Source organism: Lygodium microphyllum, unplaced genomic scaffold, assembly GCF_053477565.2.
Source record: "Lygodium microphyllum isolate KBCC unplaced genomic scaffold, Lygodium_microphyllum_v1.1.10 scaffold_38, whole genome shotgun sequence".
NCBI lineage: Eukaryota > Viridiplantae > Streptophyta > Polypodiopsida > Schizaeales > Lygodiaceae > Lygodium > Lygodium microphyllum.
The window spans coordinates 24112-96200 of NW_028229521.1; positions in this window are offsets into that span (position 1 = coordinate 24112).

The following is a 72089-nucleotide window of genomic DNA, read 5'->3' on the forward strand; positions in this document are numbered from 1 at the left end:
GCTAAAATGAAAGTATCCTATCCCACATATTTTATAACCTCAATGTGCTACCAAGGTTGAAAATTCCATCAAGTAGAATGACATCCATAATATTTATAGGGAATAAAGACATAGAACCATAATTGAATAAGAAAATCACTAATCCAATGATAAACATTAGTTACATTGATCACTCTAGCCTCTATATCATAATCTCCCATGACTTTAATTTGCATAAAATCATTCAAAAAATCTTTCTCAGCATCAATCCATACTAACATTGCATGTAATTGGTGATTTTCATACTCTTGGAACTATTGGTCTTCAAGTTCCTGCTGTCTTTACCATTTTTTAGCTTGTTGTAGCACTTTTTGTTGTTGTAGGATTTGCAGAATGTAGATTGTTGTTGTAAGAACACCAACAATGTTGGTTGCTATTGTAGATAGAAATAGCAGGAATGCTTGTTGCTGCTGTAGTAGGAATTATAAGAATGCATATTGCTATACTAGGTCTTCTTGTAAAAATTTAGACTCCTATAGTTCATCTTGTAATCCTAACATTTTTAGGAAACCTAAAAACTCCTTAGTTGTTAAAATCTCTTACCAAACTAGAAATCATACTTTGCAAATAAGGAACCTAAAACTTTATTGATATAGAAGATGGTAAGATAGTTGTGCAACTAGCATCTAGCTCATTCAAAACAATCATTGTCATGCTCAAAAACTGATAAACATGAACAGCATCAAGAATTCTTGTTGCAATATGAACTACATAAATATCCATTGTAGGTACTTGCATACTTCTAGATGCTCCAACTTCAATGATAGATTGATTAGAGTCCTCAAGAACTTCAAAAATATCAGTCCAAATAGAAACATCAACAACCTCATTGTTTGATGTATATAAATTCTCAATAATAACATTTTGACTTGGAATATGAGAAAATTTCAATCGAGAATACAAATAAAAAATTTCATTATCCTTCTACAAAAGAACTTTCTCAAGAGCATTAATAACCTCAACATAGTGAGAAACTTGCAAATCCTTTACATTCTTAATTCAAGAAACCCCTTGTTGTAGCGATGTTTTCTTTTTTTGATACTAGTTAATGACACATAAAGATTCAACTACTACAATTTTTATTACATTCCGTTCCTTTTTTCAAGGTCAAAAGAAATCCATTGAAATATTTCAATTGGAGATTGATTGATTGAATAAATCCCACGTAAAACTTCAACATACTAACTAAATTTTGCAATTCTTGATGTTCAACTCTACCAACTCCTTCTCTAGAACCTCTTTAGTCTTTGTTTGTTGCTTATCTTGCACTTTCTAATCTTCTTCATTAGTATCTTGAATTCCTTGTATGGAATTATTGGTTACTTGCTCCAAATCACTACTTTCTTGCATTATGTTACTAGTTTTGTGCATCAATTTTGCAATTTCCTATAATGGGTTTGCAGTTTACTAGAAGGGAATTGCAATTTCCTATAGTAAAACACAGACTTGTTCTTTTTATTGAATAATACAATGTACTTTACATATTGGAAACATGTGTATCCTAAATCAATACATGCAAAAATGGTGCATTTTGCATTATAGATAGTGGCATTTCAAATACCTACAAAGCCTCTTCACTAAAATCCAACTTAGCACTTGCATTATCTTTCCTAAAAGAAATAAGAGGACTAATAAAATCATCCATAATAACATTCTCATTGAGTAAAACATAATTCTCAATCTTGTCATCCATGATAATACCAACTTCTTGGATGCACAACTTATCCTCTTAAACTAATTGATTATCTTCCTCATTCACAACTTCATTCCTTCTTCCATCTTGAGTAAAGAGGATTAAAGATTGATTATGATAGTTTATTAGATACCAAAATATGGAAAATACCTTCAAGTTTTTTATGCAAGGTATGTGATGTTCCACTCTCTCATTTTCGAGCTCCTTTATTGGGTTTGGGGCACTTGATGATTCATTGCTTCTTTGGCTCAGCCTATTTCACTCCCTTTACCTCAATATTTGATAAAACCATGGGTAAGGAGTAACAATCATCATCCTTATCACTTAAACTTGAATCAAAATTTGAAACTAAAACATCTTCATATATTTCCTTTAGCTTTTCAACTGTTGTAAGCAATCTTATAACATGTTTAACACTTGAAAAAGATGTGACATTCTTGCCTTCACAACCACCATACTATTAATAAGCATCATGAAGAATATCCTCAAAAGAAATCAACTTTCCCCATGCATTATCAATCTTGGAACTTGAGTCCTTCTTTGCTAGTGCTGAGAACTTCTTGTGGATACCATTGAGCTCCTTCTGTAAATAAACCATACAAAAATACTTGCATGATTTCCCTTCTTCACAAGGCTCATAAACATGACAACATTTTGAGGTATATCCATGCTCAAAGCAAACTTTGCACCTTTTTGTCTTCTTGGTTTTTCCCGTTGTATTATACTCAAAGATCATAGAAACCTCAATGCTTTCTAGGATTTGCAAAACAAAGTTTCTTCAAATACTTGTGAACAAAGTAAAATATTTACACTTATCTCCTTCTTTTCAAATTGCATAGTCAATAATACGTATGTTATTTCCTCCATACGTATGTTATTTCCTCCACACAATGAGCTTTTCCTTCCTCTTATTTTTAGATCTTTCTTCTACATCTTCTTCTTTATCTTCATGGTCACAAGATGCCATCTTCAATCTTCCACCTCTATTCCATCTCCTTTTCTATAGTGGGCATGAACAATGACTCCTTTGTCTTCTTGTTACAAGAGTGTATACTTCAAATTTCTTGTTGTTGGAACTCTAAAGGCTTCAAAAGATTAACAAGACTAAACAAACAAGAACCTTCCTCATTTAGAATTCTTGAATAAGAAAACCAGAATTCTCAAAGCAAACAAAATTCTTTAGGCTATTCATCGAACTAGTCTAGCATTGCATTCCTTCTATTGCAACAATCTGGGATTTCCACTAAATAAACAAAAGGTACAGCTTTGTATTCTCCACTATTTCTACAAAGATAATGCATTTTGAAAACTCTCTATGGATAATCTATCCTCATCCAATAATGAAGATTCTCCTACTTCTTCTCCTTCATTTTGCAATGATTGTTGTTGTTGCCTTCATCATAATTCTTGAAATTTTGTGGAATCCACTACTTCAAGGTTTGCAAAAGATTTGAATATTTCATGAAAGAAAGTTATTTTTGTTGATATTTTAAACCAGAGATATAGGGAAACATAACTACATCATCCTACAAATAGAAATGTAGAATTAAGCCTTTGAACTCCATCTTCCTACTTTAGAAAGGGTTTCACTACATCAAGCTTCAGAGAAAATTCATATTTTGGCCCTGAGACACAATCAAATTTTATAGAGTTTTAAATAAAAGATATAGGAAAGGATAATTGTATCACTGTATTTCAGGTATTTATAGAAAATTCAAATATTTTTCACAAAACAATGTCATTTTGGACTGGGTTTTATACCAAAGGTTCAGGATGACAATGGCATGATCACCAAACTAGTACCCACCCCTAATCTATGTAGAACACATAATGGGGATACAATGCTATATAAAAAAATGCATCAAACTATTGCATGCATCATAAAAAGAAATCATAGTATCAAGAAATAACCATATCACAAAAAACTTCATAAAACCATGAGAAAACATCATAGATCAATCATCACACCATAATAGAGACAAAGAACAGAGAACGTGATTGAAATATGATAGAAAAATGGTCGCAACTCTCAAAGCATCTCTATTTCCTGAAAAATCCCATCACACAAGCAATTATGATTATCAAAATGACACAAGGAATACATTTCTTTAGGCCATAATAGCCTTGATAACTACATTTCATGTGACATTTTAAGTCTATTCATATCAAGAGACAATATAGACTAAGTCATAGGCCATATATAAGGGTAAATGTGATGTGTCAAGCAAAAGAAGGAGAAGAAGCCATGAAAGACAGAAGAAAGGGAAAGATAATATTTGATCATAATTTTTTGGATACCTTAACAGAGTCCCTTTACACCTTTTAAACCACTTAGTGTGACCATGTATTTTCTCATGTTTCCTATGTGATCCCACTCTTTATAGCTACCAAGCTATAGCTCCCCTTTCCAATCATAAAAATCCCCCTCCCTCATTAATAAGGGATAAATACTTCCCCCTCCTTAACTAAGGCTAATAAAACTCTTCCTCCGAGTCTCGGGTCCAAATGGCACCTTATCCCTCCCTCTCCCCTCATCATCGAGTCTCCTCCTCCTCTTACTGTGACACATCAAACCCCCCTCCAAAAATGATAAAAATATCTCCCCTCCAACAATTTGGAAATTGACACCTCCTCTCTGTTGAGAATCAAGCTCAATAATCTTGATCGACACACTATAGTACAAATATATCCTGGATGTTATCCATCATGTGTGACATAATAAATGAGTCGGTGTGACTCAACCATAGTTAAACACAATATTAGTGAGTTTGGGAATCTTCCAATTCCCATTTTTTGAATACTAAAAAGGTGGCACCTGTAACATGCCCATAAGTTTCTCAAAACCATATGATGTGACCTATCATTGGAAAGCACTTGAAAAATGGAATCTATTGAGCTATAGAGCACTCGATTTGGAGTTATAGTGTTCAAGTTATGACAAATCCAAAGATTTGACCACGTGTCCCAAACTTATGGGAAATTCCCATATTCCCCAATATGGTGTTGTTAGCAGTGTGTGATCCTCAGGTAAGTTACTCATGATGAATATATATATATATATATATATATATATATGCATCACGTGGGTTCAAAATAAGGTGTTTTTAAAATACCATTTTATACATTTTTTACATATAGAAGGATGTAATATAAATGGGTTATTTACATATTGAATAGAAAAAGATTATAATTTATTTAGGAAAAATTCATAGATAAGGATATTTATAAATAGGCCTTGAACACACATGATGTAGAGGATATACATATAGTAACTTCCCTGAGGTATGATCAGTTAGTGACCTATCTCTTATTTATTATGTGTGACTTGGTTAGGGTGTTATTCTGAATGAAGAATGAAGGAATAAGGATACATTGCCCTCTGTTCACTACAAGATATAGACCTTATAGCAACGTTTAAAGCGACGAAAATACAAACAACAAAATTTGCCCCCGTCGTCGCAAAAAGCGTCGTTATTGACGACGCCATAGAATCATCGCTATATGCGTCGCTATATACGTCGCAAATGCGACGCATATAGCGACGCATATAGCGACGGTTACAGGGAATTTGCGACGCTTATAGCGACGACAATAGCGACGCGTGCAGTAAATTTGCGACGCAAATAGCGACGGTAACAGAGAAATTTTTTTTTGTGGCAGGGAAGCAAGCTGCCCTGCCACATATAGCACTGTGTGCTGTATGAAAGCCATACAAAATAGTTTTTGCACTGCTGCATACAAAGCGTTTGCAAACAAAAAGAATGTATACTGAAATCATAAAACTGATAGATGAAATAAATACATGATATCGCATAAAATGCGATTGGTACAATCATAAAACAATATCACTAATACATAGAAAATGTCTATATAGATCGGGCGACTAAAAACTAAAGGTATGTGAGCTCTAAGGATCCAAGGGCGAGCTACAAATCGTCGTCCCCCGAAAGCTCTTCCCACTGCAAAGGAGCATCAAACGGATTCTGCAGAAAAAGAAACAACATATCAATCCACCATACAATAATGCATTCAAATATCTCATGGTAACTACGGACAAGAAAGATGAGTGACTTACTGGGCCGCCGCGTCTATACAATCGGTCGATCAATGATCTGAGACCATGCCTCTCTGCATATCGAGTCTCAAGGCCTTGCGGATTGCGATTTGTAATGGAGTGCTGCAAAGAAAACAAAATGCTAACTGTTAGAAACATGATTGTCAGTACAAATAATATCTCAAAAAAACAAATAAGCAATACAAAAGAGAAACTTACAAAGTCCTCCAAATATGTCCTGTGGCCGCCACTCCCAAGATGATGTACCGATCCGGCCTCGATTCGTGCCCTCGCCGCCTCCCGCTGCTGACTCCAACGTCCTGGCAAATTTGTAGCCTCCTCTCTCAGTCGGCGCCAGTCGTCTGCATCTAACCACTCGGGCTTTGGAGCCCCACTCTTGATTGCCTTGCGTGCGTCGGATCGTCTATGTGACATGTATGCACGCATGCAATCCATCATCCAGCCCGTAGAGAATCTATCCACTGCGGCTGGCACCGTGAACTCCTCGTGCAAGGATGCTACTATGTACTCCTCCCCTCATCATTCATGATGATGGCTCCTGACCTGCCATCCACTAGGTATCCATAATCCCTAGGAGTATGCCTTGTATGGGCCCTCTCCCATCTCCGTCCACGCTCCTGGGCATATCCAGGAGACCCCTGTACATCCGGTGTACCGACGGGGGTACCCTCTCCTGGAGTGCCACTCAAAGGGGTGCCACCAAAGGGGGTGCCACCAAAGGGGGTGCCACCAAAGGGGGTGCCACCAAAGGGAGTGCCACCAAAAGGCGTGCCATCTGCCGACGGCTGCGCAAAAGCTGGAGTAACTGGAGTGGACATCCCCACAGGTGTGACAAATCCTGGAGGTGACCGAGCTCCAGCTGAACGACGAGACGGAGACACCGCGTCCGTGTCTCCACAGCAGCACCCCCCTGATCCTCCTGCAGTCGCAGTCCCTCCCTCTGGCCCAAGTCGCGAGCATCGAGATCGTCTGCTCGAAGCTGAAGCATCTGATCGCGCTGAAGCTGATCTAGCAGAGCGCCCTGACGAAGAACAAGACAGCTCCTGATCTGACATCTCTCTGAATCTCGCGAGCTGATCTGGAGACATACGTGCCATCATGTCCTAAAACTCCTCATCGCTCATCCCGCGACTCATCCTGAAAATGTCGATACCTGCACAGATAAAAAATGATGTTAGAATAATCAATTTAAACTATACAAAGCACATTAATATAAATCATTTTTGAAAAATTCCTCTTAAAATGCATATCTTATCTACCTTTATGGAAGATCTAAACAACGAATTGAGTAATACAATTCTCCAAGAATGAAGTATTCTATGGTCCCATGTTAATCTCCTGACACAACTCTGAATACACTGGAAGGTCGATAGACATGTCACCACAAAAGAACGAGTTTGCCTCGTTCTCAAAAAATTCTACGACTTCTGTATTTCCATCATTGTTAGCCGATGCGGGCTCCAAGCTTGCGGTGGCCTCCACCCATTGTAATATCGACCCCTCTATTTGCATATTTTCTTCATCTATGCCTGGAACATCGCTTTGATCGTATACTCTCGCACCTCGAGGAGTTGAAGGTATAACATACCACCATCGAGGTTGTCGGGGATTTGGATAGAAGATTACCTGTTCACAAACACTTACAAAGCGGCTTCAAACCATTGTGACATAAACTATGTCGTATTACAATTAGCAAGCAAATGACTAGTTGTACCTGTTCACAATGGGCCGGCAACACAAAGGTGTCGCGCAAATCCATCCATTTTTTTCGGAATCTATTTCGAGAAATCCAGATGGACCTCGTCGAACTGTTGCGCCAGCTCCTCCAAGTACCACTTTGAACCACTGCACATCGAATAGTATCATGGAGAAGCTACGGTAATCCACCGTAATAATACTTTGCAAGTTCCCAAAATACTCCATCTCATCCACAACCGTGTTCAGATCCGTTGCTCGTTGCCGGCTCTCTTGCTCAAACCTTGCCATGACACCACAGTCCATTGTGGAGCGCATTTGGTCAATACGCTCCACTCGAAAATGCCGTCCGCGCGATCACGCTGCACTATATATTTTGTACTGCACATTGAAACACTCAAATTAGATGTAGCAAGCAAATTTAGATACGACACATTCTAAACCCCTCATTACCTTTGGACTACATCCCCTCGAGAACTCCCACTCCTCCATTGAGATCTCTGTCCCTTCGCTGGATGCTGCGGTCAAGGCTCCATGCAACCATCGTGTTGACATAAACCGCGGCATCTCCTCCATGCCTTCGGGATATCGAATCGGTCGGTGACGCGTACTGCGTCGAAATTCAGCTCGCGCTTCCTCTCGATCTTGCCTTGCAATCTGGTACTTGGCGAGCCACGTCTCCATGGAGGCATGGTGCAACATATGAAAGCGATTCACCTTCTCTTCCATTGAGGCATCCATTCTTTTTTCTACCCCATTTCCAACCACCACATCTCCAGTCAGCCTGTCATCGTCCTTCAGCGTCCATAGCATTTCATTGTCTAGTTCCACCGTTGGTAGCCATTGTGAGATATGCACTAGCGCCTCTGACACCAACCAACCTTCCGCCATGCTACCTTCCGGACAAGCTCGTTGTCGCACAAAGCCTTTCAGGGTTTTCATGAAGCGCTCCAAGAAGAACATCCATCCCGTATGGACAGGTCCAACAATCTCCACTTCGTCCACAAGATGCACAAGAAGGTGAACTTGTATCGTGAGCATGCTAGTGGGCAGGTATTTCTCAAAGAGACAGACCGTCTCAACTGCTCCCCGCCTTGCGGATTCAATAGAGGACGTCTTAATCTCTTTCTGTGAGATCCATTGCAACAAAGTCGACAACTTGTAAATGGCCCCGTGAATTTCTGGAGTTAGGCATCCCGCGATCGCGATCCGTAGGACAAACTGCCACAAATGAGAAAGCATTAAGAATAATGGTCACTTTTCAAATTTCAAAATGTCCACGCTAATTAAAATCCATTCTGTTCACAAACCTGACATATCTTATGCCAATCATGGGATTTTAGCCCAGACATTTGGTCATCTTTAGAAAATGCGGACCTGAGAGAACGCATCATACCCGTCGGAGTGCGGATAGACTTGATTACTTGCTTCACAATGCACTCTTCTTTGGTAGACAAAACCCAGGGAGCGCGAGGAAGCTGCACTCCCCCTTTAGCACTCGACTGCGGCCAAAGCGCCTCCATCTTACCTACCTCCTTTAAATCCATTCATGACCCTATAGTGTCTCTCTTTCCTGTGATGTGGTCCCATAGCAAGCTGCCCACATTTTTGAAAATATGCATGGGATCCAACAAGTGGTTGACCTGTAAGTGGGTCCAATATGGCAACTTGTAGAAAACTGAGAACCGTCGCATTCCATTTGGATGTGATTCCGGGTTTACCATTTTCAGCTCGTACCAGCTTGCAGCGTTCATACGTGCTGGAGGTCGTCCAAGAAAACCTTCCCTGAGTTCATGATCCTCCGGCAAGAAAGCGGCGTGTCCTTGATATACCATCTTCTTCATGGTTCGTGACCTTCGGGAGTCTAACTGTGGCCCACACAATGGACATGCATGATAACCTGAGGTAACGAGACCTGCAAGGCGATCCACGACCTAGTGAATACTTGATTGAATGAAATAAAATATAGATATTACCGGCGAGAACAAAGGTCTGCTCACCTGAGCACTCTCCCAATCCCGGAAAGTCATGCATCGTCCACATGAGAATGGCTCGAATGTTGGTTGACTGCCGACCATCGCGCCTGCTCATATCTTGCACCGTGACCCCCTCCTTCCACAAAATCTTAAGCTCATCGACTAATGGACGAAGATACACGTCCATATTTTTTATTTTGTAGCGGCCCGGGACGAGCAAGCTAAGGATGAGATGTCCTTTCTTCGTAGAAAGTCATGGAGGAATGTTGTAGTTGACAAGCACTATAGGCCACACACTATAAGAAGTCGAGCGCAGACCGAATGGGTTCACACCATCCATGGCGAGACCGAGCCGAAGATTCCTTGGCTCTCGCGCAAAGCCTGGGAAGGTAGAGTCAATGTGGCTCCATGCGCGCGAATCTGCTGATATTCGTTGCGCTCCATCCGTGGACCTATTCTGCACATGCCACGTTGTCAAGCTTGCCATGGCAGATGTGTGAAACATGTGGTTTATGCGGGGGATGAGCGGAAAGTGTCTGAGGACTTTTTGAGGGATGGTCTGCCCTTGCAAGTCCTGTCGATACCTGTGAGCACCACACTTTGGACATGTCTCCATAGTCTCGTATTCATCTCGAAACAATATGCAGTCGTTGATACATGCATGGATGTTATTGTAGTCCATGCCAAGCTTCCGTAAAACATGTCGTGCATCATCACGAGACTCAGGCATGGTGTTTGCAGGTGGCAATATATGATATTTCAATAACCTGAAAAAATCATAAAACACCTTGAAAAATCCATCCATGTTTGCAATAATACTGTTTAAAAAAAAAACAATGAAGTCTGTGTGCAAGGTACCTGAATAACTCAGTCACACTCGTATCACTCCAACCGTATTTTGCTTGCACACTTAAGAGTGCAAGAAATGTCTTCAACCGAGATACTCGGCACCCATCATATAATGGTATGGATGCTTCCTCTCTAAGTGGGTCAGATGTCTCAACATCCATGGGAATCAATGCATCGATCATTGCCTCCATCTCAGGCTCCAAGATTGTAGGCAAGTCGAGAAGGTTGTCTGTCTCCTCTGGCATTGATGGTATAGATGGGCCTTGCGAGTGGTCGATTGGCTCCTGCAATCCATCCATCGCACGTCCACGAACTCTTCTAATTGGCCGCAAAGGGTGCACTCCCCCTTGGGTCGAGACATCACCCCCTGGATACAAAATTTGCCAACAAGACCCAATCTTATTGTGTATGGTTTTCAATTAGCTTGAGAGTACAATGCATGAAAAATGCTAACTTCAAATTACCGTTTGCTGAAAATCTGCAATCGCCTGATCAATGATCTCAGATTGAAACTCGCCAAATCGTCGTACGTGTTCTATAGACAATCGGCGTTTTCGTCTAATTGCCAACTTGCATTGAGAGCAAGGACACGGGACACGCTGATTAAGATACGACTCGCGGTCTTGAACAATAAGACCTTCTTCGTTTGCCATCTTATCTACATTACAGCAAAAGAGGCTTAAATGGATAGCTTTATGGAGATGTACGTCAAGTTGCAAGTTGACCATAGACCTTGCATTGTATATAGTAGTCGAGAGATTTTCCGATGTTATATCTCGGCCTTGTATCATGCTCAACGATTTGTTTGTCCCGGTAGATAATTTTTTGTTATATCTTGGCTTTGAGTATAAGTAATCCATTTTAAAATTAATGCGCGCCATCTATGAAATTTTATAACTATAGTAATGAAATTTATTTCAATCAATTCTACTCATAGTCATAAGACCTGAGAGAAATTATCCTATACTCAATTTAAGGGTTTCTTCTTCTATAACAATAATTTTGGGTTCATTTTGATGAAGTACGTGGCCGTATGCAAAGCACATTGCATACCATTATCAATACGTATATTATCTTAAATTTCCTTCCCCTCCCTCTCCCTCTCTTTCTCTCCCTCTCCCTCTCCCTCTCTTCCTCTCTTTCTCTCACCCTCTCCCTCTCCCTCTCGTTCTCTTTCTCTCCCTCTCTCATTTCCTCCCTCCCCCTCCCTCTCCCTCTCCCTCCCTCTTTCTCCCTCTCCCTCTCCCTCCCTCCCTCTCCCTCCCCCTCCCTCTTTCTCTCCCTCTCTCATTTCCTTCCCCTCCCCCTCCCTCTCCCTCTCCCTCTCTTTCTCTTTTTCTCCCTCTCCCTCTCTATCTCTCTTTCTCTCTCATTTCCTAAACAAGCAAAAAATAAAGTGATTTAAACATCCTCCAAGCAAAAGGGAGAGGGAGAGATACAATGCACTCTCCCTCTCTTTCTCTTTCTATCCCTCTCTCATTTCCTTCCCCTTCCTCTCCCTCTCACTCTCTTTCTCTCTCATTTCCTCTCCTAAACAAGCAAAAAATAAAGTGATTCAAACATTAAACAAGCAAAAGGGAGAGGGAGGGAGAGAGAGAATGCACTCTCCCTCCTTCTCCCTCTCTTTCTCTTTCTCTCCCTCTCCTATTTCCTCCCCCTCCTCCCCCTCCCTCTCCCTCTCCCTCTATTTCTCTTTCTCTTTCTTTCCCTCTCCCTCTCCCTCTCCCTCTCCCTCTCTTTCTCTCTTACTCTCTCGTTTCCTCTCCTAAACAAGCAAAAAAGAAAGTAATTTAAACATTAAACAAGCAAAAGGGAGAGAGAGAGAGAATGCACTCTCCCTCACTTTCTCTCCCTCTCCCTCTCCCTCTCCCTCTCCCTCTCCCTCTCCCTCTCTTTCTCTCCCTCTCTCTCCCTCTCCCTCTCATTCTCTTTCATCTCCCCTCCTAAACAAACAAAAGAGAACGATTTAAACCTTCAACAAGTAAAAGAAAGAGAGAGGGAGACTCACCAATGAGATATGGCGAGCATGGGCAGCTTCTCTTTACAACGAGGGCTCCTCCTCTCCTTCGCGAACAACGGCGGTGGCGGCGGCGGCGGCGGCGGCGGCAGAAAGTCTCTTCCTCTTCTTCTCTCACAAAGCCTTGGCTCTCTCCCTCGCTCTCTCCCTCGCTCTCGCTCTCAAAAGGCGAAGAAAAGAAAATGAAAACGGCGCTCTGGTTTCGGCCGCGCTTTTTTTCCCTGCGGCGTCGCTATTGGCGTCGTTATTTGCGTCGCATTTGCGACGCAAATAGCGACGCCAATAGCGACGCCACTTGCGACGCCAATAGCGACGCCTATAGCGACGCCGATATCCGCCGTCACTAATCGGCGTCGCTATAGGCCCAATTCCTTGTAGTGGTTGAAAATTCTCCACTTTGTGTCTCTCTCCCCCTCTCTCTTTGAACATGGTATCAAAGTTGGAGTTGTGGAGCTCGTGGGCCTAACTGTCAGTTAGTGCAATCCCTACAAGTCAAGGTTTGTGGCAACCATGGTTTTTCCCTCTTGAGGTGAACATTCAAAGGCTTGTTTGTGGTCACGGGGGATTCACTAGTAGTTATAAGGAGACGCCACCTGCATGCAATAAATATATGAAAATACCCCTTATCTACCCCCTATTTAAGGGACCTTACCTTATAAAATGTACCTTCCTTCCCTTAAATAACCCCCTTCCCTTACACTCACATGGTACAATACGGTAAACCCTAGTGGACCCCCCGAATTGTGGTTGTTCTAGGGATTATGGAGGCTTGGTTGAGCACCCTAGAGTGCATCATTGAGCTCATATAGCTCAAGGGCATCACTATCATTTCCTATAGCAAACACAAAGGTTGCGTCTGCCATCAATCTGCCCATCTCATTGTAACTTCCAAGGATTAAAGAACTTGCATTTGGAACTATTGAGTGACCCTTTGTGGCTATTGTACATGAGCCCATCCAACATGTCCAACATCATTCATACTATCGACACCTATTCTTACAGGCCCCAAATAAGATTTGGATAGCTCATTGGCATCATTGCTGGTGTTTTTGGCATCATTTAGCAAGTGTTAGTCACTAAAACATCTCTTAGACCTCTTGGCATTTCTTACCTTCCTTCATGTCATTGTCATTGGCATTGGACATTAGATTTGAGTTTCCCATTGATTGTCAAAATAGGATAGGTATGCTATAATACATAGAGAGACAACATATACCTCACTACTTGGAGCTCATTGGAGCTCATAATGATGTCTATTTATTTTTAGATGATGCTTAGTCATTTGCGAATAACATGTGGGATGTCTTCAGCAGCATTGTTTGCTCAGTTTAGAGGTGGTTTACTGCTGGTTAAATTAGACCCTTTGCTAGTCATTGTTTGTGAAAAGACTATCTTCCATGTTTACATGAGATCTATACTACCAGTGATGTCCATATGGATGTGTTTCAATTCCCAAAAGATGTGGAAAAGATTTTGAGATTTCTTTTGAGGTTATGAAGCTGAAATGCTTTGATTAATGTAGAGTTTTTATGCTTGATTATTGATGCTTGATTGCATTTCAGACACCTCAAGTGATGTATTGATGTATGCCAGTGATGTTATGAGTTGTACATGTTCTTGAAACATTAAAAAGTTTGCAAAGTGAGCAAGAGTTGCTAAAGAGGTCTGAAATACACTTAGCTTATGTCATTTTGAGTAGTAAATGCATGCTCATAGTGGGCTACATTGAAATATGATGAGCTTACCTAATCTTATACGTCTTTAGGAATTGTTGCTTGTTCACATTTTGCTTGTGAAATCCCTGCATCAGGCTGCAATTAGCAAACTATGAAAAGTTTTTGCAAACTATTTGAAGACATTGCTATTTCCTATCTGGACAACCATTCTACTATCTTGAATAGTTGACTATAGCATCATGGCAAATGCAGTAGGAACTAACAATATTACTCAAATTGTGGGGGAGAAATTAGGAAATAAGAATTTTTATTTATGGAAGTTTAGAATGCAGAACTTCCTTATTGAAAGAGGTTATTGGGACTTATGTACTAGAGATGAAGTTGAACAAAAAATTCCCAATAGAAATCCTATTGTTGAGTAGTAGAGAGCTTATAGAAAGTGGTCAATAATAGCCAATAAATTTTTACATTGGTTCTCATTAATATGCATCTCACATGTTATGGCTATGTAGATCACTATGAAAAAGTATGAAAATGTAACACATGCAAGAAAAAATCAACTTAAGCAATAGCTTAACAACATAGCTAGAAATGGCAAAAGTATACATGCTGATACCACTGAAATTAAAATCATTGTTGGATCAGCTTGCTTCCATTGGATTGAAGGCTAAGGATGATGATATGGTTGCAATTACCTAAATGGTTTGGGTAAAGAATACAAGACCTTTGATACATCTATTTCTATATGAAAGGCTCTTCATTGAGGTTTTCCTTGATCTCATTTTCTTTGGCATCTATCAGGGCACCTTTGAACCTCATCAGGGAAAAGCTGAGCCATTATTGAGTGTGTCTTGAGCTATTTTGGAAAAGCACTTCAAGTTGGAAATAGAACAACCATGTCTCTTTTCCTCCTGTGAAGCATAAGCATTACCATTGCCTCTGAGCTTCAAGAGGGATATTGGGATGGTCATTTGGGAACCCCTTTGCCCAAGATTGGCACTGAGTCATTGTAGCCTTCCAACCCTCCCAACCAACTAGGTGCCATCACATTATTGAGCTTGGCATTAGCATTGGGAGTTTTTTACTAAGTTTCTTGGAATGTTCATAACAGTTTATAGGGCAACATTGACAGTTCATGCATATGCTTGAATAGCATTGGTTGTTTGATGCTTATACATGCCCAAATGGATGCCTACTTGTCATGGGATGTTATGCCTACCATTTGATACTAATTTGGAGTTGACTTTGGCACTATCATTGCTCATTTTGATAGTGAATTCACTATTGTAATAGCAGGGGATAAAAGAAATTTTGTCAGTGAATGACATGTCTATTGGTTTGCAGATACTATCTTAGGTACTCAACGTGATGTCTAGATGCTTATCTTGGATGCCATATACCTAGGAATAATTTTGGGGATGCTTTGAGATTTGGAAAGTTTGTCTATGGTTGGAAAATTGCAATTTGCAAGTACCATAAGAAAGAGTGTATTTTGGATAGTTGGATGGTTCCCATTGAGGTCCTTATGTACTGATTTGGTAGTGATATTGTTGACATATGCTTGGACATTGGGTGCACATGCTTTATGCCTCATTTTTAGGCTGAAATAGATTAGTCTATGCAGACATTTTGGTGTTGTTTATAGTAAACAACAGATATTGCTGGTCAATTTGCATCTCTTCTTGGCCACTTGTTTTTTGACATATTTGGCTTGTCTTCTTGTCATTTGAGCTGCAATTATGGCTAGCAAAAGTTGACAATAGTCATCTTATGCACATCAAGAAGCTTGAAGGGGCACATAACTTTACAATTTGGCAAAATCAGTGCTATAATATCTTGGTGCAAAAAAGAAATATGTGAAGCTTATCAAGTTGAAAGGAACACAACTAGCGGACATAGAGCAAGAGGATTGGGATGAGCTGGCATGTTCGACCATTGGCCTTTCAATTTTTGATGCTTTGTTGTTCAACATAGAAGGGCTTGATTCTGCCAATGCCATTTGGAAGTGACTCGAGAAATTGTATGCTCAGAAGAATGTTGGAAGTAAAGTCTATTGGCTAAAGAAATTGATGGATTTATGCATGGAGGGGACAACCATGTCTGTACACCTCAGTGAGTTTATTTCCATTTTCATCCAGTTGGTTGCCTTGAAGCTCAATATCGATGATGAGTTCAAGGCTACTTTTCTATTATGTACACTACCTAAAAGTAGGGATACTTTCAAGATAGCCATGAGCAACTCAAATGCTATGCTGTTGTACTCTGATGTAGAGAGTTCTCTACTTATGGAAGAGATGAATTGAGAAAAAAAATGCATCTAACAAGTCGGCCACTGCTTTGCGTGCTAGAGGCAGGTCTTAGCCAAGGGGAAAATTTGAAATCAAAGGACACAGTAAATCTCGTGGGAAAGATGTGGGGTGCCACCATTGTGGCAAGAAAGGACACTTTAAGTGAATGCTTTAAGTGGAAGAAACAGAAAGGAAAGAGTAAGAAGACTGATGATAGCAAGGATGAGAAGAAGAACAGTCAGCCAGCTAAGAAGAGCAGTGTCAAGATTGAAGAAGTGAATCTAGTCAATCATGAGAGCGGCAGTGGTCATGATGTACTCTCCTTGTCTCTTCTTTCTTTAGTGCACATGCCTTGGTAGTAGATACAAATGATGACATGCATACCTGGATCTTAGATTCAGAAGCCTCATTTCATGTCACTCCTCATTGTGAGTGGTTCTCAGACTACATTGAAGGAAGACATGGTGTTGTCCACTTGGGGGACAATTATGCATGTGACATTGTAGGCATTGGCAGTGTGCAATTGCAGTTTCAACATGGATCTGCCTTTACTCTTCAGAATGTAGGGTATGTACCCACCTCAAGAAGAGCTTGAACAATACTGGGTAGCTAGATGATGATGGCTTTCACACCACCTTTGGTAATGGGAAATGGAAGATCTATAAGGGATCTAGGGTTATTGCTAGAGGCTCAAAGAGTGATACTTTGTATCCACTACATGTGTCTAGTGTGCGTGACCATGTTGTTGCCGTGACCAAGCAGTGAAGTGTTGCCTTATGGCATGGCAAATAGAGACACATGATTTAGACTAGAATCAAAGTACTTACTTGTTTGGGTTATTTGCCTTGTCTTCATTGATTTTGAGCACTATGATCATTGTGTTTATGGTAAACATGCATAGACTTCACATAAAAAGTCTTTTTCATTGAAATCTTTGCCTTTAGAGTTAGTACATTTAGATGTATGTCAGATGCCAAGGTTATCTCTAGGGGTAAAGAAATATTTTATCACTTTTGTCGGTGATGCTACATGAAAAGTCTGGGTGTACCTTATTGGTAGTAAGTGAGGTTCTTGATAAATTTAAGAATTCCTCGCATTGGTTGAGAACATGACTGGTAAGACACTTAAGTGTCTTCGCTCTAACAATGGTGGGGAATACCTATCCAGAGCCTTTCAGGACTTTTGTGACAACAAAGGGATAAAGAGGGACCTCACTACCTCTCATAATCCACCCCAAAATGGAGTTGTAGAGTGCATCAATCAAACCATTCAGGATAAGGTTCGTACAATGTTGTCTCATGCTACATTACCCCATGGCTTTTGGGCAGAGGCTGTTATGACACTCATTCACTTGATTAATCAGTCATTGAAGAGGTCTTTGGGGGGGAGAGTCCCTCAAGAAGATGTTGAGATTTAGGCAATCACACCTAGTATAGCCTCTTTGAGAAATATTCTAGGTAAAGGATATGTAGGCTATCTAGAATCCCATAAGAAAAAAGTAGAAAAATACTACCTATCCTCAAGCTATAAAGCATTGTACTTGCCTCTCATTTTCAATGTAATATGATGGTACTTTTGTCCTTTTAGTTAAGTGTCCGAGTCATTGTCCAACCACACAAGACTGTGTTTATGAGTCCAAGTCTCAATCTTGGAATCTAATTCACTTGTGTGACAGTCTCTTCTACTCCATGTCTGGTGTGCAAATCGGATGCTGTATGCATGTGTAGTGAATGTTGGAAGGTCCCCAAGAAGAAAGAACTCTACAAACCTTCATAAAAAGCAAAAGAGAATTTGAACGACATGAGACAAAAAGACAAATTGGGTGCAATCTCCCCCATGCCTTGTGTGAGCACTTCACAAGGCATATATTTATAGATTTACTTATCTTTAAGATAAAAAATAGCCCACTTTACAAATAGCATGCTTTTGCTTTTGTATTTGCTTCTGCCCAATTATAGAGTAAGGCATTTGGGTGTTCAAAAAGTTGGAGTATCCAAATACAAATATCAAACAATGAAATATTTAACTGAGTGTCTATGCACATACAAGATAATAAATGTTTTGTCAAGCGCTTTAATAAATAAGCATGCCTAAATAAATATTGGTGCCATGCCTTTAGTAATAAGGTGCACGCCCGTAAAAAATAGTAATTCTTCTAGGTATTTGGATTCACATCATCACCTTGGTGCTACCCAACGCCACTGTTACCTGCTCTACACATTAACTAAAGCATTCACAATTGTTAGAAAATAATAAAATAAAACCCAACAAAAGTGAATATCTAGCAGTCTTCAGCTACAAAATAATTAAATAGGTTAAAACTCTGTACCTTAATTTAATTCAAGTGCGGACTCTAAACTCATAAACGTCTATTATTTTAACATGTATTTTATAGAATCACCCATTGTGGAACCACCCACGTGCACATTCAATTAATCTGACGCCTGTGCAGCTCGAGATGTAGTTAATGTTTTCTTGCATGGTAGAAAATATTCTTGTTTGCTAAAGCGATCTACTATAGTCCAAATCATATCATGATTAGCTTGTGTATTAGGAAAACCAGTTATAAAATCCATTGAAATTTGTCCCCATGGACGGTTAAGAATTGGTAAAGGCATTAATAAACCATATTACTTACCATGGTGTTGCTTGACTCTTTGGAAAATTAAACACTCAGAAACAAAGTTAGAAACATTAGATTCCATTTGCAACTAGTAAAAATCTTCAACCAATGTTCTTAAAATGGAAATAATGCCTCTATGACCTTGATATGGAGGACAATGAATTTCGTGCAACACAAATGATCTAAATTGAACAGTGACACACAATCTTTTCTCATAAAACATAAATCCATCTGAATAAGAGAAAGAATAAATTAGAATCCAGTTATTAGCGACTAATTTGTTCCAATCAGCTTGAAAACTGGGGTCATGGTCATAGGTATCCTTCATAGGAGTAAGGAAATCAAAAGATAGAACATAAATATTATGGATGCTTGGTCTTCTACTCAATGCATCAGCAATAACATTTTCTCTTCCTGGTTGATATTGGATAAGTGGATGAAAAATTTGAATGAAAGTAGTCCATTTAATACCGCAGTCAAAAATTTGTGGGTGACTAAGGAGATGTTTGATACTTTGATGGCCAGTTTTAATCATAAATTTGGATCCCATTAGATAGTGTTTCCATTGATGTAAAGCTTCTATTACAGCTAGCAATTCTTTATCATAGGTAGAATACTTCAACTCAGAAGGTTTACGTTTGCAACTAGAATATGCTATGGGATGTGAATCTTGCATGAGGGCAGCTCTTATTCATGATCCACTAGCATCAGTGACTAGTAGGAAGAATGGTTGATTAAAATCAAGTAATTGCAAGAGAGGTGGATGTATTAAAGCATGTTTCAACAAATCAAAATACTTTTGTTGGTTGTCAAACCAACAATACACAACACCTTTCTTTAACAGTTTCGTCAAAGATCAAGGACACATTTAAGTTTCTTATTCAGCATATTGTTCTTCATGAAAATAGTCATCAAACTGACTAATGAAAGTAAGAACAATTTTGCAATCACATTGCCCATTAAAAGAACGGAATTTAACATTTCTTTTACTTATCTTGGCCTCTTTCCTAAGAGCCTATGCATCAAGTGTCGCATCAATAGTATATCGAATAATATCTTCAGATTGGGCTCCGTCTTGATTGATAGTGGATTGTTGAAGTGTAGCCAATTGTGCTTGCAAGTTTTGACGTGCCCTTCACTCTTCTTGAAGCTGCATCATGATTAGAACCAATTTTTGCTCCATAGTTGACTCTGATAAATTCACCCATAAAATCATCCATATTATGATCCCACATCTTGCAAGAATCTCAAACAACCTCACACACTCAAAATCTTGTTAGAAGGATGAGCATAGCTCAAATTTGGATTTACAAGGCTTTCTTTTTTTTAAAAATGGGCTTTTCTTTTACAATCTTGCTTTTCTTGGGTACGGCAATTGAAAGTGGTCTTCTTCCAAAAGCAAAATAGTCTTTTGCATAGACTACGCGTGAAAGCCTTCTTGCTGTAAATCTGCTCAACTAAGTTGCAGGTGGAAACAGGGGCTTGCTAAAGCTTCATAACTAGTTCGGGAATACCATAGTGTGAACATCCGCGAGGTAAGAGTTTGATAGTTGAACTTTAAGCTTTAGTTAATCTTAATCACTTAAAGCCTTTTTAAAAAAAAGCTTAAGCAAATCGTTTGCTTTTGCCCAATTATAGAGTAAGGCATTTGGGCATCCAAAAAGTCGGGCTGTGCCCAAATACAAATATCAAATAATGAAATATTTAACCGAGTGCCTATGTGCATATAAGATAATAAATGTTTTGTTAAGTGTTTTAATAAATAAGTACGCCTGAATAAATATTGGTGCTATACCTTTAGTGATAAGGTATGCACCCATAAAAATAGTAATTCTTCTAGGCATTTGGATTCACGTCATCGCCCGGTGCTACCCAAAGCCACCACCACCTGCTCTACACATCAACTGAAGCATTCACAATGGTTAAAAAATAATAAAATAAAATCCAACAAAAGTGAATACCTATAAGTCTTCAACTATAAAATAATTAAATAAGTTAAAAATATGCCCTAACCTTAATTTAATTTGAATAAACTCGTAAACTCCCATTAATTTAACATGTATTTTACAGAATCACCCGCGGTGGAACCAACCACGTGCACATTCAATTAAACTAATGCCTGAAAAGGACATGCGTCCTCGTCAACTTCTTGCACAAGGAATCCACCTTGTGTATGAGCCCCCATAAATAAATATAATCATGGAATCTACCATGGAATATGCCTCTTGGCATCAATGTCTCCATGAGTTCACTCTATTTCTTCAAGCCACCATAGCCATGCTCTAGATCCGTTCTTTTAACATGGTATTATAGCTCAGTCGAGCATGGCTAAGCTCAACACAACTCCCTTCTCTGCTCTCTTAGCTCCTTTTCACTTTTGGTTAGCTCATTGTCAACTCATGAGCTCAATTTTCACCTCTATCTCCACTTGACCTTATATGGCAGCCATAGCCAGCATGACATACCTCAATTGGAGCTTCTAGATCTCTCTCTACATGCCATATCTTCCAGTGATTCTTTCTATAACTATCTCCTCTTCTCAGGGAGCTTCCTCCTAGCACTTCAAAGGCTGACATTGGTAATTTGTAGCTCCAGCATTGCGCCTACAATGAGTCAATGTGACTGATTTGTACATGTGCCCGTTTGTTCAGTCCCTGCCATGCCTACAGTCTGCAATGCTCATGATTACCACGAGGCAACTGAATCTATACACCTAAGCTCTCTCCCATTCAAAGGGTTTTCAAAATGGCCATCTTTGTGAGCTGCAATGAGCAAAAAATCATGCCCTTGTCCTAAAAACCCTAATTTACCATAGCCAACTTTCTTCAAAGCTTTTTTCACTTCACCTTCCCATTGGCTCTAGCACTCTGAAGTTCCTGTCACTCAAATCTGAAGTTCCCATCATCAAATCAAGGAGGGGAAGATTTGGTTTTAGAAGATCTTAGGATTTTGAAGATTTAGAAGACTCAAACACGGTGTCTATTGACACTAATCTAGTGCTCTTAGCACTTGCGTCTTTTGACACAATCAACTTTTCTGTTGCTCAAATTTGAGAAATTTGAGCTGATTTGGTACTGCTCCAACAATCCAACATGGGCAAATATTTATCGACATGTTGATTCAAAGGAGTTGGATTTCACACCTGGCATCATCCTAATGAAGAAGGGACTATGGGCCATTACCCAATGGACAAGAAAAGAAGCCCTGGGATGCAGCTCTTGCAACTACTTGGCAAAAGAATGATGACAAAACATAGGCCATCATCAAATTGGAGTTAGATGATAGCTACATCCATCATGTGGATACTTGTGACATGTCCCATGACACTTGGGATAGATTAGATACTTTGTTTGATGCATAGTCCAAGACCTCAAAGTACGGTTTATAGATTGAATTTTTTCGACTTGATATGAAGCCTAATACATCCCTAGAATCTCATCTGAACTATATTGAAATTCTCTTAACGTAGCTTGCAGAAATAAATCTCAAAATGGATGAAGATATTTGTATTGGTGTTTTTCTAAAAAGTTTACCTCCTGATTATGATAATGTTTCAACCACTTTAATCAACATGCCAAACCCTAAATTGGTTGACATTAAGGTGTCTTTGTTGGAAGAAGAAAAGAAGATAAAAAATAAAGAAGAGTCAAGTACTTGTGAGGATGAACAAATGTTATATGTCAGTAATAACGGGAACAAAGGAAGAAAGGACCAGCTATTTTGTGACTTCTACAAAAGGACTGGACACATTGAGAAGTTTTGCCATGAACATCATATTGGGAAATATGAGAATTTCCTAGAAATTTGGGACACATGGTCAAATCTTTGGATTTGTCATAACTTGAACACTATAACTCCAAATTGAGTGGTCTATAGCTCAATAGATTCCACTTTTCAAGTGCTTTCCAATGATAGGTCACATCATATGGTTTTGAGAAACTTATGGCCATGTTATCCAGGTGCCACCTTTTTAGTATTCAAAAAATGGGGATTGGAAGATTCCAAAACTCACTAATATTGTATTCATGCCAAAAGAAGGTCTCAAAAGGCCTATCTTGCAGCTACAAAAGAATAAGACGATCATGGAGAAAAGGAAGAAGAAGAAGAAGAAGAAGAAGAAGAAGAAGAAGAAGAAGAAGAAGAAGAAGAAGAAGAAGACCATCAGGAGCAGAAGGACAAGTCTCACCAGTCCTTCTATTCCCAATTTTTTGATAGACTTTTTTGAAGCATTAATATATAACTTGCCCTAATGCTTCTGCCATAAGCTTTTTAAACTCCTCATGTAACCTAGCATCATATCTTTTGTACACTTTGTGAGGCTCGTGTTATAGCCTCTAGATGTTCACCATGTATTTGGTATCTACACTTAACCTTTTCTATGACAACCTCCGATGTTTTCCATGTTTGTGGTGTGCCCACACTTTACAGGTGGTGACTCACTAAAGCCTCTACATACTTTGTGCCTTTTTGGTTGTGATTGAGGAGGGGTGTTGAGATTTTGGCAATCACACCTAGTATATTCTCTTTGAGGAGCAGTCTGGGTAAATGATATGTAGGCTATCTAGAATCCCATAAGCACAAAGCAGAAAAATACTACCTATCCTCAAGCTATACAACATTGTACTTTCCTCTCATTTTCAATGCAATATGATGGTACTTTTGTCCTTTCAGTTAAGTGTCTGAGTCATTGTCCAACCACACAAGACTATGTTTATGAGTCCAAGTCTCAATCTTGAAACCTAATTCACTTGTGTGATAGTTTATCTTCTACTCTTTGTCTTCATGAGTTCAGTCTATGTCTTCAAGCCACCATAACCATGCTCTAGTTTTGTTATTTTAATAGAAGAGTGGTCGAGCAAATCCATCTTCATATTCTCATCTGAGATTGTTTAGATGTGAGGCCTTTGTGCATGTCCGTAAGGAGGAATGTAGCAAACTTCAACCAAAGTCCCTGTAAATGCATTTTCTTAGGATATGGTGACGAGTGTGAAATGGGGTACAAGTTATGGGATCTCGAGAAAAGGAAATAGTATGCAGCAATGATGTAATCTTCCGTGAAGATCACATGCATAAGTAGCTTGAAAAGATAGAGGAGGTTAAAAGATTCTTCCATGCAAGTGGGTTTATAAGATGAAATTCACTTCTGGTTCCTTGCCAAAGTAAAAAGCACGGCTAGTTGCAAAGGGTTACAAGTCTCCTATAGTCAAGATGACTACTTTGAGAACCATCTTGGGTTTGTTTGCAACCAAGGATATGGAACTCATTCAGATGGATGTAAAGACTACATTCTTACATGGTGATCTACTTGAGGACATATATATGCAACATCCTGAGGTTTTTGTGGCAAAGGGCAAAGAGAAGATGGTATGTAAACTCAAGAGGAGTTTGTATGGGCTGAAATAGGAACCTTGAGAATGGTATCACAAGTTTGATACATTTATGCAATCTCAGGGCTTTCACAGGAGTCAAGTGGATCACAACTTATATACCAAGAAGGTAGTAGATATGGCAACATGATTACCTTGGTCTTCTATGTGGATGACACGCTGATTGCAAGGAGGGATGTTCATGCCTTGGAGTCTCTGAAGCAAAGTCTACATGGCATCTTTGACATGAAGGATCTTGGTGATGCAAATCATATTCTTGGGATGCGGATACTCAAGGATAGACCAAAGGGGCTTCTCTATTTGTCCCAGCAAGAGTATGTATCCAAGGTTTTGTAGTGTTCCAATATGAAGTGGGGGAAAGCGATTGGGGTTCCATTGCCTCCATATGAGAAACTCAATGCATAGGACAACCCTACATCTAATGATGAGAAGGTTGAAATGGCCAAGATTCTAAATGCCTCAACTAGTGGTAGTTTGATGTGTGCTATGGTTGCTACACAACTTGACATTGCCTTTGCAATGGGAGTGGTTAGCAGATACATGGAAAACCATAGCAAGAAGTATTGGGAAGCAATGAAAGGTATGATGAGATACCTCAAAGGCACAAAGCATTTGTGCATCTGCTTTGGTAAGCAAAAGGCATCTATCGTTGGCTTTACGGATGTAGACTATGCTGAACATGTAGGCTGCATGAAATCCACCTCAGGGTATGTATTTATCTTCACGGGGGGATCAATCTCTTGGATATCTAGGTTGCAGAAGTGTATTGCATTATCTACTACATAGTTAGAGTATGTGGCTACCACTGAGGCATGCAAACCGGCCTTATTGCTATCACATTTGATTGTTGAGTTTGGTATTTTTCGAGGTTTTTGTCCTCCACTGTGATAGTCAGAGTGCTATCATGCTAGCACGGAACCCTATCTTTCATGCAAAGACAAAGCACATATAGGTGAAGTATCATTTCATTAGGGAGGTACTTGATAGCAAGAGCATTGAGCTGGTCAAGGTACACACTGATGATAACCCTACAAACCTTCTCACGAAGGGTCTTCTAGTAGAGGGGTGTGCCCATTGCCGACAAATGATGGGATTCGATAGGTATAGTCTCTTTAGCTTTGTACATACTTAGACTTAGTTGATTCTTTTTTCTCTACCTTTGGGAACATTGCCTTTATGGGGGAGGTTTTGTGGAATAAAGGGCAATGCACCTGACTATTAGGCCTGCTTGCCCAACATTGTACTCTATGTACTATATATCTATCCAAAAAACCAAAAGAGGTACACTATTGTACCCACACACCATTCTCTCTCTCTCTCTCTCTCTCTCTCTCTCTCTCTCTCTCTCTCTCTCTCTCTCTCTCTCTCTCTCTCTCTCTCTCTCTCTCTCTCTCTCTCTCTCTCTCTCTCTCTCTCTCTCTCTCTCATGCATAGAATCCATCATTGAAGCTCTATTCTCTCTTCGATCCGTGCACTTCAATATATTTAGATTAAAAAAATTTAATTAAATTTTTTTAAATATACTCAAGAAAGCACATCTTGTTATAAGCTTTGCAAGCACTTTTGTTTGGGCATCCAGCTTGAACTAGCATGAAGCTTACAAAGTAGATTGAAATTAAAAAAATAAAATTAGAGTTTTAATATTATTTGGTTTTTATATTAGATGTTATCTAATGCTTTAAGATAATAGTAAAATTAATTAAAATAATTAAATAGTTGAAGAGATAAAAATATAAGTATATAATGATTATTAATATACTTTATATACAAAAATATAAATTAATTATATATAAATTGAAATATAAGATAAACATATTTAAATAAATTTTAATTTTCATTATTCTATTATGTTGGGGACTTTCTCATACTTCAAAATGAGCTCATAGAAAATGTAAAGTTTTCAATTATTCTAGTGCTAGAGAGTATCTCATACTTTAGAGAGAGAAAAGAGAGGGTTGCTAGACTAAAGAGTAGAGAGAGAGAGAAAATGTAGAGTGGAGAGGAAGAAAGAAAGAAAGAAAAATACAGTAATGTCTATTGAGGCCAAAACTAGCTTATGAGACATACCACCATGTACAATGATGATTGTCACTGAGTATCAAAGTGTGACATACTGAGATGTCATTTGTGTTGGCAAGATATCATCTATGATGGTGGTATACAATGCCAAGAGAAACCACAAAGATAGAAAATACATGATAATGTGAGTACAGTAGACATATAGTGGGGGAATCTATGGATCTACTAACTCCATCTAGTGGGGGTAGTATCCCCTCTAATCACCCATTCATGGCATTGGTAAATGTTCATCATCTCTCTTTGGTATTTGCATTTGGAATCTTGATCTCCATGATTAGCATGCTGCTTTGATCTCCTCGTCTCTCTCATTGTCATCCCCCCACTGTGTTGGTACTATGTATATGGTCACCTTTCAAAAGAAGGTAGTAAGCTCCTGATCGCGTACCTCTTCTATGTGGCGTGCCATCCTCTAATAGTGATGTATGGAGACTATGGATCTTGATCAAGATCTGACTTGGTTGATGCTAATCTAGTAACTACATGACATGCCTAAGAGAAAATTCATAAAAAAAAAAGGGGTATTTGCCATGAATTATATTATAGAATCTACATTTTCATACATATTGCTCCTCGCTCTCTATCTCCACCTGGCATAGTCTACTACATATCCACTTTAAATGGGGGGTATGAGCTACTCTCCTTGTCTTGATCTCAAGCTAATGGGATGAGACCCTAAGTTGGCCAATGGCAACCTACATCTCATGTAGCATGTATACATCCAAATATCCATGTCTCACAATGAAGTTGTTGTTGAATGAGTAGGTTTCTATCTAAGTGAGAGCCGTGTATGGAGAGGGAAGTGAGGGTCATATTGTAAGGGAGGAGATAGTCCATGTCAATCCAGCTAGAACCTATAAGCCACCACTTGACCTATGCATACCATGAGGTTTCACTTCCTGCTTGAGATAGTTGTTGAGAAGCCTCAAATGCTCTCCTAGATTGTTGATTTGAATTTCACGTCAATATTGTGTGTGTAAAGCTAATGGTCTAGTAGAGATCCTCTATCATCATGGGGGTGTTGCAAACCTTGATATGCTGATCTCATATGGTACTACTTTTGGATTATTGCAAATCATCCATGAGAGCATGATGACCTATGGTCTCTCAATCTATGTCCATAAGTAAATAGCCAAGCCAAGGGGCCAGGCAGTGTGGCTAGTGTATCAAATAGCCATCTCCATGTATGGGGCTCTTAGAAGTGTGCCTAGTGGCACTCTCGCTCCAACCTAGCCAAAGCAACATATCCTCATGTGAGTTGATCTTTGCTACATATGTCATGGTGAATCTCCTTGTCGATGTGGTAAAAGTGACTCCCAAGTAAACATATGAGTTTACTACCTACACCTATTCCCTCTCCCAGGTTGAAGATTGACCTAATCCTCACACAAATTGATGTGTAGAAGGTCAAAATATTGGTCTTTCAAAGATTCATTGTCAATCCACATTGTTATAGAAATCTCGAACGGCATGTAGATATCATTGTATACCACCATGTGATAGAGACCTAAATAATATCAACAATATAAAATAGAATGGAGTTTAAGGTAATTTTGCTATATCCATCCATCTCCTCCTCCTCATATGATTTGGCTCTCTATCTAATCAATGTAGATTTTGAAGAACATGGGGAAAAGAGGACATCCTTGCTTTACTCCTATAGTACTAGAGACGTTTGATTATCCCCCTAGACATCTCACCAAACTAGTCACCCTTTCATATAGTGCGTTGATACCCCAAATCATATTTGACAAGATCTCTAGTGTCTGCAATCTTTGCAATAGTCAATCCCATGGAACTATGTTGAAAGCCAACCTAGCCTACTACTCTCAAGCCTTCTCTCTTTACATTCTCATTGATCTAGACTTCCATTACTGGTCCATATATTTTGGCCAGTGAGTGGCCTACCATGATAGTCCTATAGTTCCCCGTCGATCTAAAGGGGTCCCTAGAAATTGTGGATATGCATGATGGTGTGCATGGTCCACTCATCTAGAAAATATTCCACAAAGGATCGATTAAACATAAGGTAAGGAGAGGAGCCATAGTGTTTATAGCATAAAGGAGATTCTCACACAATATACCTATATGGCAGCTACTCTATCTCTCTCCTGGCCATATCCTATGTAAAGAAGGTTGATGTGGTTGGGTGAGACTCTAGTGGATGTTGATTTTGTGGCTGATGTGGTAGATCATATAGCCTCAATACATATGAGTACCATAACTCTAGGTCACTAATAGATGTGGGCTTCTATGGACCTCACAATCTTCACCAAGTTGTGGTTACATTTATGCTCATAAATAGGTGGTGTAAGTCCCAATATTCTATCTCCTCATATTCTCATCTCTTAGAGAAAGTCAAACTCCTCATCTAGCTACGAGCCTCTCACTTGATATAATAAGTCCTAATCCCCTCTATTTTTGGAGATGTTCGTACAACTCATTGTAGTAATCATCATACCATCAATCCTGGCCCATATTCCCATGATGTGCAGAGCCACTAGTGCATGTGGAGTGGAAAGCTCTAAAGGTTGGCTCAATGTAGAATGGAGGTGAGTTGAAATGTAAATATCCCTAAAGGGGCATTATGCTCAAGCTGCAAAAGCTTGGCATATACATGGTAGTTGTAGATGTTGGATAGCTTGTTAAGATGTATGGTGCTAGAGGTAATGCTAAAGACACATGTAATATATCACAAAGTATTGAATCCCATAAGCAAAGAGAGGAAAGTGTATCCTTGCTAAAAACTTAGAAAAGAATGTATTGCACTCAACAATCAATCAATAAAGTCTCTTTCATGGCATGATGATTCTCTACTTTTTCTTCTTCTTTCCCCATAGCTCATTCCCATCTTCCCGCTCAAACCATGTTTCCCAACATGGTATCAAAGCTTCATCCTTGAGGATTGTGAGGTAAAAAGGCATCCATATCTATGCATGAGGTCCAAGAAGTATAATCAATAGATGTGATGTCCACAAAGCTTGTGGTGTGAAGATTGTAGTTTTGGGAGGCACCAAGATTATTGTAGAAAGCAAGAAGGTCATTAGCCTTGAGGTATAGTCCTTCATTGTATCCATTATCACTATCAATCCATTCTTTGAAAGTTTTTCATTTTCAAGAAGAAGAGAAATAGAAGCATTTGGAAAGGTTTCACAAGCTCTATTTGTTAAAGGTTAGCTTATCTACCACTTGCAAAGGGCGCACCTTAATGGATGCGCTTGAAGGCCCTAGTTAAGGAGTTAGATTATCTACAATGTGAGGGCCTTCTTGTGGCCAAAAGCACATTCCTTGCTTGTAAGAAGTTGGGGGACTGCTTACTATCATACAAGAAGAGAGAAGAGAAAAGAGAGTTTTCATTGTGCTTGGTTGGGAGCTTTGGTGCCCCTAGCTTGGAATGCTATGGAAGTATGTCAACAATCAAATCAACCTTGGCAAGAGCATACTAAAGTCCTCATTAATCTAGACGTTGTAGAAAAAAAACACCCTTTATTCCATATTTTCTTCCCTTTATCCATATCTTCAAAACCCTTACTATCAAGCATTATAGTCAAGCCCCTTTTCACACCTATATAAAGTGAAACTGGTTCAATCCTAAGTCTTGTTCACAAAGATTGAATCGAGTTGGTTCATACTTAAGAACCTGTTTAAGTACACTCTAAGCACATAATATTCAAAATGTGTGTGGATGTATATTCCTTGCTCTTCCTTCACTAAACTTGTAGTCTTACGACATCCATCCCCTTTGAACCTATACATCCTCTGGATGGCCCATACTTTGTAATCCACCTGGATCGAAAATCCATATATGTGTTTTCCAAGGTATCATACTCTAAATCATTCTGCCTCCATGATCGTAAATCTAAACATCTGACTTCATCACATCACAAGTCCAATCACTCCATCCTAGATTTCAAGGTATCAAGAGCTCGATCTTCTTATCCTGTATATATCCCTCTACATCCAACTTTGGCTTATCAATCCTCTGTAGTATTTTAAATCCTCCTGGATCATATGACAAAATATTAATCATATCATGCTTTGTAGACACTCCTCAATCATACTCTTGTATGCATACTTTTTCTTGGTCTTCCTACATATCTTGCAAAACCACTAGAAAAATATTGGACGGAGTATCTTTACCCCTCTAAACTTGCAATCTATACTAAAATCCAGAATATCATCTTTGCACTCCTCACTATCTTTAACATCTTGCATATGGTCCTCTTCAATCGAAGCATCTAACACTTTCATGGTATCCACATCTTTAAATCCAACTTCTATGTCATGTACTCCATCTCCTGATACTGCATCTACAACTCCCATCAATGCATCTCTTTTATCAAGAAACTCATAAGTCCCAATCAAGATATCTATTTTTTAGCACCCTCTAGCAGTGTCTCTATCATATCTACTATATCTCCAATCAAAGTCTTAGTAGATGAGACCTTTGCATCAAAGTCTTAGTAGATAAGACCTTTGCATCAAACATACCCTCTATCAAATACAACTCTTGCTACAAATGGGCATTGCTTGAATCTCTTGACTGAAAATGATCAGCCCTCTACTCTTTGGACTGCATAAGAATGGCCCCACACTCTGGATGTTGAAATAACTTTGCATTAAACTCTTTTGGCTAATATAATTCAGCCCTTTGCAACTCTATGGACTAAAATACTTCAGCCCTTTTCTTTGTTCCTTGAAATAAATCAATAGATAACTCTTCTTACTAAGAAAACTCGGCATCCAATATATCCAATGTATGTTTCTACATAAGCTTAGATCCACTTTGAACCTCTATTTTTGGCATGGCTGAAATATCTGTAGTACCAAATTTTGTACATGAAAACCCATATACTCCATCAATACTATCTTTATCCTACAAGTAACTCTGTCTTCTCAATTCTTTCTCTTTCTTGCCAACATACTGCCATAACTCTATTTTCCTCTCAAGCTTCTTTTCAACCTGTATTCCATAAGCTGAAGCATCTCCCTTGGCTACATAAGATGTCTGCATGGTCATGTCTTCTAGAATCTTCTTCATACCACCCTTGCAAAAGTTTGGGGCAATCGGCATACTTGTCTTAGTCAAGGAAAAATTTCCATTCTATCCCCACAAAATGAAGTTCTTTCTCTTGGCATCTCTAAATAACTGACAATCCCTACATTGATAATTAGGGCTATCACACCAAATACATATCTTAACATATTCCCTCCTAGGCAGAGCCTACGAAGGACCTTCCTTTTCTAGTGAAGTCATTATCTCTGTAATTCTAGCAATATCAAGCTTTAGATCGCTTATACCTTTAGGTATCTCATCCATACCATTGTTCTTGGATGATGGAATTATAGAAGGTGGTGGTGGAACCGTAGGTACTGATACTGACATAGAAACAAGTGTAAGCATAGGAACTGGGGTAGGCATAATGGCATAATAGTTGTAGAAATAGCAATGTGAGCCATAGATAGAATAGTAGAAGTACGTAAATAAGAGGAATTGTAGAAGAAATGATATCATTCTACAATCTAGATTTCCACATTTGTCACTTCACTAAGGTATTGACTACATCCTTTGCATCCTGCCAATTGGTCTTCAAACCCATAGGCTACATTTTGTCCTCCAAAAGCTCTCCTAGCTATGCTTGAAGCACTGGATTTGCAGTGTATAGAAATAACTCTACCTTCTCATGCTCTAAGGCTGCTTGACTTGCAGTATCCATCTCACTAAATCTGGATTCAAACTCTCACAAAAGCTTGATTGCCACCAAATCCTTATTTGGCTTGTATATCCACTCATGGAAGTTGTTCCTTGTATCTATCAAGATATCTTCCAAGTAGTATTCTTCTTTCAAGGCTTTCTTGAAGGTAAGCCAAATATGCATAGGCACACCAAAGAACTCCATCTTCGACTCATAAAGCTTCAAATAGCTCAAAACATCGTGACTACTTTTGTCTTTCTATTTCCTCCATAGCTTTTAGAGCAATAGCTTCATATTAAACATTGGCTTGTAGTTGCATCTATCGTAACATCTCCTACTAATGGTATTGTTGTTGTTGCTGCATGTATGTATTAAATATGCAAAGAAGCTGCTTCACTTCATTAAAGTTCACTATATTTGGGAATTTCCATGCACTTTGGGAACCCCCAATACCTTTATTATTTGACCACATGGTCAAATTTTATTGTCTTACACGTAAAGGTGGAGTCTATCCTAAATACTATATAAGCTACCTTCCTAAATCCCACTTTCAAATATGGATCAAGATTTAGCTAGGTGGTCACATATTTTATCACTTATTTAAAATTGGGACTTGAGAAATTCCCAAATTCTGTAATATGGTGTTATTACTTGAGTCCAATGAGCTTGTTGAAAATGGTAATTCTTCCATCTTGCTAACAATGTGGCTTTCATGTCAGGTTCACCAACAAATATGTTGATGGGATTTTTGAATAGCCATTAACTGTTGCAGGGGCTCTTGATCATACAAGACGGAAGATGAGAGACAAGAAGAATATATACCAAACAACACTTACTACATATAAGCATTGTATAAAGAGAAAAAACCCTCAAGAAAACTCTATTTAATACAAAAATAAGTACTATCCACAAGATCTTTAGCTTTTAGGCCAAAATCAAGTAGAATCTTTGCTCAACCTCCTTATTTGGGTAGCCTTATGGGCTAAGGCACCCATTTAGAACTCAAGCTTGCATCCTTTTTACCAAGACACAAGTTATCTTCAGAACTTTGATTGCCCAAGCCTTCTCCTTTATCCATGCTTCTATTTATATAACTCTATTCCTTCTTTACAAACTCAAAATGTTGCTTTCCAAACATAAAATCTTATTTTTGCCTTTCTTGCCTTTACTTTTTGTTTTCCTTGTTTTCCTTTTTCGTCAAGCTGCAACTTGTTTAGTCCATAACTTTGTTATAAAAACTCTGAATATAGTCATCCAGGTACTCAAAACAATTGGAATAACTTGTCTACAAGTTTGCATGGGGAGAATTACAAAAATCTTCTCAAAATATTCAAAAATAGTGCCTTTCGTAAAACATATTTCTTTTTTATAGTTTTAGTCTTGGACAACTTGTACTATTCAAAATAGGTCATTGTATATATTTGGTTCCTTCCAAAGTTTTCAAAAAGTCATTAGAACTTAATATTGGATATTTAGACTATTTTGATAGACCAATTCTACTACCTAAAAATATTGTAAAGATCTTGTTTAAGTACACTCTAAGCACATATTCAAAATATATGTATGGACATCTTTTCCTTGCTCTTCCTTCATTAAACTTGTAATGTTACAATAATGGTAAGCATCATGAGACAAAATCTTTCATATCTTTCCATACCCCTTTCTAATAAAAGCTCTTATGAACCTTGTCAAAAGTCTTGAATATCAAGAAACACGGATCTAGAGCTAGATTAGCTATGGTGGACACAAGTCAAATACACATCACATTATCGGAATGAGAAATCGTAACTCAAGTAAATTAGGTTCTAAGATAGATTAGCTTGGACTCTTTAACACAATCTTGAGTGACTCAAATTGATTGTACCATATATCTTAAAATGAGTGTCAAGTACATGTTTATATAGCTTTTGGGTAGTACCACTATTCCTCATCGTGCTTATGGGATTTTAGACATCTCTTCCTAGAGCTTCTAGAGCATACATTTTTGTCATATCTCTCATACAAAGGCCCTTATGGGCAAGCATCATTTGCTATTCTCAACATTGAAAACATCCAAATGCCCCATCATTAGAGAAGAATCCATCTTTTAAATAATTTTTTGCTTGAAACTAGATCAAGATATCAAGTAAACCCGACCTTTGAACCATAAGAGACCAGTATGCCACTCATTACCTTGTTGAGTTTCTGCATAGTCACGGTATCACGCTAGTCTAACAAGTACTCTTCTTGGATGCCATTGATCCAATTTATAGATAGTGGAGATGAGAGAGAGAGAGACAGGGAAACTCCATTATCATGAGCCTTCAGGCTCTCAAAGTCATTTCTTCATGTTCCACACACTAACCCTGAAAAGTACACACAATATAAAGATAAAGTGACCTAGTGTAAGTGTAGACTAGACATACTAACTCTAATCAGGTCACTAATTGACTACTAACCCGACTTATTTAATGTAGTCACATGTAGATAGCTGCACACTCTAGCTGTCATAGATGTCGGTCATAGATAAAGACACACTGACGGTGAGCTTGATTTCTAACACTCCCCCTCAAGCTCAAAACAAAACTCAAATCATCTGCATCACTCCAAGTAGCTGTCTAAAGTGAATGAACTTATCTTTACCAAGTGATTTGGTAAAGATGTCTTCTACTTGGTCTTCAGTCTTCACATGCTCCAAGTCAATCTGATATGCTAAAACCATTTCCCTGATGAAATGGTAGTGAACCTCAATGTGTTTTGATCTTGCATGATAAACAGGATTGCTTGCTAACATAACACTACTCAAATTGTCATAGTACAGCTTGATTTTGCTGTCCAAGTGTACTCCCAAGTCATTCAGCAACTTCTGTAACCACTTAGCTTCACAGGCCGCTAAGGCCGCACCACGATACTCTGCTTCCGTACTAGACAATGCAATTGTAGGTTGTTTCTTACTCTGCCAACTGATCATGCTACTACCCAATCCAAATGCATAGCCGCTGGTTGACCTCCTGTCATACGTGCAACCGGCCCAGTCAACATCAGTATACCCCATCAAGTCAAGGGGTTTCCCATATGCATAAAACAACCCATGATCTGTGGTACTCTTTACATATCTCAGAATTCTCCTGCTGCATCCAAGTGTGGTTTGCGAGGCTTCTGCATGAACTGTCTGATTAGCCCCACATCATAACTCAAATCAGGTCTAGTGATTGTGAGATAGATCAAGCTGCCTACCATTTGTCTGTACATAGTAACATTCTCAATCTCTGTCCCAACATCAATTTGCAGCTTGACATTCTCCTCTAAAGGTGTATCCATAGGCTTGCAATCAGCCATACCATATTTCTGTAACATGTCATGAGCATACTGCTTCTGTAGCAGCCATATGCCTTGAGGTGTAGAGACAACCTCAATCCCCAAAAAATATTTCAGCTCTCCAAGGACCTTGACCTTAAACTCAGCCTGTAAACATGTCTTTATTTTAGCAATCCCATTTTCATCATCTCTTGTAATGATTAAGTCATCAACATAGACAACTAGGAAAACATAGCCCCTATCTGACTTCTTCACAAACAGACTATGATCAGCATCACCCAATCGGAAACCATGTTGCCGCAAATAACTGCTGATGCGAGCATTCCATGCTCTGGGTGTCTGTTTCAGCCCATATAGTGCCTTGTTCAGCCGACATACATGTGCTGGAAATTCTGGATGTACATAGCCTTCAGGCTATTCCATGTAAACCTCTTCCTGTAATTCTCCATTGAGAAATGCATTCTTTACGTCCATCTGCCATAGTTTCCATCCTCTAGCTGCTGCCAAAGAAATCACAGTTCTAACTGTAGCCATCTTTGCTACAGGGCTGAAAGTCTCCTCATAATCAAGACCATACTGCTGTGCATACCCTTTTGCAACCAGCATGGCCTTATATCTTTCCAATGATCCATCTGATTTACATTTTACCTTATACACCCACTTGCATCCAATAGGTGTTTTGCCCTCAGGCAACTGTACCAAATCCCATGTACCATTTTCAGCCAAAGCTGAATATTCCTCATCCATAGCAGCATGCCAATTCTCATATGCAACTGCCTCATCAAACTTACTTGGTTCTCTAAAACCTGTTACTTTCGTCATATAAGCATAATGACGGGCTGGATATCCAGTGTAAGTGTATCTATCAACAGGTCGTCTGACCCTCTCTGATCTCCTAAGCTGTGGCTCACTGTGAGCTTGCCTCTCATGAGGCGGCACATAACGGCTCTACCTAGCACCTGGTGTCATAACAGACGGAATCCCCAATTCACTGTCTAAGCTGTCACTGCTAGATGAATCATAACCTGTAGTGAGTGGACCTGTTACATCTTCAAAAACCTTTTCTTTTCCCTTATCTGTTCTCCCCCTCACTGACATATCCGTGTTAGTGGATGCAGTAGTGTGACTTCGCAATCGTCCTGTCCAAGGACTCACTGTAGATGATACATCACCTGCCTGACCACTCATGGAAGTACTCTCTGCAGGAGTATTTTCAGCATGACTCATACTGGGTGAGCCATCAGTAGGCACTGCAATAGGATTCCCATACCAGGATGCTAACTCATCAAATACCACATCTCTGCTTATGAGTGTCTTATGCGAAGAAGGTACATAACACTTATAAGCTTTCCGTTCCTGTGCATATCCTATAAACACACTTTTCACTGCCTTAGGATCCAATTTCTTCCTCCTCTCATCCGGTATATGCACATATGCAATGCTGCCAAATACCTTCAAGTGCGAAATATCAGGTTTATGACCATACAGTCATTCATATGGAGTGACATCATGAATCCTTGCTGTAGGGGTTCGATTCAGCACATAGACAGTAGTCATCACTGCTTCAGCCCAATAACCATTTGGCAGACATTTTTCATTCAGCATAACTCTAGCTGACTCCATCAAAACCCTGTTTTTCCTCTCTGCAACACTGTTTTGCTGCGGTGTATAACAACATGTGAGCTGTCTTCTGATCCCATATTTAGCAAGATACCTGTCAAAGTAATTGGAGATATATTCACCTCCTCCATCTGATCTCAAGCATGATATGTAACAGCCCAATTCATTTTCAGCATGCTTCTTGAAGTCTTTGAATGCATCAAACACATCATCCTTATGCTTCAAAATATAAAGCCAAGTGTACGTGCTGAAATCATCAATGAATGAGACATAATACCGTGCACCACCAAAAGAAGCATTATGTGAAGGACCCCAGACATCAGAGTGCACCAACTGTAAAGGCCTAGTGCTATTTTTTACATGTCTCATGAACAGAAACCGTGTGTGCTTCCCAAACTGACATGCATGGCATACATGACCAAAATCATTATACTTGAATTTAGGTAATCCAAGTATTACTTCCTTCTGTTGCATAGATTTGAGCTTTTGTACATTGACATGTCCAATCCGCTTGTGCCAAATCTCTACATCCCGAATGGCACTCTCATCATGAGCAAACATGGCTGCCTTGAGTCCCGGAATGGTCGCATCCAATGTAAACATCCTACCATCCCTTCTGCCCTTGGCAATTAACTTGCAGCCATTTCCATACTCCTCAATGAAACACCCATCTTTGTTAAACCTTACTTGCAAATTCTGTTCTACCATTTGACCCACAGACAATAGATTCTTTGTTATGGTCGGTACATGTAATACATCATGCAGGCCTTTCTTTTTGCCATCAGGCATCATAAGAGGAACAATCCCTTTATGCTTTATGTCATGTTGGGTGTCATCCCCAGTACATACATGACCATGTGTACCTGCAACCATCTCATCAAACCACTCTCCATGCGGCGTCATGTGGTTTGACACTCCAGAGTCAATGTACCATCTGTCATCTCTATCATGTCTCAATGTATTTTTGGATACATGCTGCATGGCAAAGAGTCTATCAATTGGCTCATCATGAGCACCACTGGAAGATGCATAATGCCCATGCTGTCTGCCCTTTGCCTTCATATCTCCCTACTTCTTGTAACAATCCTTTGCAATATGCCCATATCGGCCACAATAATGGCAATTCTTGTCCTTGTTGGACTGATCAGATGACTGCCATGAACCAGATCCGCCACCTCTACCTCGGGTTGATCTCCCCCTGCCTCTAAACCCGCTAGATCCACGCTGGCCTTGTGTATTTGCACCATGCCAATTACTTTGCTGCTGCTGCTGTCCATAAGCATTACGAGTGTCATCACGACCTCGAAATGAACCATGACCTCTAGATCCTCTGCCACGCTGGCTAGAGTATAACACAGTGTCTCTACTCTGAGATGCACTGGAACCTGTATTCAAACCAAGTTTGACTTCCTCATGCAGCAACAAGGCAACTAGCTCTTCCCAGCTAGGGGGCTCTTCTCTGACAGAAATGGAAGTGTCAAAAGCTTTGTACTCTTTGCCTAAGCCATTCAAGGCAACAACAATCATATCATCTTCTGATACACTTGAGCCAATGGTAGCAAGTTGATCAGCTATGGTCTTAATCTCCGTGGTATACACCTGGATGCTCTTGCCATTCCTAGACATGTTGTTGAACTGCTGTTTCAACTGGATCTTCCTTGCATGTGTCATGGTTCCATAATTTTTCATCAGTATGTCCCAAGCATCCTTCGGAGTCTCACATCCAGTGATTTGAATTACCATAGCATCAGATATTCATAAAGAGAACCAATGCAGCACCTTGCATGCTCTTTCATTCCATAGCCTGTAGGCTCTTTTATGTTCATTTGTTGGATTGTGCGCAAGCAACTCAGGAGCAGCCTCATCTCCTGTACATAGATCCCAATAACCTCTGCCAACCAGAAAGTTTTTCATTCTGAATTTCCATAATGCAAAGTTCTTGTTGTCCAACTTCTCTCCAACTATCTGAGTGATATTGTCAGTCCCATGTGCATTAGCCATGATGCAATAGACTGTCTATCAAGTGCTTGACTCCCTATAGACCAATAAGTATGACTGACCAAGTTCAGTCCGTAACAGTTTATAACAGTTTTCTGCACTAAATTGCATAAAAATATAGGGTATTTCAGCCCACTGACACCCCAAAACAACCCACAAACAAGTGGTCTCAACTGTAGATATAATTGTCAATACATAAGCTATGTGTTTGCTTCAGCTTAAGCTTCTGTAACCTCACTGCCAGGGTACATACATGCAGTCTAAAAACTGTAAACTGTGAGTAACCAGCAGCAATTTCAAGTCTGAAACTGAGTGGTAATCATGTCATACATGTTTCAAAACCTCCCAGATAGCTGCTAGTACATTTTATAGTCAAGACATGAGCATAGAGGCACAGAACAATGCATAACCAGCACATATAAGTGTCAACAAATTCAGTTCAGGTTGTAGTCAACTAAAATTCAGCATAACAAGCTCCAAGCAGCTCCTAAATGTCTTCCAATCATATCATACATTTACTTTGTAGTGGCAAGTTCAATACATGAGCATCTGAGTAGGCATAGACAACCTGTCTTTGTTGACCAATGACGTAAACTTCCTGAACTGTTTGTAATTAACCAAGACAGTGTGACTGCATTTACTTCAGCTTCAAAATTTAGTTTTCAATGATGCTCATTGCTTGCTTCAATCCTCCATACATTCAGCATGTATAGGTCAGTTCATATAGATGATAGAATCCCCAAGATGACCTGTATTGCTTCAGTAATACGCAATGCTTGTCATTGACTGTGTATGACAGTTTTCAGCCACTAACATACTTCAGATCTGAGTGATTTCAGTGAGAAACTTCAGCTAAAATGCATTACATCCGGTACATATGGCTTCTTGACATATATCTTGGCTCTAGTGATGCTTCTGGGTATGTATGAGTGCTTCAAGCTCATGCCAGACAAGTATATATGCTTTGTAGTGGCTGTATACAGTAGGCCACTGTTTATGACAGACCTGTAATCTCTGTTTTCAGCTCATAAGTGAGCTCTCACACAAGCATTCACACTTTGTACTCTTCAAGTACTTCCCACTAGTCCCTGTCAAGCATTTAGCCACTTCATATCACTCGTATGTGATGTTTCCAGCCTACTGAGTGTCAAGATTGTGGGAGAGAAGGAAGAAGTCTTACTTGTAGCTTTCTTGCTTGCACAATGGGGGAATACACACAAAAGTGGAGGCTGAAAACAGTTTTCCTCTTCTTAGTTGTGTAAGCCAAAAAGAACTCAAGTACATAGAAATAGAAGAACCCTATATATGGGTCTCAAACCAAACTCAACTAACTAAGGTGGCATACTAATTGAGCCACAAACTAGAGTAGATAAGGATAGCTGTCATCTAGCTATTATTCATGGGCGGTGTACCAACCGCATCTACAGCTAACAAGTCGGTGACATAAATGCACAACGGTCACCCTGGCATATCACGAGTGGAGCTCGATATCTCAACACTCCCCCTCAAGCTCAATCCCAATTCTTGCACACCAAGCAGGTCTCTGAACTTGCGCAGCTTCTCTGCGCCCAATACCTTTGTGAATATGTCAGCTATCCGATCCTCTGTGCTGACATAAACTAGATCAATAAGGCCTAGTAAAACCCTCTCCCGCACATAGTGATAATGCACCTCAATGTGCTTTGTTCTAGCATGATAGACTGGGTTATTTGCCAAGTGTATTGCTCATCTTGTCACAATAAATGACAATTGGCCCATTTGTAGGCTGATGCATATCATAAAGTAGCTTATGTAACCAAGCTACCTCACATGCAGCCATTGCTGCACCCCTGTACTACTCAGCCTCTGTGCTCGATAAGGCAACTGTAGGTTGTTTCTTGCTGCTCCAAGTGAATGCAGCACTCCCAAAAGAGAACACATATCCACTGGTAAATCTTCTATCAGAAATACTACCAGCCCAATCAGTATCAGTGTATCCATGCAACTGTATGTGAACCCCAGTCTCATAAAATAGTCCATACTGCAATGTGGACTTCACATACCTGAGTATGCGTCTAGCCGCATCCAAATGCGGTTTCCTTAGAGCCTGCATAAACTGACTTACCAATCCAATAGCATAGCTCAAATCTGGCGTGGTAATAGTCATATAAATCAAACTTCCTGCTATACGTCTACGGTGAATTGTCAATCCAAAAAGCCAATTGTTCACATCAACTACTTGGAAGAGATTGAAGATGAAGACCATGAAGAAATGCTAGATTTCACAAAAGACGATGATGATATCAGTACTGCTTCAGATACTTTACTAGGTATGCCAAATCCTCATTCATTATTAACGATGAAATGTCTTGTGCATGGTAAAGAAAACATTGTTTTACATGATGACGGGAGCACACCCGATTTTATTTTTGCAAAATTTGTGAAAGAATTAAATTTACATACTATTTCAACTCATTATCACCTCAAGGCTGCGTTCTTAGGTACTAGATATAATGATACATAAGAAGTTCATGATTTAGAATTTAAAATTGGTGATTATGTTGAGCGTAGTAATTTCTTGGTTGTGCCTTTACAATCAAGTTGAACAGAAAGAAATCCAAGACCAAGTTGAAGAATTGTAACTCGAGGACTTATTAGGCCCAGTAGTTCTCCTTTTGCTGCACCTCTCCTGTTAGTCAAGAAGAAAAATAATACCTATAGGATGTGCATTGATTATGGTTCCCTATATAAGATCACTGTCAAGAATAGATATCTGATCCCTAGGGTAGACGACCTCATGGACAAACTACAAGGGGCCACAATATTTAACAAGATAGATCTTAAATCTAGATATCATCAAGTACGATTGGATACACCTGATATTTTCAAAACTACATTTAGAACTCAATTTTGTCATTATGAATTCCTTGTTATGCCTTTTGGTTTAACTAGTGCACCAGTCACATTCAATCGTATGATGAATTGCATATTTTTGAAGCATTAGCATTGTGCAATTGTTTTCTTTGATGACATATTGGTTTTCAGTAAGAATGAGAACAAGCCTTATGAACATTTATCTTTGGTTTTCAAATTATTGAAAGAGAATCAATTATATGCTAACCCTGAAAAGAGTGAATTTTTCGATACCCCCTTTAACAAAAAATTTGTGAGAAAATTTTCATTGCTTGCATTACCTTTAACAAAATTATTAAAGAAAGGTATTGTATATCATTGGTTTGATAATCAACAAAAGTCTTTTGATTTACTGAAACATGCTTTAACACATGCACCTCTATTGCAATTATCTGACTTTAATAGACCATTCTTCCTAGTAGTCACTGATGCTAGTGAATCTGGAATAGGAGCTGTCCTTATGCAAGATTCACATCCCGTAGCCTACTCTAGCTGTAAACTAAAACCATCCGAACTCGAGTATTATACCTATGATAAGGAATTAGTCGTTTTAGTACAAGCTTTACATCAATGGAAACACTATTTAATGGGATCTGAATTCATGATCAAAACTAACCAACAAAGTATCAAACATCTCCTTAGTTAGCCACAAATCTATGACTGTCATATTAAATGGGATACTTTTATTCAAAGTTTTCATCCACTTATCCAATATCAACCTGGAAAAGAGAATGTTGTTTGCCGATGCCTTAAGCAGAAGACCAAGTATCCATAATATCTCTGTTATATCTTTTGATTCCCTTATTCCTATGAAAGATACCTATGACCAAGACCCTAGTTTTCAAGCTGATTGGAATAAATTAGTTGCAAATAACTGGATTCCAATAGATTCAATGTCTTATTCTCATGGATTTATATTTTATGAGAAAAGATTGTGTGCAACTGTTCCATTTCGATCATTTGTGTTACACGAAATTCATTGTCCTCCATATCAAGGCCATAGAGGTATTATTTCTACTTTGTGTACACTGGTTAAAAAGTTTTACTGGCCACACATGGAATTTGATGTTTCTAACTTTGTATCTGAGTGTTTCATTTTTCAAAGAGTTAAGCGACACCATGGTAAGAAATATGGTTTGTTAACGCTTTTACCAATCCCTAAACAACCATGTGAACATATTTCAATGGATTTTATAACTGGTTTGCCTAACACCCAAGCTAATCATGATATGATTTGGACTATTGTAGATTGATTTAGCAAACAAGCATATTTCCTTCCATGTAAGAAAACATTAACTACATCTCAAGCTACTCAATTGTTTTTTAGAACTGTTTTCACTAACCATGGTTTGCCAAAAGTTATTATTTCTTATCGTGATTCTAGATTTTGCAATAATTTTTGGACTACTTTGTTTGCTAATTTAGGTACAAGATTGATTTCTCATCTGCATTTCATTCTAAAACCAATGGGCAAACAGAAGCTACTAACAGTACAATATTAGATCTTTTGTATGCATACAAAATTTCAAAACCACAAACATGGGATACACATTTGCATTTACTTCAATTTGCATATAATAATACACCACATATAGCTACACAGAAAGCACCTTTTAAAATCATTTATGGACATAGATTGCCTACATTTGTTACATCATTGGCGAACAAAGTTAAAGTTGTTGATGATATTGCCAATATGCATGCTACTGTAAGAAGCTGGGAATAACAAATTAGTGTTAATAACATTGATATTATGCCATGTCACACTGACATTGGTATAAAAGGAGAGAAGATGTAATTTTTCATATCTTTTTGACACAATTCTCCCTAGTTCTCTCTCTGACAAGTTGTATCAGAGCTTGAGTCTTTGATCCATTCTTTTCTTCCATTTTCAGTCCCATTTTCCTATTTCAAAATCAATTTCAGACAAAAATGGTACACGACAGTGACTAGTGGAGTGCTGCAGGACATCTACAGTTAGGTAAGAGACTGCATCTGGAGATATCCAAGGTCAGATATGGCGGATAATGGCTTAAATGGTAGGACGTCATCAAACATCATGCAAAAATGGAGGTTACTAGGATAAAGGATGGTTAACCGGGCTTAGTTAGAGGCTAAACTACAGTTACTTTTCAAAAGAGAGCTTCTTTTCTCTCTCTTTCAAGCTTTTGGCTGAAGCTTTCATGGTGGCTGTCAAGAAAATTCCAAATACCTCTCTTTGCTAAACATTTCTCACTGCCAAAGCATAGGGCAAAGGTTCCTTACTACATGAGCTTCAGGAGGAGTACCATGGTTGATGCATGATGCAGAGTATGTGCCAGATAACAGCCCGAAATGCGTCGAAAAATGCGCTGATTTTCCTGCTCCCTCTCCCTGCTCAGTCTGCTCCAAATCTTCAGCTCATTGATCAAAGTCTTGAAGGCTTTATCAAACACTTGTTGACAACAATCTTCAGCCCCACAGAAGAACCCTGATCAGCCATTCTCTTGCTCAAAACCCTAATACATAGTAGGGCAGCCACAGCCACAGACCTGGAAGCTCCAATTTCTCAAAATTTTGGACTTCCCGGACCTCCAAGGCTTCTCTAATGCTAAGTACAAGGTGGATAGACTCCAAGATTGAAGACATTGAGGAGATTTCAGCCCATGCATGACATTAGAGCTCAAATGGAAGGATTATTTTGGGGCTTTTCATCAAGGGGCTTGAATATTTGATGTTCAAGTGTTCAAGCAAGGCTAGAGCATTGATTCTTCAAGGATTTCATCATATTGGAGCTTGTATGGACTGATTCTATGGAGATTTCAAGCTTTATAAGGGATTATGGAGAATTTTTGCATCAAGGGGATTGAAGCTGACATCAATCACATTCTTCAAGCTTAATGGGGGTATTCTCTTTTACTGATCTCTGAAATCTCTCAATAATCCAATTGCTATTGGCTTTTCCACTTGTTGATGGGAGATTATTGATCAATTAATTCACTGGATTGATCAATAAATCAGAGATTAGTGTTAATTCTCATTGATTCAAGCCTATTCCATTGAATTTCATTTTGATTCAATCATTACTTCATCATAGGTATCATTTGATCAGCTTGATGCATAACCTTGATTTGTTTTGTTGAATTTCTTTCACCCAAGCTGAAGTATTGTAAAAGGGTAAGTACTAGCAATCAGTGAGTCACTGAATTGCATTGGTAAGGCCCTTCTCCTATCCCAATTTTTCAAAATCTCATTCAATTGCATCTCATGAAAGGCTGAATGAATATTTTAGAAATGCATATCATGCTAATTGCTTAGAACACTAGCCTCTGCCATGTTGATATTCCCACCGAGGAAAAAGATGGATGCCGGAAGAGATAGTGGGACAAAAGAGAGGTGACCCTCCCTCACTATCGAAGATCCCGAAGGGGTGCAACTAACCGACCCGGGGGGGACTTTGCCCATCTCCCGGTGATTCGAAGCCCGTGTAGGGAGCCTGTCATGCCGTTTTATCCCTCACATAGGTACAACGAGTGGAGAATTGAAGATTGAAGACTTTCCAAGGGCTCAAGTACCTATAGGACCAAAACAGGGTAAAACAGGGAATTTACACGTCACTTACAGGGTACTTACAGGTGGTTACAGGTACACCATTCATTACTGAAGCACATGTGCAGGTACTACAAGGTACCCACAGGTCCTATATACCCTTTTGCAGGGTTTGGTAGCCATTTGGGGTTACTATCTTGCATTACAGGGTCAAAACAGGGCACTTACAGGTCTAGACAGGGTGCAGGACTAGACAGTTCAGACTCTGAAATCCAGCTACAGAATTTTCTGTCCTAAACCTGTTATAGCGTGCTATAGCTCATCTCGAAGAGGGCATTCTTAGCTTCGATTTGCACAAAAAAGTTCTGAAATCATATTGGCTTCCATAGTTGGGTTTCTCGTCGGGGCTGAAATCATCAATGAAGGATACGTATTACCTAGCACCACCAAAAGACGCATTATGGGCAGGACCCCATATATCTGAATGTATCAATTACAAAGGACAAGAAGTATTTCTGACATGTCTCATGAACAGGAATCTCACTTGTTTCCCAAACTGACAAGCAGAGCATACATGTCCAAGATCAGTGTACTTGAACTTCGGCATGCCAAGTACAACCTCTTTCTATTGCATATTTTTCAACTTTTGTACATTAACATGATTGATGCATTTGTGCCATATTTCTACATCCCGAACTACTCCATTATCATGGGCAAACATGGCTTCCTTCAATTTCGGGATAGATGCATCCAAGGTAAATATTCAGCCAGCACATGTAGTACATCATGTAGGCTCTAACATCAGGCATGAGCAACAGAACCACACCTGTATGCTAAATATCATGTTGTGTATCATCACCACCAGTACATACAAATCCATGAGACCCTGCTACTAACTCATCAAACCATTCTCCATGAGGAGTCATATGATTGGATACTCCTAATTCTTTGTACCATTTCTCATCTTTGCCTTGCTTAGGCATATTCTTTGATACATGTTGTATAGCAAAAAATCTATCTCCCTAGTCATCCTAAGTACCACTGAAAGATGCATAATGTCCATGTTTCCTGCCTTTTGCCTTCATATCAACTTGCTTTTTATGGTAGTCCTTTGAGATATGCCTATATCTTCCACAATAATCACAGTCTTTATCCCTCTTAGACTGCTCATGCGACTGGGAGGAGCCACCTCTTCCTCTAGGTGATCTCCCCCTACCTCTAAAGGCTCCAAATCCTTGTTATCCTTGCATATTTGATCTATGCCAAGCATTTTGTTGTTGTCTATTGTCCATGTGTGTTTGAAGTGTCTCCTTGACCGTGAAAAGCTCCACTAGCTCTACCACCTCTAGCTCAGGAGCTCCCTAGCCAAAGTTATAGCTATTTTTCTGACAGGGGGTACTACAAGACTGCATTAATATGGCAGGACATAAAGGCAAAAATAAGGTCTAGGAAGATTATGCTCAGCAAATCAGGGATTCCATGATGGATAGTATACTTCAAGAGAACCTTAAAGAGCTTCAACAACAAGGAGAAGTCAGTATACTCAATAATACTCTGTGTGCCCATGAACAAAGACATAGGGAATGACATGAGGCCATCTTGTCAAGAATGGAGCAGATGGTTCTATCTACTGATCAAACCAAGGCTTCTATTGATAAGTTGGTGGAATCCAATGAACAACTTATGGCACAAATTTCTAAATTCATGCAGTTGCAAATGGCGTCAAGAGAAGCTAATGAAAAGGCTTGTTCAAACAGTGGCCCTTCAGCCCCACTTCAGCCATCTAACCAAAATGGTCATGGAAATGGGATTATTGGAAGAAAAGGCATTCCAAATAGTCAGTATGAAGTAGGAGAAGCTTCACAAAGGCATGATGACTATTTGGGCAGTTTGAATGGGGCCTATACTCAAGCTTTTGGACTGCATACTCAAAATTCTAGGGGTGCTCTACCAACAGGAAGATTACATAGTAATTCTCAGCCACTTGTTGGAAGATTTCCGTCTCAATTTGGAGGTTTTGTGCTTGGTAATCCTGATCAGTCAATTTTGGGACAGCAACCCTTTCATAAAAGGGAGTTTAAGGACAAAATTGTTTTAGCCAAATTTAATGGCCAGTCATCTTCACCATCTGATTTAGAGGAATGGACCTCTAAGATGGAGTCCTACTTTGATATATACCCTAAAACTGATGATATAAAGATTCACTTTGCTTCCTTGCATTTAGAAGGATTTGCCCATACTTGGTGGAGGTATATCAAGAAAGAAAATATACTTGTAGAGAATTGGGAAGCTTTCAAGGCAATTATGGAGCTGAAGTCTTTGTTTCGCCTCTTGAGAAAGAGAAGTTAGCACGGAGATGGTATGGTTTGTAACAAAGGGGCCTAAGTATAAGAGAGTATACAAACCAATTCCTCAACTTGACCATGTATGTGGAAAGCATCAGTGATGAGGCTAAGCTTCACAAGTTTATGTATGGTCTAGAGCCATCTTTATCACCTGATGTTATGGCACAAAATCCTACTTCACTTTTTAAGGCTATTGAGCTTGCGGAGTGCTATGGAAGAAAGTATAGAAAAGAATCTTCATTTCAGCCTGGTTTTGGACAGCCAAGGATTGTTTTAGAGCAGGGACAAGTTGGTAACACTTATGGCAGTAATCATGTGCCTAATGGAAGCTTACGGGTACCAACTTATCCTCCATTCAATGCTTCTAGGCCTCAAAGTAATTTCAGGACAGCAAACAGTCCAAAAGTTGATTTCAAACAGGGGGACAGCAAGCCTAAGTCTATTTTAGCTAATACAAATCCCAAATCTATTCCCATGGATCTTTACAAGGAAATGAAGGACAAAGGCTTATGTTTCAAGTGCAGGGAAAAGTATACACCTGATCATGCTTCAAAGTGTGTATATAAAAATGCCAAACCTAAGCTTCAGAGTATGTTGGTTTTTGAGGATTTTGAAGATGACATAGATGAAGCTAATGCAGTGGCATTTAATGCTGAAAATGAAGATCTTGAGGAGGAAGTTGGACAGGAGTACTTTTATGATCCAGCCGAATCTTTTCCTTTCGATCCAGGTGGAAATGTTCCGTTTGACCCTGGTGGATCTTGTGATGAGTCGCTTGCTGCCACTAATTGTTCTATCTCTATGGATGCTTGGACAGGATCTAAGAGCCCTAATACACTTCGTATGAAGGGAAGCATATGTGGAAAGCCAGTGTTCATCCTGATAGACAGTGGCAGTACTCATAGTTTTGTGAATAAGTCCATCATGGACAAGTTAAATTGTGTTCCCATAGACTTACAACAGCCCATTAGAGTTCAAGTGGCTAATGGTGAAGAAGAAATCAGCACACAGATTTGCCCACAGGTTTCTTTGCATTTGGCTGAAAATTTTGAAGCCAAAGTAAACCTGATCACTTTGGAAATGGGGCCCATAGATATTGTACTCGGTTGTGATTGGTTGATGACATTAGGCAGGATCACTATGGATTTCTCACAGTTATATATGGAGTTTTTCTCCAATGGACAGCTTATCCATTTACAGGGAATTCCTAGTAGATCAGATTTTCAGCTTATCACCATTCAACAACTCAAAAGAGAGTACAAGAAGTGCTCACAAATATTTGTTTTGCATTTGAATAAAAAAACACAGGATCAGCCCAATAATTCAGCAAACCATCCAGTCTTGACAGCTCTTCTTGAGGAGTACAGAGATCTATTTGAAGTACCTACTTTATTGCCTCCTAAGAGAGCAGTGGATCATCCCATTGATTTGGAGCCCAACTCAAAGACAATCAATAAGCCACCTTATAGATTATCAAAGTGTGAACGAGAGGAAGTAGCCAAGCAAATCAAAGAACTTCTTGAAATGGAATTCATTGAACCAAGTTCTTCACCTTACGCATCTCCAGTCATGTTAGTCAAAAAGAAAGATGGATCTTTCATAATGTGCATTGACTACAGGGATCTCAATAAGATAACAGTGAAGAACAAGTATCCTATACCTAGGATTGATGATTTGCTTGATGAGCTTAAGGGGGCTCGATTCTTCACAAAGATTGATTTGAGATTAGGGTATCATCAGATTCGCATGTGAGAGCGTGATGAAGTCAAGACTGCTTTCAGGACTGATTGTGGGCTCTATCATTTCTTGGTGATGCCATTTGGCCTTACAAACACTCCAGCTACCTTTCAAAGCCTGATGAATAAGATCTTGCAACCTTTCCTCTTTCAGTTTGTCTTGGTGTTCCTTGATGACATCTTGATCTATAGCAAGACTTTACAGGATCATTTGGCACATATGAGGAGGGTTTTTGATGTATTGAGACATCATAGGCTTTTTGCTAAGGAGAAGAAGTGCTCTTTCATGCAGACTGAAGTGGAATACTTGGGACATATTGTCAGCGAAAAAGGAATACAGGCTGATTCCAAGAAGGTGCAATGCATAAGAGATTGGCCAACGCCTACTACTACTACCTCTCTTAGAGGATTCCTTGGTCTATCTTCATTCTATCGCCGATTTATAAAGCATTATGCAGCAATTGCAGCTCCTTTGACTGACAGGTTGAAGAAGGAGGCTTTCTTTTGGGATGCTCTTGCAGATAGCAGCTTCAACCAGTTAAAGGAACTCCTTACTTTTGCTCCTATCTTAGTATGCCCGAATTTCTCCAAAGAGTTTACTATACAGTGTGATGCTAGTGGCCGTGGCATTGGGGCTATTTTGCTTCAGGAGCATGGAGTAATTGCATTTGAGAGCCGTAATCTTACAGATAAGGAAATGGCTATGAATGTTATGACCATGAGATGTTGGCTATCCTGCATGCGATCAAGAAGTGGCACCATTACTTATATGGCAGTCGATTCAGAGTACATAATAATCACCGGGTACTCAAGTATTTCCTTACTCAGTCAAATCTCACTCCAAAGCAACGTCGTTGGGTAGCTACATTACAGAATTATGATTTTGACATCACTCATACAAGGGGCAAAGATAACATAGTGGCTGATTCTCTTTCTCATATGTGGGCCTGCAAAGTTTCAGCTATGACAGAATTACATAATGACTGGATTGAAGAACTACAGGAGGCCTATCTTTTAGATGAGGAATTCAGCCAAATCTTTCAGAAATTACAGCAAGGTCTTATGGAAGAAAACTCGCATTACCAGCTTAAAAATGGTCTTATTTGGTGGAAAGGCAAGATTGTTATTCCCTCTACTTCTTCTTTTAAGTGAAAAATTATGGAGGAGTTACATTCTTCGCCTCTAGCTGGACACTTAGGAGTTTTCAAGACCTATGACAGGATCAACAAAAGCTTTTATTGGAAAGGACTGTGAAAAGATGTCAAGGACTTTGTTATGAAGTGTATGCCTTGTCAGCAAAATAAGGACAGCACCCATAAGCCAGGAGGTTTGTTATAGCCATTGCCTATTCCTACGGGTAAATGGACTCATATTACTATGGATTTCATCACTGGTTTACCTACTACCAAGAAGGGATGGAATAGTATTTATTTGGTGGTAGACAGACTCACCAAGGCAGCTCATTTTATCCCAACCAAGATTCAGTTTACTGCTTCTCAAGTGGCCAACCAGTTTATGGAGCATATTTTTAGACTACATGGATTACCGCAGGTGATTGTCCATGATAGAGACTCAAAGTTTATGAGTAACTTTTGTGGTATTTACATCTATGGGCACTAAATTGGCTCCATCTACGGCTTATCATCCTCAAACTGATGGAAAACAGAGAGAGTTAATAAATGGTTAGAGACTTATCTTCACCATTTTTGCTATGATGTCCAAACCTCATGGGATTCTTGGTTACACTTGGCTGAGTTTGCTTATAACAATTCCACTCATGCGAGCATAGGAGTTTCACCCTTTGAGGCTTTGTATGGTTACAAGGTGCCCTTACCCACAGTCATCTTTAATGAAAAGATCAATCCTCATGGGAAGGAGGAGTTGGAAAGAATGCAGACCCTTCTTCAGCAATGCAAGGTGAATCTAAGGAAGGTTCAAGATCAAATAAAGATGTATGCTGATGAGAAGAGGAGGCCTTTAGAGTTCCAAGAAGGAGAGCTAGTTTTGTTGAAGGTGCCCAAATCCAAGTACTCTACGTTAAAAGATGGATCCAGTAATAAGCTTGCCCACAGGTTTTATGGCCCTTACAGGATTCTCAAGCGAATTGGAGATTTGGCATACAAACTAGAGATTCCTTCTTCTACAAAGATTCATAACATCTTCCATGTTAGTCAGCTCAAGCCCTATTATGGTGATCCAGTGGATATAGTTGATGAGCTGCCACCCATTGATGAAGATGGTCTTATTCAGTACATCCCTGAGGCTGTTATAGGTCAGCGTGAAAAGAAGCTTCGATCTCTGTTGTGGAATATTTGATAAAATGGAGAGGTTTACCATCTGAAGAGGCTTCTTGGAGACCTGATTCTATATTGGATGAGTATCCATACTTGAGGGAGACATTGGTGGCTGAAGTCTATTGCTTATGGAGCTAGTAATGATGCAGACTCGTTCAGGACAGCATGCTGTTTAAGAACAATTTTTATTGTACCTAATTTTCAGAGTTAAGATATCTATATGGCCTTAGAGTACTCTTCAAGAGCTTCGTTTTGATATGTGGTACATCCCATTTGGATACTTCTATCAAAAGTTATGGCAGATTTGGTCCGGTAGGGACTGCTTACTCAGCAAGCTGTCTACTTTGTTCTGGGATTATTTGTTGAAGACTTTATGGCTCCATTTGTTTCTAAAGTATTTCAAATCATGTATATAGCTGGGGCTTACTTCCATTCTTCAAATTCAGTTCATGTAGTGGTCATCTTTCATTCATTTCCCATTTGTAAAGCTGTAAAACAGAGTAGTACTATGTTCTATCCATCTTCTTTCTAGTTGTTTCTAGGTTTGTTTTTTAGGACAAAAACTTTTGGGAAGGGATGGATTGTAGGAAGCTGGGAATAACAAATTAGTGTTAATAACATTGATATTATGCCATGTCACACTGACATTGGTATAAAAGGAGAGAAGATGTAATTTTTCATATCTTTTTGACACAATAATACAATTACAGACCTTCTCTCCCTTCTTGCTCACAGCTTCCATGGCTTTCCCTTCTTTCCTATCTTTCTCTCTCTAAATCTAGTCTTTCTCTCTCCTCGTCATTCTTCTTCTCTCTCTTCTGCAGTCTTCTCTCTCCTCTTTCTCTCTCCCTAGTTTTCTCTCTGACAGCTACTATTTTTGCTGAAGTTAAAGACATGATTGCGAAAGCCCAATAATCATACATTAAACAAGCTAACAAGAAAAAAAAAAGCTATCAGTTTCAAAATTTATGATTATGTTTGGTTACGCATTGAAAAGAGAAGATTACAAAGTGTTGAGAAACACTGTGTTGTTAAGTTAGCCCTTAGATTTTATGGACCTTTCAAGATCATTCACAAAATCAATGACAATGCATTTAAATTAGAACTACCCCAACACTGAAAAATCCACAATACTTTCATATCAATTTGTTACGACCTTTTAGAGGCCAATTACCTGTTCACCCTGTCTATGAAAACCCTCCTTTGTTAGAAGAAGAAACTGAAATCTTTGAACCTGAAACTATCTAAATTAGAACTACCCCAACACTGGAAAATCCACAATACTTTTCATATCAATTTGTTATGACCTTTTAGAGGCCAATTACCTGTTCACCCTGTCTATGAAAACCCTCCTTTGTTAGAAGAAGAAACTGAAATCCTTGAACCTAAAACTATTCTAGATACTCACTTTATGACCACTAGAACTGGCCGTAGATGCTCTAGATATTTGGTTAATTTTAAAAATCATCATGTTGAAGAGGCCCAATGGATGCACACCTGCGACCTAAGTGTTTACCCCTCACTGCTCGCTTCACATTGAGCTAATAGCAATTGAGATCAATTGCTATCCCACCCCAGGGTATGATACCATGAGGCATATTTCACGGTGGATTCCGTGAGACCACAGTGGATTTGGTGAGGTTTTGCGGTGGATTCCATAAAACTATATTTATTTGCCATGGTTCGTACACAAGGTGGATTCCTTGTGCGAGAAGTTGATGAGGACGCCTATCCTTTTCAGACGTCATGTTAATTTAATATGCACATGGGTGATTCCATGGCGGGTGATTCCGCAAAACATATATTTAAATTAATGGACGTTTATTAGTTTAGAGTGCACTCGTATTAAATTAAGGTTAGGACAGAGTTCCAACCTATTTATTTATTTTGTAGCTGAAGACTACTAGGTATTAACTTTTGTTGATTTAATTTTATTATTTTCTAATAATTGTGAATGCTTCAATTGATGTATAGAGCAGGCAACGGTGGTGTTGGGAAGCACTGGGCGATAGCTTGTATTCAAATTATCTAGAAGAAATGATCATTTTTTATGGTAGCACGACTTATTATTAAAGGCGTGGCACTAATATTTATTTAGGCGTGCTTATTTATTAAAGCACTTGACAAATATTTATTATTTTGTATGCGTATGGGCACTTAGTTTAAATATTTCATTATTGGACATTGTATTTGGGCACAGTTCGACTTTTGGGCTGCCCAACCGCTTTATTCTTTATTTGGACAAAAGCAAACACAAAAGCTAAAGCATGCTTATTATAAAATTGGGCTATTTTTGAGCTTTGAGATGAATAAATTTATAAATGCATGCCTCGTGAAGCTCTCACACAAGGCATGGGGGGAGATTGTAGCCAATTTGTCTTTTTGCCTCATGTCGTGCAAATATTTTTTCTTGCTTATTGAGCTTAAGTAGAGTTCTTTGTTCTTGGGGACCTTTCGACACTTGCTATGTACGCATCCAGCATCCGATTTGCGCACCAGAAACAAGTATGGTTTCAACTCATTGAAGATCTTCTCCACTATATCATCCCAAAAGAATGCCTCTTTCTTTAGCTAAGCGATAAGAGATGCTACCACATGTGTATAATTCTTAAGGAATCAACGATAGAAAGAGGAGAGTCCAAGAAATCCCCTCAATTTACTAATTAAAGCTTGGAAAGTGGTAGGAGCATTGGATAACCCAAAGGGCATCACTAAGAAATGGTAGAGACCTCTCTTTATGTAAAAGGCTATTTTGTATTATCCCCTTCCTTCATTCAAATTTGATGATACCTTGAATAAAGATCAATATTGGTAAAAATCTTTTGCATCTTTATGTTCATCCAAGAGATCATCTATGCAAAGAATGGGGTATCGGTTCTTGATTGTGCACTTATTGAGATCTCTATAATCAATATAGATATGGAAGGATTCATCCTTCTTCTTGACTAGAAGCATGGATGAAGAAAAAAGGGACTCACTTGGCTTAATGAATCCCATTTCTAGTAGCTCTTTCACTTGTTTTTTCACCTCTTTCCATTCACGCTTTGACAATATATAGGGTGGCTTGTGGATGGGCTTAGTGTCAGTATCCAAGTCAATCGGGCGATCCACTTCACTCTTTGGTGGTAGATGAGTATAAAAAGCATCTCTATATTCTTTTGCTTCGCATTTTGGTGATAGAGGAGTATGAAAAGAATCTCCATATTCTTCCAATAGCTTACAAAGACAAGGGTCCATCTCTTTGGAAGAGCTAGAAAATTGTTTTTCATCCACTTTTGACAATAAAACAAATTTCATACCCTTAGTTTAGGGATTAACCTAGGCTAGAGTGTAAAATCCAAGAGGGTACCAAGGTAAGGATCTTTTTGCACATTTGTAAGGGGGTTTTCTACCTTCCCCACCAACATTGAGGGTGGATACTCAATGCCCACCATTGCAAGAGGTGAATTTCTTGCAATAGCCTTCATCATGATTTTCATTGTATCTTGATTCAATTTAGTTACTACATTGTGCTATAGTTTAATACAAGGTTCAACTATGGCATGGTTATGGTTAATTTTCTCATAAGTTTTTTCTTGATTTTCTTAGTACTTTGATTAAAGATAGGCTAAGTTCATTTCATCCATATTTCTCTCTCTTTTCTCTCCATGCACACATTCTCTCACACACATAATCATGAGCACTCTATGCTACCATCCTCCATAGCTATCTTTGAGCTTGTGATCGTATGGAAGAACCAAAATTCCAACTTGTTATGAGAGTGGGCTAATATCCTTGCCTAAGCCAAGCTCCTCAACAATCAATTGCTTATGGCATAATCATCTTTTTAGTTCATTATTAGGATGTCATTAGGCATTGATATCTCTTTGTAATCTTCTCTTTGATTCTTTCCACCCACTCTCGCCTCCTTTTTCTCACCTATCATATTGAAAGAGAGAGAGAGAGAGAGAGAGAGAGAGAGAGAGAGAGAGAGAGAGATTCATTCTCTTTGGCCTTATTATCAATCACATCTAACTCTTCATCTACTCTTTCTTTTTCTATTCTTACCTACCTCTCCTATATTCTCTCCTCTCCATCTACTTGACTTTGTTTGGTATTCCTATCTATTTTTACTACTAGCTTCATTTAACACACACACACACACACACACACACACACACACACACACACACACACACACATACACACACACACACACACACACACACACACACACACACACACACACACACACACACACACACATATAGAGAGAAGTATTTAGTCAAGAATCCACTCCATAATTTTCTTCACCTACATCTTCTTTCTCCTCATCTACCACTCAGCTTGAAGGACAAGAGAGTGTGGAATTTCATCATTAATAGTAGCCACATGGCAACATGCATCTCACCCCACAGCCAATGTTGATCACTTAGTAGTGATCTTTAGATCACAATGAGCATCTATTCCATGCATTTCTAGCTATTAATTTGTGGATGTGATGTTTCTCATCATTTCTCATCCCTTTCCAAAAGAAAAAAACATGAAAAAAAACTTTCCAACTCTTAATGGCCCAATGGTATTCTAATACAACTAAAATTTTTCATGTGTCACATCAATACTTATATTAGTAGCTTGGCACATTACTAGCTATGTTTCTTGTGGAATAATTGATTAAATATATATAACTAACCTCTACAAGCCGCCTCATTAAGTTTAATTTTCTAAATGAGAGTGTATGTAATATTAAAAAAGAAAGAAACATGTGCATCAAAATGCCATATAGTCATGTTTTAGGCTTGGCCTAGTATTGTGGACCATAACTACAACATATGATCCTCCTTCCAGGCGAGTTGATAAGAGCCCCATGATGGCCAAATGTTTCATAGAAAAGGGGATCATACAATGGAAAAGCCTATGGGATTAACATAGAATTCATAAAGATAAATCAAATTAAAGATAAACTATTTAACCTTACAGATGGTCAAACTTATTTAATGCAACAAACACTTAACAAGCTTAAGTAAAGCTTGCCAACACCCAAGTTCATTAACTATGCTAATCCAAGCAGTATTTTTGTGCTCAACATCAATATGTCATCAAGCAGCACAAATAATGGCCTACTTAGTCAATAGCCACATCAATCCATTACTCAACCTATAAAGTTAGGCTTCATAATCATTGGCATAGCTAGTAACATGAAATATGGTGCCACACTCTAGCTCAATGACCTCAAAATGGCATATTCCAACTCCATACAATAGTGCAATCACTGACATCTTGCATTTAGCAATAGCATTAATAGCAATAATCAAGGTGGCCTACTCATCAACATACATGGCATATTCCACAACAACTCTGACAGCTATAGCCCATAGTTTAACGACTCTGAAGCAAGAATAGAGGTCAACATAACTTGAAACATTAGCTCAAATAAACAACCAACTTAAAACTTACAATAACCATTAGAATCCAAAGTGGGTTGATAAGGGCAATCATCAAAGTCCTCATTTGGGACAAATCACAAATTGAATGGTACATCTAGTAGATTCCAATCAAAATAGTGGCCCCATCACCCACAATCAACAATGTTGTCTCATCCAAATAAACATTTAAGTTTAAAGTTTAAAAACCTTAAAATCTATGTAAGCCTCCTTTCACACTAAGGCTTTATTAAACCTCCTCTTAGTCTTTGTTCACACACAAGGAACCCACTATTGACTTTGAATGAGAAGGAGAAAAATATATTCAATACCAAAAAAGTATACCTCTAAAAATCTCAACAAGGAGTAGCATTGAAGCTTCAAGACCACAACATGAAGTCAACATATGACAAGCTTCTACAACCACAAGACCATGAGACTAAGAGCAGATGTTCACATGCTAGAAGGAAGGGAGGGATTTTAAATTTACTCCATCAAGAGTAACAATGCAGAAGAAGTTTGTGCATCATTAGTGACTTCAACCAAAGTGTCCAACAAAGAAGTTGTTCATCAACAGACTACTTGGAAAATTGGAAGACTATTATTTTGTAGAGGCTAGATGTATCTCCTCTTGTAATCCTAGACTTAGCAGTGAAGTTCAGGAAGTATTATGTCTTGTAATCCTAGACTTCATGTATTGAAGTTCTAGAAGAAGTTTTCCTAGTATTCTTGGACTTGTTGTTTTAAATTCTAGAAATATTTATTAGTAATATTGGGCTTCATGGGTACTAGAAGGAATTTGACCTTTTTAATCCTAGACTTCCTGTTTTGAAGTTCCAAATGTTAACTTATCTTGTCAAAGTGAGTACCATCTAGCCCATATCCCATCCTACTTTACCCATCTCTTGCCTATTATTCAAGCCAAGGAGGGTGTTGAAAATAGGCCTCTCTAAGAAGAAGCTCATGTGAATCCTCCAATGGTTGTTAGAAAAAGAGAGAGATGTATCTAGACTCTTTTGAGAAAGTAGTTGGACCCATGACATCATTGATTATGTAAGCAAGCAACTTGCCTTAGCCTATATAAGAGCTCATTCTCATTATAATTTACAACCTTTGGATCTATCATTTCTACTTTGCATCTAACTTGTCTATCTTGCTCTCTCTTTTCTCTCCACATACACATTCTCTCTCACAATAAGATGCTAAATATCTTAAAAATCCTTGCTTAGATCCTTCCATACATCTTTTGAAAGAGACATTGAAGCTACATTTTGTAGCAAATTGATAATGTCCTCTTTAATTTGTATGATATTTTCCTCATGAAATGAAAATTCATGAAGTCAATATCTATTCTATTATTTGCTTGAAGCCCTTGCCTTTTGGTGCTAAATTATGAAGTCTTTTGAAATGTGTTTTCCTAAAATCTAAAACTAGCAGATGTTAGTGAGGCTTTCAATTTTGCCACTTGACCATTTTGTGAATTATTTTCTCCCTTGAGCTTCTCCCTTTCCTCCTTCATTGTTTTTAACTCTATATCTAGCTTGACCAATCCATCTACTCACTTGCTATCCATACTTTACCTCCCAAGAAAAATGATCGTGATAAGGTAATTGTCTCAAATTGTGAACCTCGCTTACATGTTGAGACTCCAAACAATTATAATATCCCAATAAGCTATCATTTCTATCTCGAATAAACTTTATTATGTCATGAAAGGTCTGAAAATTGAGTGATTGACCTACTAATGGATTTATTGGATATAAGCCTCCATTTACCCACCATAGATCAATATAGTCCTTACCTTCATCTCTCAATCTTCTAGCTTCAACTTTAATGAAAATAACCTCATGGTTCTTTTGTCTCCATGTGGAATATTCTTCTTCAATGCTAATATGAATATGACTCCTCTTTTTCATTGGAACTCCATCCATGTTTCTTGAAAGCAAAAGAGAGCGAGAGACTTACAACATGGAAATATATGGTTTTGAGTGACTTCTTAAACCAATGCAAGTGTAAATACAACTTCCTTATGTATTGCTTATGTGTATATTCCTGATGAGTTGCACACTAAATTGGATCCCAAAGTAGAAAAATGTATATTTGTGAGATATTCTCTTGAGTAATGGGGTACAAATGCTATAACCCTATTACACATGAGTTGAAAGTTAGCAAGGATGTTGCCTTTATTGAGATGTCAAGCTCTACATGAGCTAGCATCCACTACATGCCTTGGTGATGTGGCACCATTTTATTCTCTGGCATGTTAGGTGACTAACATGAGGATATTCCAATGATTCTACAATTGTGGACTATACCCACGTAGTCCAGCCTTGGTTAAGATGCACTTATTGTGCCACGTCTTCTTTTCTTAGTAGGTTCAGTGACTTAGTAACTTCATATGCGTACGTTGTGGTACTTTCATATTAGTCCTTTATCATGTTATAGACTAAATTCTTTTGTGTAGAAGAAGAATAATAATATTTCAATCATATCTCTCTATGTTCTCAACTCTCCATTCCTTTTGTGCGTGTGCTTTTAGGGTCTTCAACCTATCAAAAGAGAAAGATCAAGGAGCTAAAAGAGAAGCTCAAGGTCAAGGGAGGAGAAGATGAGAGATGGCAAGCCAAACTCGCGGTGGAAGCACACAGCCTTATGATCCTACAATGCAATTTTGATGAGCTAGTGGCGCTGCACAAAGAGCTCCAAAAAGAAAATGAAAAAATACGAGATGCCACAGAGCAGCTAGCAATAGTAGGCAGAAGAGAGAATCCGAAGGTACCTAAAACATATAGCAAATCTGGAACAAAGGCTAGCCTCGGAGCTTGAACAACAACAGTGCTTAGAAAGAGAAATCAAAGAACATGAGAGATGGTTAAGAATGCTAGTGTGCAAGCACAACAAAATCCTGGAAGATATGAGGAAAAAAATAGATGACCGGGTGAATAGGAGTGCAAAAAGAGTGAGCGCCTTAGCGCACTGACTAGCCCTTAAGGCGACAAAGTGGTAATAGAGAGTATGGCAAAGGATGCACAAGTGACCTTGGAAGCCCAACAATTCCCCTTTCTCTGCACTCTCTTAGATGCCACACAATTTGAGGAAGAGGAGGCCGTTGAGTCCTTAAAGAAAAAGCTGAAGATCACCAGTAGGGCTCTAAGGCATGGGCTACATGTTCAAACACAAATTGTAGGGCCCACAGAAGTAGAGCCACCAAAGCATAAGGGAGAAGAAAGGCAAAGGCCGATGGAAGATGCAAGGCCAAGTTTTGAAAGGGGGCAGCAAGCAATGGCTCCGTAGAGGGAGGTTTTATGACAAGGATACCCCCACCACTCTTTTTGACCTCCAATACCAGCCAAATCTATTCTAAGGCTGGATCAATGTGTGGCAAAAAAAAAGTGAGCTCCACATGTCACAGTCACTACACCTAGGGGTCCTCAAGTTAGCAACATCCGGTGGCTTCGGTCGGTCTCTAATCCCATAGCCCATTTTTGAATCCCCACATCATGATTAGGGCACATCAAGGGCAAGACATATCGAGGGAGGTCACACTTGCCTATGGTTAGACCTGTCTCCCTAAGTCATGCACCACACCCACAATGATGCATGAACTGGGTCGTCAAGTGTGGAAAAACACCCAAACTTGCTTGTGGTTTGACCCAACTCCCAATTCCACTAGCACGAGCACAATGCACCACACGGTAAACCAGATACAGTCCCTGGTAGTACACCTTCTTTTCTTTTCAGCTACAAACAAAGGAGGTTGCAATCCACCAACATCAGAGGCCCCATTATCCATGCAATGTGCTCCTGGCCTCCACCACCTTAACCGATTGATCAGTTTCTTCCCAAGACCAATTCCCTCGAGATCCTATGATCATTGACTCACACAACCGCCCTTTTAAATCACCAAACCTTCATCAACTCAAAATTGCAAGTGTCTTGGAACTAGGACCTGTCTAGGACAGAGGTAATCTTATTATATGACATGTCACCATGCAGCCAAAAAAAGTAGAGGCATACCAAGACAGTCCTAGTCAAAAGTGAATGAAGAAGCTCATTTGGTATAGTGCAGGAGAAGGCAAGCTCAAAAAAAAAGAGGGAGCTTCAACTACTTTGGCAAGGTCCTCTCAAGGATGAGGGAGGCCTTGTCAAGGATGAAGGACGCTCTCTCAAGGATGATGGAAAGCACAAAAGTTTTTAGTAAGGTGCTTAGAAAGGCTGGCGATAAGCACCGAATATTCTAGCAAGGCTCTATCAAGGATGAAGGAGAGCCTCTGAGGGCTCTCGCAAGGAAAGTGTGAGGTGCAATGTAATTCATTTTATAAGAAATGCAAGTTTCCTCCTATGCAAGTGGCAAACTCTAAACAAACATAGATAAAGGGATAATGCAACTTGAAGGGAATTAAGAAAAGCCATGTTCCACTCGTGTCCTTGCAACCTTGGAGGGAAAAAGGGGGATCCGTTCAATACCATCTTCAATTTCAAGGGACAAATCCACTCAATCAAGGTCAGCTGAGAATGGAATTTTGGTGCCGGAAAGTGCTTAAAAATAGCTAAAAATTACGAATATCAAGGGAAAAATATTCACCGTCAAAGGCGGCGGCTCGATCTAGGACGATTTTAAGCGCCAAAGTGCTTTAAAGGCGCCCGAGCGACACTTGTTAATTTTTCATAATTTTTCAGACAGTCATGCGGGTTGACACGAGCAACTGGCCAATGCGGGATGCCAAGCCGGACGCCCAGGATTTTTCAGAGCTCAATTTGGAGTCCGGACGGGGAAATGGCCAAGGAAACGGTCAAGATATGAAAAGGTGGACATTTGAGAGGCCAAATTGGGTGTGCCCTTTGGGAGTTAGACCCCCCCACTAAAAATTTTATGCAACATTGATCAAAAAACGTGGAGAGAGAAAGGAGAAGAGAGAGTGGGAAAAATGGCACCTATTTTTTGCGCCCAATTCTTGGAGATGGAGGATGGAGCCTGCAAACAACCCCCATCACTGATCATTGCCCTTGCTTCCCTCCTGGATGCTGACTCTATCGCCGCCTCTCGCCCGTCAAATGATGCTCTCTTTGAAGATCTCTGATTTCAGTCTTTCTCTCTCCTCCCTCTCTCTCTTCTAAGGGGGAATTCGTGTGGGAAGAAGAAGGAAGAAGAAAGAATGATGGAGGCTTGTCTGGCATGGATCGGATTGCTCCACGGGCTGGAAATGGTGATTTGTGATCGTGCTGAGCATGAAGTGCTGCTGATTTTCAGATTTGCAGCCATGGACATGAAACCGGAAACATGCAAATAAGTGGTAATTCAATTTTTTCAAAGGAAATTTGAGATTTCATGGCTTTTGATTGATAAAATGTTGTTCATGTGGGCTAAAAATTGTTTATGTTGCTGTTTTCCATGAGTACTTGTTGATCATAATCAGAAAATCAGAAAAATATGCATCTTGTGGTTCAAAATAATATACTAAAACACGTAAAATATGGAAAATCAAGGGAAAATGATGTTTTTGGGCATAAAAATGGGAAAATGAATAGGAACACCAACTAAATTTTCAATTTTGCTGCAAGAAGGAACTAAGGGCCACAGCCCATAACCTATTTTGAATTTGCAGTAATTAAATAATGCAGAAAATAAGGGAAAATACAAGGAAAATAGAGAAAAATCACTAAAAATAGGGAAAAAATACATTTTGGGTGCAAAAAATTAGCGAAAATTAAGAACAATGTTTATGAATGTTTGTGGGGACTGAAGCATGAGGATTTGCCTCAGTTCAACCCCATCTTCTTATTCTAGTGTGTCTCTTTCCGTTTTTACATATAAAATGATGGCAAAATGTCCTATAAATCTATACCACAATGCAACATTTGATCGATGGGACGGTAGAATGGTTAGAGTGTGTCTAAATGTGGAGTCAAATGACAAAAAGTTTTCTGTTTTTGTTTGCATGCCATATAGGTCGGTGAATAATTATAAAATAAGAGCCTAGTAGCACGAGGGTTTCCTTGGTGCTAGGTTCGTGCAACGTCGCATAAGAACGGTAGTTGAAAATCATTGAAATGATGTTTTCCACATGTGCACAATATTGATTTCATAATTGTTTGAGCACTTAGCATCCACAATATGCATAAATCGTGGAAATGTTAAAAGGTATCAGAAATCTTGGATGCACAGCAATTGTTTTCATTAGGATCTTGACCCACGTTGAGTAAGAGACAGGACACCCTAAGCCATAGGCTAGTCGTGGGGTCTAGGGGAAAGAGAAGTAAGGACAATGGTACATTCCTGTATACGATTAAATGGTACCTTGAGTGGATTTTGTGCGAAATGTCTATATATTGAGCGATGCATCGAGGGGCCAATCCCCAAGGTGTAGGAGAGTCGCAGAGGGTTGACGGCATTCAGCCGTAGGAGGAACCCATGTGTATGTGATTCGAGCCTTTTGGCTATGTGAAAGGGACTCCCTCTGAGGATTAATATTGGGTTAGGATCAATTGGACTACAACGTATTACAAACGAAATGTTTAGGAAGGTAGAGATTTTGATAGACGCTCCTGGCCGCGAGGCCGAGGGGTTGTCTTGTGCGTAGTGACGAGGCCCGGCTAGTGCATGAGCCAGTGCCAGCCCGTTTTTAGGTCCATCAGTGGTGCGTCTGTCGGGAGCCGCTTAAAAGTGGCGGTCCTCGAATCCTGGTTGTCTAGGGACCAACTAGTAGTTTATGCCAAAGGATACTGTGATTGATCCGTTATTTATCGATAAGCATCGTCTAGCAAAAATCCAAAAGCAAGAGAGAGACGAAAGAGCTAGGCGACGTGCTGAAATTTTTAGGAGATATTCCCCTAAGCATAGCGGTGCTGAACCCTTACGAGGGAGTGGATCTAGTGGTCTTAGTACCACAAGCAGTAAGCTAGGAGAAGGTGGAAGCTCTAGTGCTCCCCTTCCTTCCATAATCCAGTCTATATCAAGTGCGGGAGGCGTAACCCCACCGTCCCCTATTCCTAGTGCAAATCCAATCCTCGTCATGGCACAGCCTATTGCAATTCTAGGAGGAACGACGGATTTGCCAGCTCTAGGTTACCCGCTACCCATTTTTAATGGGTTAGTTGAGGAAGATGCGGAACTCCACATTAGGGAGTTTCAAAAGCTGATGTCTAACTGTCACATCCAAGAAGAAGGACATTTAATGATGTTCTTCAACATGACTCTCAAAGGAAGAGCTGCTATATGGTATCATGGTTTAGAAGCCGGAACCATATTGAATATTGATTCATTTTATGGAGCTTTTCGAAGGGAGTTTGCCCCTGAAAGGGGTGGGCAATATTGGTTGCGTGTACTCAACGTGACCCGTCAAGAACCACACGAGGATATTCGTGCTTATGCGAATAAAATAAAAGAGGTTTTTCGTAAGTTGGACACCTCTATTCCCATCCCCGCAGCTGCCCAATTGCAATATTTCCTACATGGTTTGGACTTTAACATTCAATTGCAGTTGAGTAGTGTCCCCTTGGGGGATATAGATACTGCCATTACACGAGCACAAGATGTGGAATCCCGACTACAAGCAGCCTATGCTTCTCGAGGCAATTCGAATATGGGTTTAGTGTTGGGAAACAATGTGGCGATGGCCAATGGCAGTAGTGGCCAAGGGATATCGATGGCTAACCCTAATGGGAGAGAGAACATGATGCAGAATGTGCCTTTATTACCAGCTCCCCTAGCATGTCGATGCCTACGGGCAATCAAATGGCTCCAAATGGTGGAGGCTAGGCAATCAATTCTAACACCATGCCTGTGGCTCAACAACTAGTGCCTAATCGAATTGTTAGGCCGATGGAACGGCATGGTAATGACCAAGGCTATGAGTCGAGCGCTTCCAATGTTCTTGGCAAGGTTAAGGACATGATGAAGCATTATACCGACATGATTACGGAGCAGTATCGGCAAATAGCCGTTGATGCCAACTTCCTTAAAAAACAACAAAATTTGATAGGAAGTAGATACCCAGATGAGGGTGCACCTTCGAGGTTTAGTTGCAAATGGTGTGGTGGGCAGCACTATCCAAGGAATTGCCCAAATGTTAAGTGCGACATCTGTGGGAAATCCGGCCATTTAGCAGCTACTTGCTGGAGTAAGATCAGTTCCCTCCAGCGAGGCAGTCGGTAACCAGGGCCTGTTAATCATCGTGCCCAAGGAAGTGATTCCCAGCGAGAAGATGGGCCTAAACAAATACTTCAACGACCAAAGACTACAGTGGAGGAGCTACCAAGTGGTAGTGGGGTTAGTTTGATTGAGGCTATACGCGTTAATGATGCTGAAACCTCTAATCTGCGAGCTGTCCTTACAAGAGGTCAAAAGGGTAGAGAAGCCGACAAGGATAAGCCTGTCGACGGAAACCCTAAACAAGGCGACAAAGGAACGCAAGTTTTGGATCCTGCCATGGAAGGGGGACCTTTGAAGCCCGTAGAGAGTAAAGCCAATAAGGAACCATCAAAGAAGAAGGTGAAAGTTAAGAAAGAGGCAATAAAGCCGGTTCAGCGACCTAAAGAGCGGATGGTTTGGCGTGAAAAGCGAGCTCTATCGAACTATCATGAATTCGATTTGGCGAGCTCTCTTTGCGAAGTCAAGCCGGATGTGAATCTCTTACAGCTTATTAAGCTTTCCCCAGGAGTACGCAAGGAATTTAGAAAGATCCTACGTACCGGGTATATCGTAGAACCTTTGGGTATTGCGCGAGTTGGTGATGACTGGTTCGAGCATGCTGAGAAGCATTGCCCAAGGGTTGCAGCCTATGTCGATGGGATATTAGTAGATTATGCCATTGTCGACACGGGATCATCTGTTAACATTATGAGTTCTGAACTGATGGAAAGGTTGGGTCTTGCGATCCAGAAAGATACCTCCACAATTCTCAGAATGGCAGATGATAGTTTGAGACAGCCGGAAGGCTGCATTACTAAGGTCCATGTCATTGTTGCAAATGTAGAATGCCTGTTAGACTTTAGGGTGATTCGTTTTGCAGGACAGCCAAGTTACCAAGTATTACTCGGACGACCTTGGATCTTGCAAGCGGACTGCCAAGTAGATATACCTGCCGGTCGACTGATATTCGGCAGAGGTGCCCAACGTGTGGTGGTTGATGCTTATCCTGAGTCCCCGCAGAGTGAGAGAGCTCCTCTATCTTCTACAGAATTGGAGACACTAGAAGATTTATCTGCCAGTGAGACATCATCGAGTGATGAGTCCAAAGAGGGATCCACCACAGAGGACATCTATCAGATCACTTTGAACGAGCCGATAGAGGGCCAAGATCGTATAAGAGATGCAGATGTTATCGAGCTAGACCTTGGTACGTCTGATGATTCACGGCCAATCAAATTAGGTTCTATGCTCAGCAAAGGGAGGACTATGTGGCCTTGATTCAGGAATTCCGTGATATCTTTGCCTGGAGTTATGATGCGTTGAGAGGCATTCCTCCTAGTCTTGCTGTTCATACAATTCCGTTGAGAGAGGGCAGTCGTCCTGTATGGCAGAAAGTAAGGCATATGCCTTTTGAACTGAGGGACGGGTTGTTTGAAGAGTTACAGAAGCTTCGAAAATGATGCCAAGAAATCCTGAATATCCTATAAGATGAATATAAATACGACGGTGTGTAAAAAGGGGTTCTAACCCCTAGCAAAGAAAAGAAAAGGAATGAAAATATATAAGCAGTTGATCATTGCCTTGCGAAGGCTTGGTAGGTTCCTGGGGACGAATCAGACCCGGGGCCGATACCTTGTCTTCCTAGGGGTGGCTTCTTGCTGGAAAATTTTTTTTTTGACAAAACAAGGAAGGTTGGAGCGAAAATAAAAGTGAGCGGTAGAAAAGGATTAAGTGTCGCCTTGCGAGGGCTTGGTAGGTTCTTGGGTGCCGAGGCAGGTCCTGAGGCCGATGCCCTGTTCTCCTTGGGTCACTACGCTCAGCTCCCTCCTTTTTACATGCCCAAGTCTGTTCATCCAATATAAACCCTAAAAGAAGAGATGTACTGAAAGAAAATACTCTTTGATCAGGCTATAGGAGTCCTCGCCTTGTCGGAGCTCCTAGTTGTGTTGTCTTTAGTTGGTAAGTAGTTCAGACTACCACTTAGGGCAACCTCTTTGATAGGTTTTTTTAGTTTGGCTGTGTTGGAGCAGTTGGTCAGTGACTCGCTTCGGATCTTTTATAAGATGATGCTAGGCCTACTCCTTGTGGATGTCATGCCTTGTTTCTGTCCAGGGGTAGGGGGAGCATTGTGCTGAGTGTTATTATATAATTGTTTTGTGTCAGTTTGATGCTTCTTTGGTTGTTTATGTGCAGATATGTTCGTGGATTCGACGGGCTGAGTCGCCCTATCCCGTGGTCGCCAATGAGAGCGGAATTTAGGTGCCGGAAAGTGTTTAAAAATAGCTAAAAATGATGAATTTCAAGGGAAAAATATTCACCGTCAAAGGCGGCGACTCAATCTAGGACGATTTTAAGCATAAGCAGTCGACGGGCGCCCAAGTGACACGTCCGGATTTTTAGTAATTTTTCTGTCAGTCAGGAAAGGATGTGGGAGCTGCAAGCCTGTCCGGGATGCCGAGAGGGACGCCCAGAAATTTACAGCACGTCAATCGGAGTCCGTATGAGGAAGTGGCCCAAAAACCGACCGGGGTGCCCAAAAAGGGGCCAAATTTGAAATTCCAAAAGGTGTGGTAAGAGGGGGTGACCTTTGGCACCCCCCCCTTAAAAAAAAACGTGAATGGAGGGGGGGCGGCAGCTGTTTTCAGCCGTCGAAAAAAACGCGCCCCCTCCCCCCTCAAATGGAGATTGTGCTTCTCAAGTAAGCCATAGATTGGATCATGCCAGGTTTCCACATTCGACATCCGCTCCGTATCGCCTCAAACCACGCGGGGAATGGCAGCCTGTAGAGGGAGAGAGAAAATCAGTCTTTCTCTCTCCTCCCTCTCTCTCCTCTAAGAGGGAGTTCATGTGGGAAGAAGAAGGAAGAAGAAAGAATGATGGAGGCTTGTCCGGCATGGATCGGATTGCTCCACGGGCTGGAAATGGTGATTTGTGATCGTCCTGGACATGAAGTGCTGCTGATTTTCAGATTTGCAGCCATGGACATGAAACCCGAAACACGCAAATAAGCGGTAATTCAAAAATTTCAAAGAAAATTTGAGATTTTATGGCTTTTGATTGATGAAATGTGGTTCATGTGGGCTAAAAATTGTTTATGTGGCTGTTTTCCATGAGCTCTTGCTGGTTATAATCAGAAAATCAGAAAAATATGCATCTTGTGATTCAAAATAATACATTGAAACACGTAAAACATGGAAAATCAAGGGGAAATGATGGTTTTTTGGCATAAAAATGGGAAAGTAAATAGGAACACCAACTAAACTTTCATTTTTCTGCAAGAAGGAACTAAGGGCCACAGCCCATAACCTATTTTGAATTTTCAGTAATTAAATAATGCAAAAAATAAGGGAAAATACAAGGAAAATAGAGAAAAATCACTAAAAATAGGGGAAAAATATATTTTGGATTTCGAAAAATAAGGATAAATAAGAGCAATGTTTGTGAATGTTTGTGGGGACTGAAGCATGAGGATTTGTCTCAGTTCAACCCCACCTTCTTGTTCTAGTGTGTCTTTTTCCGTTTTTTTCACATAAAATGATGGTAAAATGCCTCATAAATCTATGCAACGACGCAATATTTAAACAAGGAAGGGTAGAGAAGTTGAAATATGTCTAAATGCCATGTGAGATGATGGGAAAGTTGCTGATTTCTATGCATAGCATTTAGGACGGATGATAATTAAAATTAAGAGCTTAGTAGCACGAGGATCACCTCGGTGCTAGGCCCATGCAACGAAGCACGAACGGTAGTTGGAAACCATTAAAAGAATTTTTTTGCACTTGTGCACGATACTGCTTGCTAAATGTTTGAGCACTAGGCATCCACCAAATGCATAGAGCATGAAAAGAATTTAAAAAATATCAGTGACCAGCTCCTGGACATGCATTGCAATTGGTTTATTGGAACCTGACCTACGATGAGAGGCAGTGAGGTACCCATGTTGTAAGTAGACGCGGGTCCTAAAGGGGAAAGCAAGTGAGGAAGAAATGGTACACTCCTGGACACGCTTATTTGGTACCTTGAGCGACTTTTGTGTGAAATGTTTAGATGTTGAGCGACGCATCGAGGGGCCAATCCCCAAGGTGTAGGAGAGTCGCAGAGGGTTGACGGCATTCAGCCGTAGGAGGAACCCCATGTGTATGTGATTCGAGCCTTTTGGCTATGTGAAGGGGACTCCCTCTGAGGAGTAATACTGGGTTAGGATCAATTGGACTAAGTTGGACTACAACGTATTACAAACGCAATGTTTAGGAAGGCAGAGATTTTGATAGACGCTCCTGGCCGCGAGGCCGAGGGGTTGTCTTGTACGTAGTGACGAGGTCCGGCTAGTGCATGAGCCAGTGCCGGTCCGTTTTTAGGTCCATCATCAACATCAAGGAGAGATTAGCCCCAATACTATATTCAATTTCAAGAGCTGGTCCATCCAACACCATCCCCCACAAGCACTTGTATACAAACTCAAAAAAGCGCCCATCAGTGTCATGGGACTGGCACTAGGCTATGAGGGGGGTAACGTTAACCTCAGCACACAAGAAGAAAGCATAAAAAGTGGCAAAGCACAAGTGGAGACCTAAAAGAGGTGGCCTAGAAGGAAATTAGATACAACGGAAGAAGCAGGAATGGAAATGGCCCAAAGTACAAGGGCGGCCTCAAAAGTTAAGTGAAAGACAAAAATGCATTTTTAAATGCAAGGCGCCCCTAAAATTGTTTGTAAAAGAGTGCAAGGCTCCCTCCTGTGCAAATTGTAAAGGTAGATGGGTGGTAGAAAGGAAGCTAGGAAGACAGGAGGACAATGGGAAAGAGGGCCTAGGCCACATATAAAAAAGGGGATAAAAGGGACTTAGAGTTTTGTATATAAATTTGAAAAGTGAATGAAAAGCTCATTCTTTGGTGTGTGGCAAAGTGGACTCGTCTTCTTCTCTCCTTCTTGCTTGCTTGTGTATGCTTGAGAGAGGGTCCAGCGTGAGAGTGTGAGGGAGTGAGTGTGTGAGGGTGAGGGATCAAGGAGAAGAAGCTCTCCATCATCCTCTCTCTTATTCTCTTCTCTTCTCTTCTCCTGTCTCGCGTGTGGCTATGGAGGATGGAGCTTGAAGGTGGAGACTTGAGGTTGCTTGAGCTCGCATCACGAATCGTGGAGCTACCGGTGTGCTTGTTTGTAACAAGCGGGGATCAAAGGAACATGGCATGGGAACATACCAGTCACATCGATGATGTATAAGGTGTAAGAGGGTATTCTGAGGATCACAGAATTATCAATAATCTCTCTTTTTCACCTTCACAAGCTTTCATGGCTTCTTCTTCTTCCTCCTCTTCTTCTTTTTCCTCCCTTTCTCTCTCTTCTCCCTATCTTTCTCTCTCCTCTTCTTCTTCTCCTACAGTCCTTCTCTCTCTTCTCTTCCTTAGTTAGGCTAGTTAGGTCTCTTTCATTACAAGTGGTATCAGAGCTTTGTTCTTGATCCTTTTCTTTTCCCATAGATTTAGGGTTCTCACAGTTAGAAAACCTCAGTTACATCTCTCTCACAAGTATACAGGGAGTACTCAGGCAAGCTGTCAGCCCTCTTGAAGACTATGGCAGCCTTTCTTGGAGCCTTCCCAAGAATCATGGATACATATGGAGGCGGGAAGATAAATTTGGCAGGTTTTCACTAATTTTCATGTAAGTTTCTTGAGGGTTTTGGGCAAAAGGAGTATAGCAGAGTTAGAGAAGTCCAAAAGCATAGTTACTTTTTCAAGAGAACATTCTCTCTTCTTCTTCCTTCAAGCTGCCATGGAACCTTCAGCCCCAAGAAGTGCAGAAATCTTGCTTCCCCTCTTCCTCAGCCTGAATGACTTGTCCTAGATCCTTCCTCCCATCATGCTCAACATCTAGAGCAGCCATGAGCCCTACCTGACCTGCCTAGAGCCTCCTGTGGATAGCCCAAAAAACACGACGCATTTTGCACTAAGTGGCGTGCTCACTCCTCCTGTTCCAACTTATCTCCAGCCTTCCCTGCTTCATTCTCCAACCTTTGGCACACTTGTGGGCAAGCTTGAGCATAGGTATTGAGGTCCCCCACCAGTCCTTGACAATACCTCAAACCCTACTATAGGCAGCAGCCATGGTAGCCATGAAACCTTCAACCCAGCTCATGGCACACTGAAGCTCCTTCAATTTTCTTACCCCAGGAGCCTTGGGAGCAGCCACAAGCTTCAACAAGTGAAGATATACGACATTGAAGGTCCCCATACAACCATGAGCTGCAAGAAGAAGGGCAACCACAAATTACTTGAAGAAGGGCAGCTATTAACTCTTCCCCAAGCTTGAATAAGGTATGTCAATCGGTTCTTGCTCTCTCTTTTACATACAATTGTTGTGCTCAGCCACTTGATGAGAGAGATGGAAGAATCGCATGCCTTCTTGGAGTTTGAGAATGTCGATTGGATTCCCATCCTCAGTCCACACCCTTGAAATCCATGCATGGCTAGATGATCTTTAAATTTCTTTCCCCATTGATCAAGATTTTACTCTAATCCTTAACCATACTCTTATTTTCATTCCAATTGATAAGAAAGAAATTGTAAGAAGGGTAAGTCATGCAATCAGTGAGTCACTGATTTGCAGAGGTAACCCCTTTTCCCATCCCATTTTCCTTATTGATCATGCATATCATGAAAGGCCCAATCCTCAATTTGTAAATGCAAATCATGTTGGTTGCTTAATAATAAATGTATGCCATGTATATTCCGGGTGAGGAAAAGCCCGATGCCAAGCGAGGT